This window comes from Heptranchias perlo, chromosome 3, assembly GCF_035084215.1.
Source record: "Heptranchias perlo isolate sHepPer1 chromosome 3, sHepPer1.hap1, whole genome shotgun sequence".
NCBI lineage: Eukaryota > Metazoa > Chordata > Chondrichthyes > Hexanchiformes > Hexanchidae > Heptranchias > Heptranchias perlo.
Window position 1 is genome coordinate 80,018,476 of NC_090327.1, and position 72,089 is coordinate 80,090,564.

A 72,089-nucleotide genomic window follows, 5' to 3' on the forward strand; every position below is an offset into this window, starting at 1 on the left:
CCACAGAAACCACATCATAATGATTAATTAGGTCAAATGGTGACCAAATTCTGAAATATTATGCCATGCAGCATTAGAATGTATAAGTTCACCATTTGTAAATTATTTAGATGTAGACTGGGCAAATAGAATAAGAACATAACATTATGCAAGAGAAAAGCCAATTCAGTTCATCCCTTTTCCTGGAAGAGGCAAATGGAGGAGCTGGTGCTGTGAACAAAGAGGTGAAGAGTTGCTGTAACAAGAAATAAGAATTGTTGTGAGGGTTCCATTATTAGACACGGGGCAGAAAGCTATGCAAAGGGGATAATGTCCATGATAGTTAAACTAGGCTGGAGTGGCCATTCCATTCTTGCTTCATTGAAGTTTGTAGCACCTCTTTTTGTTAAGCCAGTTCTACTACTGCATCTTGCTGGTCACCTGGCTCTGTTCCTAAGTGCTGCCCACAGCCTGGTTCTGTTTCAAAGTCCTCCTGTATAACATGTTTCTGCACCCGAGTGCTGCCCACATATTCCCTAAATCTGCCATTGACCACCATTAGCATTTTGGAGTGGGAACGGGTTACTCAGTGCTACTTGGTAGCAGGACTTGATATTTTGAGGTACACCAATTATATTAAACTTAAGGATATTTGCTATAATTAATTTACAAGTCAAGCAGAAGATATTTTAATGATATAATACTTTATCTATTAGATGGTGATACTTAATATTTTACTTTGAATTGAATGTAACAAACAAAATAATTTTATTTTAATAGCTTTAATACAATATTTGAAGCTGTTCTCTGCAGAGTGCAGTATGTGTAGATAATTTTAAATGATAAATTTACCAACACTGGTTTACTTGTTCCTGTCAAATCTATTACTAAATCTAAAAAAATTAATGCAATTGTTTGAAAAAAGTCTAAATCCATTTCTATGCATTCTTCAGCTTACACAATTCACACAGTTCATGGGAGTAATGATCAAATAAATCAATTAAAGCACTTTAGATTACACAACATTTTTAAAAATTAAATTTAGCCGAGTTGAAAGTTGTACAACAGCTTTGGAATGAGCTTTCTTGGTCTAAAACTGGGTGCTTTTTCCTGGGGGACTGGGAACCTGATGGTGAATCGTAACAAAGAAGAATGATACCAAAAGAGCTTAATTTTTTTTGAATGAAGGAGAGTACTTGTCTCCAATTTAGGAGTTACTTAATTTCTATTTTTTAAATTAATCCTAGTTATTGGCCACAAATGATTAACAGATTTACATAAAGCATTTATCTTCACAATCTTTAAAGCCTGAGAAAATATCACGCATCCTAATCATTTTCACTCCACTGTTGAATATATTACTTTTTTCCCATTCTTGGGATGTGGGCGTCGCTGGCAATTATTGTCCATTTCTAGTTGCCTTTAGTGACATAACTACATCTTTGTGGCTTGCTGGGGCATTCAAGAGCTAACTACGTTGGTGTGGGACTGGAGTCACATATAGGCAAGACTGGGTAAGGACGGCAGGTTTCTATCCCTAATACACATTAGTGAACCAGTTGGGTTTTTATAACAATCCGACAGCTTCATGGTCACTTTTATGGGTACAGTCCTCATCACTTAAAATATCCACGTTTAAAATGGGCAGTCGCATATATTGGTCAAAAAGCGATAACCATTAACCATTTGCATTGTCAATTTCAAAGTTGCCGGTTATAGCGTCTTAAGTGCTCCATTTATTTCGGGCAGAAACAGCTGTGCTTACTGTGATATTATATGAGTGAAGTACACATAAAAATATATATATCAATTTTCTCCTTTATTTGATGTATGTATATATAAAACAGTCAGGGAACTACACAGAGTGTAAACACAGTACTTCCTTCACAGCATCTATCTGTAATATACTAGAAAATTAAAGAGTGCAAAAAAACCCTAAGAAATATCCACTGAAGCTCTGGTTTCTAATCTATCGCCATGCTCGTTGATAATGTAATTCAGTTACTTCGACCCGGTGAAGGACCTGCCTGTCGCTATTCAAATTATGAAGCATCACTGACCAGTATTAGTCACTGTTTAGTATTGAGCTATGCTTCCCATGTGAGACAAAAGGATAGTGAAAAGGCAGCCTTAGTCCGATTTTGTTTGGGGCATTAGAGACAGGTCCTTTCTCTAGTTTCTCTCCTATCTCTCCTCATCCCTTCTCCCAGCTCGTCTTGTCCATAAGATGCACCTGCTGCTCCCTCAACTCGATTCCCACCAAACTACTGACCAAGATAGGGTTCCCCCGTCTTCACCTTCCGCCCCACCAGCCATCACATTCAACGTATCATCCTCCGCCATTTCTGCCACCTCCAATGTGATGCCACCACCAAACACATCTTCCCCTCTCCTCCTGTTTCAGCGTTCTGCAGGGACCATTCCCTTCGCAACATCCTGGTCCACTCTTCTATTACTCCCAACACTCACTCTCCTTCCCAAGGCACCTTCCCGTGTGAGCGCAGGAGATGCAACACCTGCCCTTTCACCACCTCCGTTCCCACCGTCCGGGGTCCCAAACACTCCTTCCAGGTGAAACAGTGATTCACTTGTACTTCTTCCAATTTAGTATACTGTATTTGCTGCTCACGGTGTGGTCTCCTCTACATTGGGGAGACCAAATGCAGATTGGGTGATCGCTCAGTCCGCACGCGTAACCCTGACCTGCCGATCGTTTGCCATTTTAATTCTACGCACCACTCCCACTCTGACTTCTGTCGTTGACTTCTTACACCGTTCCAATGAAGCTCAATGGAAACTCTAGGAACAGCACCTCATCTTTCAATTAGATACTTTACAACCTTCCGGACTCAACATTGATTTCAATAACTTCAGACTATAACCACTGCTCCCATTTTTTTGGGGGGACTGCAGGTGCTGGTAATGGCTCTGCTGTTGCCATTTATAGCTCCTCTGGACCCATCTTTTGTTTCTTAACTTGTCCCATTCCACCCTCCTTTCCTTTCACCATCATCCCTTTTGTCATTTAATCACTTCTGCCCTCCACCCTATCAGACCTTCCCTTTTGTTCTTTCCTCCCCTTCCCAATTCCCCTGGCTCTGTACTTGCTTAAAAACTGTTTAATCTTCAACTTCTTCCTGTTCTGACAAAGGGTCATCGACCTGAAACGTTAACTCTGTTTCTTTCCCCACAGATGCTGCCTGACCTGCATAGTATTTCCAGCATTTTCTGTTTTTATTACTGACCACCCAACTTCCCTTCCTGCCCCCCATGTTAGCTGATATTGTTAATGGTTCCCTCTTCTCAGGTAGTGTCCCCCTCCCCATCAAATTTGCTATCATCACCCTCTCCTCAAAAAACCCACTCTTGACCTCTCTGTCCTTGCGAACTACCGCCCCATCTCCAACTTCCCTTTCCTCTCCAAAGTCCTTGAACGTGTTGTTGCCTCCCAAATCCGTGCCCATCTTTCCCGCAACCCCACGTTTGAATCCCTCCAATCAGGTTTCCGCCCCTGCCACAGCACTGAAGCAGCCCTCATCAAAGTCACAAATGACATCTTGTGACTGACCATGGTAAACTCTCCCTCCTAATCCTTCTCGACCTGTCTGCAGCCTTTGACACGGTTAGCCTCACCATCCTCCTCCAATGCCTCTCTGTCGTCCAGCTGGGTGGGATTGCGCTTGCCTGGTTCCATTCCTATCTATCCAGTCATAGCCTGAGAATCACCTGCAATGGCTTCTCTTCCTGCTCGCACACCGTTACTTTTGGAGTCCCTCAAGGATCTATCCTCGGTTGACCCCCTCCTATTTCTCATCTACATGCTGCCCCATCTGAAAACACATCAGGTTCCACATATACACCGATAACATCCAGCTCTACCTCACCACCACCTCCCTAGACCCCTCCACTGTCTCTGATTTGTCATACTGCTTGTCCGATATCCTGGATGAGCAGAAATTTCATCCATCTAAATGTTGGGAAGCGCGAAGCCATTGTCTTCAGTCCCCGCCACAAACTCCGTTCCCTAACCACCGACTCCATCCCTCTCCCTGGATACTGTCTGAGGCTGAACCAGGCTGTTCGCAACCGTGGCGTCCTATTTGACCGAGATGAGCTTCCAACTACACATCCGCTCCATCACCAAGACTGCCGACTTCCACCTCCATAAAATTGCCTGTCTCCAACCCTGCCTCACCTCATCTGCTGCTGAAACCCTCATCCACGCCTTTGTTACCTCTACACTTGACTATTCCAATGCTCTCTTGGCCGCCTCCCACTCTCCATAAACTTGAGCTCATCCAAAACTCTGCTGCCTGTATCCTAACTCACACCAAGTTCCATTCACCCATTACCCATGCTCGCTGACCTACGTTGGCTCCTGGTCTGGCAACACCTCGATTTTAAAATTCGAATCCTTGTTTTCAAACATCTCAATGGCCTCATCCCTCCCCATCTCTAACCTCCTCCAATTCCACAACCTTCCAAGATCTCTGCGCTCCTCCAATTCTGGCCTCTTGCGCATACCCTGATTTTAATCGCTCCACCATTGGTGGCTGTGCTCTAAGCCCTGGAATTCCCTCCCCAAATTTCTCCACCTCTATCTCCTCCTTTAAGACACTCCTTAAAATCTACCTCTTTGACCAAACTTTTGGTCACCTGTCCTAATATCTCTATGTGGCTTGGGCCAAATTTTGTTTGATAACGTTTCAGTGAAACGCTTTGGGACATTTTACCACATTGAAGGTACTATATAAATGCAAGTTGTTGTTCTTGTCTTTGGTTACTGGAGAGTGACAAGTCCAGAGGCAAAAGGTGAAACCTGGAAAGGACTGAACTAAGTAAATCCTTGGTCAGGTCTAGGTGCAGGTTCCGGCAGTAAGGAGGCATGTTCAGTTAGCGGTTCAGTGAGCGACGACAACATAGTGCTACCACATTATACTGGCCATCGTATCTAACGGGCAAATCGCATTTGCACAAATACACCTACTATAAGTGGTGGGGACTGTATCAGGTTTTCATTTCCAAGTTTTTTTAAACTGAATTAAAATTCTTATACTGCTATGGTGGGATTTGAACTCTCATTCTCTGGATTAGTGATTTAGGCAACTGGGTTAGTACTCCAGTAACATAACCACTACACTATCACATAGAAAAGAAAGTTCTTAAAAAGTCAGTTATGTCCATTGTGCACTTGGCCACGACTAACATTTCCTAGCTTCCACTGCCATTGGTATCCATGTCAGTCCTTAGCATCAATTTCTGGGTAACTCAGAATGCATGTTTAATTTACATAATGTGAGCTCTCCCCTGGTGTGAGAAAAGGCGTACTTCTGGGGTGGGATTATTGGAATTTAGAAAAGGAAATATCTTCTAGAAGTATTTTTTAAATGAGAAAAGAGTATAAATGAATAGGGAGAGGCTGAAGAGATAAAACTGTTAGCAAGAGAGGGTGTGAGAGTCACAAAAGAGCTGAACTTCAGATGAGTGGAAATCCAAGTCAATTTGGAAAGCAAGTCGTAATGAAAATGAGGAAACTGAAAATGAAACTGCCATAGCATCATGACTTATTTTGTTTTCATTCCACCTCTGACAAATTTGGGAAGTGATTTCTATACAGTGGATTTTACAGCAACTTGAGTGTCTAGAAGTCTGCAAACAACTTTAGAATGTTTTAAAAAAGAAACTGATTTCTCAAAATGGAGAGAAGGCAGTTGTTGCATGATAGCAATGGCAGCAACTTGAGGGTCCTTAGTACATTCCCTACTTAACATGGAATGCAATGCAGCAATAAAGAACAGCAAAATATTACTAAGGAACAGCACAGAAACCAGAAATTAATATTAAGACAAAGCACACTATACTTAAGGTAAATGAAATTAAGAACTGAAAAGAAACTACACGCTAAGGTTCTGGGGACATTATGTTTTTAAACAAATTCTTTGATTGTGAATTAGTGCTTTGACCTTCTGTACAACACAACTATCACCTTCCTTTCACTCTTGCTACCAACATGTAATCTATTTCAAACACAATGCAGTAAACAAATCACAGAAATCCATGGCATTATCTGTGAATTTATAAGAAAACTTGTAATGAGAAGACCATTCAGCCTACCAAGTCTGTTCCTTCCATAAGCTCCTGCAAGTCTACCTCAATTATGGACTCTATCCCCCCTCCACATTCTCAAAGATAAATCAAACAAATATTTATAACCCTTCATTTTCTTTTAAAAAGTGGTGGGACTGCTGGGGTTTGGCTGCATAGGAGAGGATTTTTTGTGGGGGGAACCTGAGGTTTGGCAGAAGGGAGGATAGGATGTGGCCAGTCAGCTGGGATCTGTCAGCAGGGAGAGGGAGAGCATGGGCTTGACAGCATGGGGTGGGGGCACTGGTTTGCAACTTTCAGAGATCTTTGCAAACATTAAATTCTGCATTTTATGATGGCCCTATGGGTGCACCTATCTCTCTCCAGACAGGATAGTTTGAGACATTTTCGGTGTGTACCATTCATTGGGACTGTCGACTGTTCTGATGAAAGACACACCCGAAATGTCAACTTTTTTTTCTTTACAGATGCTCACTGATCTCCTGTGTATTTCCAGTATTTTCTGTTTTATTGCAGATTTCCAGCATTTATAGTTTTGCTTTTACTTTTGTTTCACAGGTATCATTTTAGCATTTTCTAACCATCAACAAAACACAGGAGATAATTGGAGGCTTTGTTTGCTTTCAAAATTTAATTATTAGGAAAATTGAAACGAGGGCAAGGAAAGACAACATGGATTAATCTTCCAGACCTCCCCTCTCCTTTCCCTTTAATTTGGATATATCTCCGGGGAGTGGGACTTTTGCACACCGTGGAGACACACTCCTAACCCAGCTGACATTCTGGCCTTTACCAGGAAGCCCTGACAGAAAAAGGGCAGAGTTCAGACCTGGCAGGTCTGGTGCAGCCTCTGTGCTGTCTGCAAAACTAGATTTTTAAAAAAAGTTTGGCCGGGTCACGCAATGTGAGCACTTGCACAGGCCCTGTCAAAATTTTTTTTTAATCTCTTTCCACCAACCTCTAAATGCTGGATACATGGGCCAAACAAGACACCACTTACATTCAGTGCATGCATTTCCCTCATTTGCACTGTTTACATCCACCTCCTCATATGTGAATGGATGTATTCTGCACTGACAGAACTGGCCCTGGAAAACGTGAGGGGGCACGGGGAAAATAGGAGATACTCCGGCAGGAGCACTAGAGTAAAACAACTAACCTGTGCGTATTTCACACTCTGTCTCACAATGTCAGTAATTTGAATACTGTATTTCCTATCCATCAACAAAACACAGGTAATAATTAGAGGCTTTGTTTGATTTAAACATGTAACTTTTAAAAAAAAATAAAGCTCAAATTAGAAACTTTTTTTCAGCTTAATATGCTTTAAAGTTTATAAAGTATCTATCAGTACTAATTTAATCACTGCAGTGTTGTCATTTTCTCTTGGTCACACGCACACATTTCTGTTTAAAACCCAAATACAAATTTTACCTGAATAAAACTTTTGAAATTTATCCTTGATTTTCTCCAATAAAATAATTTTCAAAACAGCCAAATAGATTTTGTTAGTGACAGAGAAGTATTCTGTCACTTAGCGATCTTAAATGCTGCAGATGCATCCTGGGAAATTGTGCAGACTGCATAGGCTCAAGTTGCAGGACCTACCTTTAGCCAACAAAAGCACCACCATGGGCAAAAATATCAAGTTCAATCCATGGCTTTTGGGAGGGGTATAGACCTTCAAATAAAGACCTTAATGCAGGTATCATGTTATGGCAAAATGTGTAACTGTTTTTTGTTTAAAATCTTATTTTGTATATTAGAAATTTTAACTGAGAAAAAATGGCAGATGATTTTTTTTCCCCCAAAAAGAACTGAGTTATTCAATTGGTTGATTGACAAACCATTAGAACAGTTTCCATGGGGAAATGTTAATATAAAATGTTTACATAGGTAGCTACAATGTTAACAAATACCAAAAATTATGACAACAGGAAGTAAGGTTTGTGGACAAGAAGTACACAGATATGCAGATTTATTTTTAAAATAGATGTTAGAATTCTGTGCTCAAAGTTTAAACTAAACATAAGAAATAGCAGCAGGAGTAGGCCCAAGGCCCCTTGAGCCTGCTCCGCCATTCAATAAGATCATGGCTGATCTTCTACCTCAACTTCACTTTCCCGCCCTATCCCCACATCCCTTGATTCCCTCAGTGTCCAAATAATCCATCGATCTCAGTCTTGAATATATTCAACGACTCAGCATCCACGGGATTCTGGGGTAGAGAATTCCAAAGATTCACAACCCTCTGAGTGAAGAAATGTTTCCTCATCTCGGTCCTAAATGGCCGACCCCTTATCTTGAGACTACGACCCCTAGTTCTAGACTCTCCAGCCAGGGGAAACAGCCTCTCAGCATCTAACCTGTCAAACCCTCTTAAGAATTTTATACATTTCAATGAGATCACCTCTAAACTTCAGAGATTAGAAGCCCATTCTACTCAATCTCTCCTCATAGGACAACCCTGTCATCCCAGGAATCAATCTAGTGAACCTTCATTGCACCCCTCTCTAAGGCAAGTATATCCTTCCTTAGGTAAGGAGACCAAAACTGTACACAGTACTCCAGGAGGTCCTTACTCTTATACTCTAACCCCCTTGCCATAAAGACTAACATGCCATGTCTTCCTAATTGCTTGCTGTACCTGCACGTTAATTTTCTTTGATTCAGGTACAAGAACAACCAAGTCCCTCTGACTACCAACATTTCTTAGTCTCTCACCTTTTAAAAAATATTCTGCTTTTCTATTCTTCCTACCAAAGTGGATAATGTCACCTTTCCCCACCTTCTTGCCCACTCACTTAATCTGTCTATATCTCCTTGCGTCCTCTTCACAGCTTACTTTCCCACCTAGCTTTGTATCATCAGCAAACTTAGATACATTATACTCAAGCTCCTCATCTAAGTCATTTATATACATTGTAAACAGCTGAGGCCCAAGCACTGATCCTTGCAGCACCCCACTAGTTACAACCTGCAAACCCGAAAATGACCCATTTATTCCTACTCTCTGTTTTCTGTCTGTTAACTAATCCTCAATCCATGCTAATAAATTATCCCCAACCCCATGAGCCCTAATCTTGTGCAACAACCTCGTGTGGCTCCTTATCAAATGCCTTTTGAAAATCCAAATACTACATCCACTGGTTTCCCCTTATCTACCCTGCTAGTTACAGCCTCAAAAAACTAATAGATTTGTCAAACACTATTTCCCTTTCATAAAATTGTGTTGACTCTGCCTAATCATATTATGATTTTCTAAGTGCCTTGTTACTATGTCCTTAATAATAGACAATCTATAATAATAATCTATTTACCTCTACCTTATCTACACCTGTCATTATTTCAAAGGCTCTGATCATGTCATGTCTTGGTCTTTTAATAAGTTTGTGCCTTCATCACTTAGTCCCCAAAGGCTGGGAACCATCCTTCACTTGACACTTTTCAATATTTCTATATCCTTTTTGAGGAAAGTTGACTAAAACTCTACACCATACTCCAGAATCTGTTTCAATAATGACAAATTCAGCAGTCAAAAATTGATCTTGGTTTCCTTTGCCACTATTTATATATTCTTCTCATCACTGCAGCAAAAAACACCAAAGCCGACACGATTGGACTTAAAAAAAATGGCAGAACTGTACTTAATAAAACAAACACCAGCAACACTAAAACAAAACATTTTTTTTTTGAGGAACCCAGTCGAGGTTGGCTGATCGCTGAATAATAATTTTAAACACTGTACCTTGTGGGTGAGCCCCATGACAGGAAAACTGCTCCCCATGGGGAAGCCTAAACAACCTAAGAAAAAATTTATAGTTCCCAGCTGATGGCCGTGAACCTGCAGGCAAAAGCTGACAGGTGAAAGAAGGCTTTAAATACTTAGCAGTACATTTTGGGAAGGTCAGTTTATTGAAGCATAAGCCTCAGGTAGGTGGAGTAGCACCGGAGGTGGGAGATAGAACAATTAAGCTGGAAGGACTAGAAGTTACATGGCAAGAATCAGCAAGAGGTAAGTATATGAAATTAAGTGATCTATAATGTGACAACGGTGTGCGACAATAGTGTTAAATAAAAATTGTGACACAAAGGTTGAAATGTATAGGTAGTATGAAATGTGCTGGAAGGGTGTGATATATGCAAGACTTTTAATAAATGTTTGTACTGGTAAAAATAAAAATTTACACACAAAAAGCCTTTGCAGAACAGCTCTTTGAATTAAAATTCCCAGTATTTATTATGTCATTGTGCATATGCAGAACAGTGTTTAAATGGGAACAGCAGTTTGTTGTACCAGTTTAGTATGGAGAGGGAAAACTACTACACATGATGCTTTTAACAGGACCAACTAGTTTATTGGCCAGCACTGCAAGAATTGGAACTTCAAAACTAGCAGTTATAAAATTTGTCAATGAGACAAGAACCCAATTGAATCAGCTCATATTTAAATACACAGCCATCTGCATTCAAATTTGTCAGACATGAGATCTGAAAGGTTCAATATGCATTTTGCCTATTAAAAATGGTTTTCATAAAACAAATTGTTTGCAGGGGGAGGGGAAGAACTTTACAGGTTCTCCACTGAGCTACCACTGTAACTAGAGTAGCTTCAGTCTATCCACATATGAATTCCCATATTCAGCCTGAACAACACCAAGTTTTGGTATAAAAATATAAAAGTAAAAATAGTGCAATGCAAAGTATTTGGTAATGATACAGGAGATTTCATTAGTTTAAATCAGAATAGGCTGTTAATGACTAGATACCAAATATTGAATGTCTCAGTATCTAAACAATTATTTTTCTTCTGCTCAAAGACAATTAAGCCTTTTAAAATATTTTGACATTTATTCTATCCTATCCTCCTCCATTCCCCAGTTGAGGTGCTCCCAAAAACTTTGCCAATGCTACTCTGTGAACAGCTCGCAAGCAAGTATAAAAGCACTCCAGGGTGTTTTATCCACCTATTGGTTCTACATGTTGTGGTACTATCCTAGTGTATTCTTGGCACTTGAACAATCGGATGTGGGCATGAATCAACAGTAGTGGAATGGAGTGTTGCATCAATTGGGCAGTACTGTTCTTGGGAGGGGCAAAAAAGAGGAAGAGACAAAAAAAAGTCTGGGTGGATTAGCAATCTGCCCACTACCATCTAGAACTCGGTTTGACTCTCACCAAAAATAATGGGATGAGAACTTTCTCCGTCAGCTGGAAGTATCCAACATGAAGTGAATTTTGGACAGTCTCAACCCAATTCTTAGCGGACATGAGCTCATAGTTTGGCACTAATCTTGCTCAGAGAAATCACAAAAAGATAGTTTGTAAAAGAAAGAGAAAATTTACACTTGTGCAATAGAATGTTTTTTCAGAGGTTACAGCCACAAAGAAGGAGCTTTACTCTTCACTGTGTCTATTCATAGTTAAACTTTGAGTGCCTGACCCAGACACTGCGAGTAAAATGTAGATGAGTTCCATTCCCTAGTACTGATAGCCTTCAACCTGAACACAAAAGTTCACCATAAGTACATAAATTTCAGAACTGTAAAATAAGCAGATGCTCTACAGAAACTTCAAGTATCGTAGAGATACTGTCACCAGTAACGGATGGATACTCAAAGGGATCCCTCTGGCCTCCATCAAGTTTGCATTCTGCTTTTTGAAATAGTTGTGTAAATGAAGCTTTTAAAAGAAAATGAAACCAGGAAGGTACTCAGTAAACTTATTAATACTTACCTGTGGTCACACTCTCCCGTAACTAAAAAAAAATTGTTGGGAAATGTTATCTTGGCACATATACAGAGAAACTTGGATTTAAGAACTGTTTAGTTAATAGCAACTCCATGTAGGGATAAAGAAATATAAAACAAAACATGACTTGTTATTAAACTACTAGAAAAGTGAAATTTCTGTTTTGATAGAAGCTCCATGATGTGGTGCAGAGCAAATGTAGTTAAATACTAATACAATATGGTTACAGTACTTTTAAGACACTTTATTACTAGTCAATTCTATAGGGGTAGCGGATGGAAATTCAGCTGGGAACTGTATCAACATTGTAACAGTACATTATGTATATAGAGGGTTACAACAATTGTTAATTTTTCTTGAAAATTAATTGAGGAAAGTTAACAGCTGGAAACCATCTGCACACCAATATAGAACATTATGGGATGGGAAAAATGTCTAATTCATGTAATATACACGAAGCCAAAGGATCCCCATTATCTTTACTTAACGCTTGGAAAAAAATACATCTCAGATAAAAGAAAAGATTTTGGTGTGTTATCAGACATATATGCAACACCATTTTAAAATCACTCATTAATTGTGCAAGTAGTTAAATACAGAAGCTTAACATCTTATTTTGGGTTATAAGTTACATTTTTATTTTCTAACAATCTAAGAAGTTTGCAGCCATCAGCAGCTCCAGTGCAATCTCTGGTGCAATTGGAAATTCAGGAATCTCTGTAGAACTGTTGGTGTAGCGAACCTTGTAGGTAAAATACATGCACACTTTTGATAGCACATGGGATGGAATCTCACGAAAATTTACTTCATTCGTTTCATTTTCAGCAAACTGTCCTGAAAGATTAAAAACCAACATCAAAATACTGCATTTAAGATCATGATTAATTCTCAACATGAAATGTTTGATTATAGTGCTGTGGGTCATCTTGACCTCTCAAAACACATCAAGCGATTGTACAGAACTCCTACACATTAAAAAGGTATATAAGTTTGCCTTTTTTGTACAAAACTCTTTCAACTGTAGACTGCCAGCCACTCCAGGAATCAGCAAATTGGAAGGATATTACTAAGATACACACCACTACTGATGTCAACTGCATTACAATTAAAAAGCAGCAGGTTAGCAATTACCAGTAACCATCCTTCCCATCTTGCTGTTCTAACGATGGATACTACTCTTTGGTGTATCCTCCTCCAGCTGGAGGTGTGAGCACTGCTCTTCAGGATTGAAAGTGTCAATGCAGGTTAACTTGGTTTTACTTCCACACAGATATCCAGCATCATTATTTGAGAACTTAAATTCGGCCAAGACTCGAGGCAAACATCCTTCAGGATACAAACAATCTTCCAATCAGTGATCCTGCTGCTTGAGCCAATCCCTGAACTTTCAGTTGGAATTTGCAACCTGAAAGCAAAGTGGAGAGTAATGGGGTACATTTTTTTCCCTTCCTGACCAAAACCCAAATATTTTGTTGCTTAAGCAGCTATTTTAATTTCCAGGAAGCTTTTATACGTAATAATTTGCAATCCAAATCCAGAATCTAGGTTTAACTTTACATAAAAACGTGAGTGATAGGTCTAATAATTCAAATTTAGCTGAATCAAGACCATGGTACTTGCCATGGACATAGTCAAAAAGGAAATAGTCAAATCCCAATCCCACAGGTCTGGCAACTGTAGACTGAGCCAAGCAATGATAGTCTGAGATCTGCTAACCTCGTCACTAATGAACAAACAGAAAACTCTTATGCACTACCACAGTAATTTGTTTCTAGTGAATTCTAGTGTCAGTTGTATATATATTCATATAGACAATACTGAGATATGAAGAAAATAGCAATGCTCTAACATCACTGATTTTGGACATGTACTTGGCAAAAAGCTGGGGCGTGAGATTAAATTGGATAGCTCTTTCAAAGAGCCGGCACAGGCACGACGGGCCGAATGGCCTCCTTCTGTGCTGCAAGAGTATGATTTTTTTCACAAACAATTTCAGATCATAAACCATCTTAAATCATGCCCACTTCCCATCCAGCTAATTGCCTGCTGGGTTTGGGCATTCATCTGCAATTTCAGTCATTGCTAGTTGATCTCCTGTGGCGTGCTCATGGGCAGCCTGAGGTTCAGAACAAGGTTAGTTGCTAAAAGGGCGCTCTATTTAATCTGACCTGTCCCTTTTAAGGCACTGCTCAGATAATCCTTTGTGGAATCATCTAAGTAAGCCTTGCCTGATGTCAATTAGAGGGAAGCTTAAAATAAAAACAGAAAATGCTAGAAATACACAGATCAACTAGTATTTATAAAGATGGAAGCAAAATTAATATTTCACCAATATACCCATCAGATCTGAAAATTCAGGAAAGTTTCTGGAGATTGGCAATTGCTTGTAAATCACCAGCTCCTGCCCCAGCAGAGAGGCCAGGTTATCAGGGTTAGAAAAATCGGCAAGAAGAAAAACTCTTTTTATCAAAACACTTTATATGATTGTTTTATGTTTATTTTGAGGTGCAATTCTGACTAACCATAGGTACTGAAACTACATTTATGCTCAGAGGAGATAGCAACATCTATAATCATTGTACAGTGGTTCCTCTCTGGTTTACAAAAAGAGCAACAGAACTGATGGGCAACCTACTATTTCAGTGCTTAGGTAGATACTGTTGTCTGAGGCTGTGAGCCCTAAAACTCCAAATTAATCTTAATTGATTTAATGGATAATGCAGTGCAGTCCAACTCACAGGAAAGGATGTCAAACAAGTAGATTTATAAAGCTCTGTAGTCAATATTCCTTCTCCAAATTTAGAAACAACAGCTTAAATTTAATGGGGGTCTTAGGATTTTTTTTGAAAGCAGTAAGTTTACATTTTAGCAGATAATACTTTGTGTAAATATGTAAAATGCATTTCATTCCACAGAAACTTAAAAAAAGGGTTTGTAATCCATGTGTTGCCAATTAATAATATTTCTGTATTTAAGTTGTAGTTTCATTATAGTAATGAGTGCGCTTTCATAAAAGTTTTGTTCTGAAAACTAAAGAGAATACTCTGTGTGCATATTAAAGGTTTATCAGATGTTTTTGTTTAAGCACAGAAAAGAGGGAAACAACCCATATATATGAAAAGTTTGCAGTACATTCAGATCAGAATGTATAGCTGCCCTGCAAATTAAAGCATAGGGCTGAGAGATGTCTACAAACAGGGTTGAGAGATTCAACAATGTAGATAATCCCATCTAACTTTAAAGAGGTCATCTTCTAGCTGCTAAGCATCATTTCTGTAGTGCTCAAGGATGGATATAGGGTAGGTATGCTTGGAGAACACTTCCAGGACCTTACTAATTATCTACATATATTGGAAGTTGCCAATGTTAACAATTAAATATTGTAATACTTTTGGAAGCTCATCTTGTAAATAAAGGTGGTTTATTTCATAACAGGAGAAAAAAAACATTTTTGTTTTGTTTCAACAGCAACAACTTACATTTATATATTAATGACCTGGACTTGGGTATAGAGGGCATAATTTCAAAGTTTGCAGATGACACGAAACTCAAATCTAGTAAACAATGTGGAGGATAGTAACAGACTTCAGGAGGACATAGACAGACTGGTGAAATGGGCAGATACATGGCAGATGAAATTTAAAGCAGAGAAGTGTGAAGTGATGCATTTTGGTAGGAAGAATGAGGAGAGGCAATATGAACTAAATGGTACAACTTTAAAGGGGATGCAGGAATGGAGAGACCTGGGGGTGCACACACACAAATCTTTGAAAGTGGCAGCACAAGTTGAGAAGGCTGTTAAAAAAAAAAATCCTGGGCTTTATTAATAGAGGCATAGAGTATAAAAGCAAGGAAGTTATGGTAAACCATTATAAAACACTGGTTAGGCCTCAGCTGGGGTAGTGTGTTCAATTCTGGGAACCACACTTTAGGAAAGATGTCAAGGCCTTAGAGAAGATGCAGAAGAGATTTACTAGAATGGTGCCAGGGATAGGGGACTTCAGTTATGTGGAGAGACTGGAGAAGCTGGGGTTGTTCTCCCTAGGACAGAGAAGGTTAAAGGGAGATTTGATAGATGTGTTCAAAATCATGAACAGTTTTGGTAGAGTAAATAAGGAGAAACCATTTCCAGGGGCAGATGGGTCAGTAACCAGAGGACACAGATTTAAGGTGACCAAAAGAGCCAGAGGCGGCATAAGGAAACTTTTTTTTTAAAAAAGTGAGTTGTAATGGACTCAAATGCATTGCCTGAAAGGGTGGTGGAAGCAGATTCAATAGTAACTTTCAAAAGGGAATTGGATAAATACTTGAAGGGAAAAAATTTACAGGGCTATGGGGAAAGAGCAGGTGAATGAGACTAATTGGATAGCTCTTTCAAAGAGCCAGCACAGGCACAATGGGCTGAATGGCCCCTTCCTGTGCTATACCTACTATGATATAGCGCCTTTAACATAGTAAAACGTCCCAAAGCGCTTCACAGGAGTGTTATCAAGCAAAACTTGACACCGAGCTACATAAGGAGATATTAGGACAGGTGGTCAAAAGCTTGGTCAAAGAGGTATGTTTTAAGGACTTAAAAGGTGGAGAGGTTTAGGAAGGGAATTCCACAGCTTAAGGCCTAGGCAGCTGAAGGCATAGATGCCAATAGTGGAGCGCTTAACATCGGAGATGTGCAATCGACCAGAATTAGAGGAGCGTAAAGATCTCGGAGGGTTGTAGGGCTGGAGGGGATTAGAGATAGTGAGGCACGAGGCCATGGCGGGATTTGAAAACAAGGATGAGAATTTTAAAAATCAAGGTGTTGCCGGACCGGGAGCCAGCGTGGGTCAGTGAGCACTGGGGTGGCGGGTGAACGGGACATGGTGCGAGTTAGGATACAGACCGCAGTTTTGGATTAGCTCAAGTTTATGTGGGGTGGAAGATGGGAGGCCGGCCAGGAGAGTATTGGAATAGTCAAGTCTAGAGATAACAAAGGCATAGATGAGGGTTTCAGTAGCAGATGAGCTGAGGCAGGGTCAGAAACAGGTGATGTTACGGAGGTGGAAGTAGGCAGTTTTGGTGATGGAGTGGATATGGGGTGAGATCATCATCTCAGGAATGTGGGGAGCAGACGAGAGTAAGGAAAAGCAGCCTCCTTTTCCCTGAGAAGCCATGTTTCAAGGATGGAAAGGGAGTGTTTGAAGGAATTAGAAGTTTCAAATGTATGGACACACTGAGCCATGTTTCCCACATGTCACCAATTGCCGATAGTTAAGTGACTGTACAACTTACCAGGGCCACTCAACATAGCTTTAATAGTGCCAGAAGTCAATGCATGTTCTCGCTTTACAATAAATTCATGGCCATCAGAGGAGATCAACTTTACATACATAGCATCGGGGCCTTCACAGCCTCCATAGGTCCTCTCTTCTCCATCTGCAAGATATTAACACAATGTTTAATTAAAGTTATCTACAATTAATTTATTTTCAATCAGTTTAAATCCACTATAAATCAGCATCAAAACACAAGGTTCTAATTAGTAGAAACATTTAATTTACATTACAGACTGAATCAGTGAATTGCAAAGTGTTATTAACTAAATTCTACATTGTGAGACAGATGTTACTACATCAGATTGGATATAACTGACTTGCAATTTTAAAACTTTTAACTCAGCTATAAAATGCTTGAAAGACGTACAACAAAATAATTGTCAAATGACATGATTGAAAGAATTATTTTTAAAACCACAAAAACTAATAAGCAAATGTTAAAGAAATGCATTAGTGGAACTGGACTGTTGTATGGCAGATACCTTCAAATGTCATACATATACAATTCAGTTAGAGGTAGAAATTATAACATTATTTGAATTAAAGTTTTTTTTTTGTTGGAATCACATTTTGATAGGAACAGTATGTTTATGCTGGTTGAAGAGTGCCACCTGAAAGCAAGACCTGGACAACACTGTTGGATCAATAGGCTAACAAGCACACTTGCATTCTTCCGTTTATGCTTATATTAATGACTTCAGCATTGCAAACAAACAGCATTTTTTTAGTTTAAATTAGTTATATACAGATGGACTGCATTGAAATATTATAAAATTCTAAGCAACCCAATTAGCAAGTGAAGTTAGAAATGTTCTTGGGGCGAGGATGAATTCTATGTTCTAGCTGATTGTCGGCGCTGGGGAACTGAAAACTTTAATACACAGTTTAACCATCAAGGCCTCCCAGGTCAGGAGGAGCATGTTTAAGAGCACAGTACAACACTGCCCAGTAAAGTACCCAAGCTCAGAACAATTATTACCATATCAATGTGAATTAGTGGGCCTGGGAGTGCTCCAGGTAACAATGGGTACTCAAAAAGCAGAAAAATGGTCCATTCACTCAACCTTTTTTTAAAAAAATTGTTTTTGGGATGTGGGTGACACTGAAAAGGCAGTAATTATTGCTTTGAGGATGTAAGAGTCAACCACAGTGAACTGGAGTCACATGTAGGCCAAACAAGTAGGTTCCATTCTCTGAATGGTATTAGTGAACCAATTGGGCTTTTACGACAATCAGCTTTCATAGACCTTTTTCTGGTGCCAACCCACAAATTATCAGATTTACTGAATTCAATTTCACAATTTGCCACGGTGGGATTTTAACTCATTGGGCCGGGGGGGGGGGGGGGGGGTTGTAATTATAACCCCCAAGAAAAAGTGGGCTGGGGGCGGGTGGGTAGTAGAAATAGTTGAATTCTTCAGCGGGACCGCAACCTGGCTCCTGCACAGCCACTGCCAGGCTTAACCCAGGGGCATTAGGATACCCGTGTGCAACAGAAACCTGGAAGGCCCGTCCTCAGTTAAAGCCTGCAGGCCAATAACGAAAGGGGCAATGTACCTCACTGCGATAGTTGAGGCACTTAACTTTTTGTGCATTAGAAATATAAAATGAATTTAACCAGATCTGTTTGGGTTTCCCATCGCTTCTGTTCCATGTCAGGTGAAAGCAGGCGAGAAGAGCCGGATCCATGCAGTGAGTGCCCTTAGTGCACTGCTTGTGGGCCTGGAGGAGCAGGAGTGCTCAACAAGCTCACCTGGTGCGATCGGACCACTGCGATCGCCCTCCCTCCCTACTGCCCCGATCTTCCGGCGGCGCTCCACCCACGCCCCGATCTTCCGGCGGCGCTCCACCCACGCCCCGATCTTCCGGCGGCGCTCCACCCACGCCCCGATCTTCCGGCGGCGCTCCACCCACGCCCCGATCTTCTGTTGCTCATTAAGGTCGCAATCGCAGAGCGTGACCTGCCAACTTTACTTCCGGGTTTTGCGTCCAATCATCTCCAGCAGCACCCCCCCCGCCCCCCTGTAAAAATCATGCCCATGATTCCTGATCTAGTACCATAACCACTAGGCTACCGTACCCACATCTCTTATCCTAAGCACAATAAAAATCATTCAGTAAGATTAAAAGTTCTGGTATACTAAACAAAATAGAATTTTTTTTCTAGAACTCTTGTGAATTCAGGCATCAATATAACCATTTTACAGCCTATTGATCCACTAATTGAAACCAATCTAAACATTAATTAGTGAAGTTCTTATTTTCTAGGCAAGCTTTAAATATGATGTACAGCATATACTGATATAGTAAAAAGATACACACTACACAATTTATCATCCAACCACGGTGCCAGGATAATACTTGCCCATTTTTCCTAGAGTGATGAGCTACCAATTTTTCAAAAAATAATTCTTCAGATAGGGTCCTAAAAAGGGAAACAAAAGAAAGAAGTGCGTTACCTGTAAGTTATATAGAGAAATGTGAGCATCATCCAGAAAACCCCCATTATTGCAAGAGAAAGGTTGCTATGGAATGATACCTGTTTGAACCACTTCTCAAAAAAGTGTCTAGCTGATAGCATCAGTATCTAGTTAACAATGTAGCATAGTATTTCAAACTAGAGAGGAGCCTGGAGACAATGGAACTGTTTCTATGGAACTGTGACCTTTTAAGTCGGGTTTTTAAAAAAAGCTTTCCCAGTGTTCCTTGCAAACAGGTGCAATAGATGCATCTCAAAAATGGAACTCACTTTCAGTCAACACATCTACAAGTGCAGTCTGAAACCTCGAACAGTGTTTCACCCCCGAGGGACAAAAACTGATGGAGCAAAAGATACAATTGAATTGGGGCAGGTGACTAAAGGCATAGCTGAAACTCTCATCTCTGCTTTTGTTACCTCCAAACTTGATTACTCCAATGCTCCACTAGCTGGCCTCCCATCTTCCTTAAACTACAGCTCATCTAAAACTCTGCTGTCTGTATCCTATCCCGCATGCCCATCTGTGTGGACTTACATTTGCTCCAATTTGCCCAAGAACTCAAATTTTAAACTCTCATCCTTGTGTTTAAATCCTTCCATGGACTCATCCCTCCCTCTCTCTGCAGCCTCTTCCAGACCCACAACTCCACCTCACCCTCCAAGCTCTTTCATCCTTTGACTCCAGCCTCTGGTGTGCACCCCCTCCTTTCACCCCACCATGGACAGTCATGCCTTCAGCTAATGCTCTTCACCACCTTTAAGACCCTCCTTAACACCCACCTTACTGACATTGCTTTTAGACACCCCTCCTAATCTCTCTTTTTTTAATTCGTTGCCCATTTTTTTCCTTACACTTCTGAAGTGCCTTGAGGCAGGTCAAAGAGGTAAGTTTTAAGTAGTGTCTTAAAGGGAGAGGGGTGGAGAAGCGAAGAGGTTTGGGGAGGGAGTTCCAGAGCTTAGGGCCTAGACAGTTGAAGGCACAACCACCAATAGTGGACCGGAGGAAGGGAAGGGGGGGTGGTGGGGGTGAAGGGGAGGAAGATGTACAAGAGGCCTGAGCTGAAGGAATGCAGAGTTCTTGGAAGGTTGTAGGGCTGGAGGAGGTTGCAGAGATAGGGAAGGGTGAGTCCATGGAGGGATTTGAACACAAGGATGAGAATTTTAAAATTGGTGCATTGGTGGACCAGGAGCCAATGTAGGTCATCAAGCATAGGGGTGATGGGTGAATGGGACTTGGTGCAAATTAGAATGCGGGCAGCAGGGCTTTGGATGAGCTCAAGTTTATGGAGGTAATTTACAAGATAGTTAACGGAAGGGAAATCCAGAATATTACTATAAATTAAATTGCGAGAGTAGGACAAAGGGACACAGGTTCAAGGTAGTCAACGGTAAAGTTAGCACTAATATCAAGAGGTCCTTGAGACACAGTGAAATCAATACGTGGAATAGGCTCCCAGATGCAGCAGTGGAAGTAAACGCCCTGAAACCATTTAAGAACCAATTAGACACCGCAATGGGGGGACTGTAGTTTCTTTCTGGATGGATAAGCTGAGATGGGTTGAATGGTCTCCCTCATATAATTTAATATGGAATAGGATGCAAGCAGTGGAGTTTTGAATGAGTTAAGAGTTTTTGGAGAGTGAAGCTAGTCAGATGGACAAGGAGACTGTTGGGAGAGTTCATGCCTGGGGACAACTGACAAACAGTATCTATCGAAACATTAATCTACCTGTTCCCTTTTCAGATATTGATGCTCCTGCCGTGTATTTCCATTTGCCATTTAAAAAAAACATATCTACCTTTAACATGTTCCAGCGAGCAAAATGCCCCCATTTGCTATTACAGTAAACAGTTTTGTTTTGCTGAAGATCAACATACACTACTATTTCTCCAAGGTAGCCTCTCAGTTTGAGATATATAATCAAACATGCGGCACACTGAAAGAGTGCTTGAGTTCTAATGGCAACGTAAATCCAGATTTTAGTGGATATTGGAATCTGACGTTGGATTAGCTACCTCTTGTGCTGGCCTGCTAAATGTGTCAAGTTAGTTTTGTGTGTCTATGCACTTGCATTGTGACACAAACATGCCAGCACACAGAAATTACTCCATATTCGATTACCAATCCTGGTATTTTCCTATTTATATGGTTACAACTTAGATATGAAAATTATGATTTCAAAATCCCTTTTCAACCCAAGGATGGCGTGTATTGGATTACAATGTAAAGAAAAACAAAATCATACATAATCCAATGCCCTTCTACAATACTCTTAATTCACCATCTCAAGTTATCACCTCGTCTTCACCATAATGCTGTACAGACAACACAATTTAGATGACAAAATTCTACAAATTAATTTTACTGCAGGGTAATTTCATTTCAATGGAGCATCATATGTAAATTTTACATGCTAATCATAATGCTTTGCTGAAATTCTAACGACAATGCTCTTTAAACAACAAGTGTTGATCTCAAAGGGGCAACTGGCTCAGTTAGTTACTAAAACCAACAGTAGGTGAGATATAAGAGCCACAGTAATTAAATCTTAGAGCTTCAGTCAATTACATTATTTCAGCTACAAATTTTAGAATGAGAGGCTAACTACCCTGGTTACACTGCACTTTGGGAACTGGAATAATTCCAAATCTGTTGAAATCTGATGTTTAGGACAAGATTTTGTCAGAAAGTGGGTAAAACTGGAACAAATGTGCATTATGCATTTGGCTACAGTACATCTGCAAATAATTTTTGGTTCAGGGCTGTGCCTCAGAATGCACTACCACAGAATTTGTGATAAAAGTTTTTCACTAAGCACTGTAGCCAGCTGAAATTAAATCTATTTCTGGTGCAACCAGGACCAGGTCAGAGGACACCCCCCTCCCACTCACCAAAGCTGTGTCCAAGCTCCAAATCTGGCAAAGCAAACAACTTCCACCCCCCACCAGAGAAAAGTAGACAGCGTGTAACCTACAATTATTGAACAATTTGTTGGGAGTCCAATATGTTACATCATCCATTAGAAGAAACTCAGACAAAAAAAATTACCAGTTTAGTTACAGCACTTAAAATTGCTTTCCTCAACACGTCTTGGTTTTTAAAACAGTATCAGCAACGTGACCTTTACTTGCCCCATTTATAATTAGTCTCAATTTGAAAAAAACACATGCAAGTACATGTGACATCCTCCCTGGAGTCCAACACAAGTGGTTTCAATGAGATTGCAACAGAGATAGCACACCACCTGCTTTCACATTATTTTAACTTGAATAAAATCATGATGTTGACACTTGGAAAAATTCCACACTTTAGCCTGTGGCGCAGTGTTCATTTAAAAAAATTAACTGATTTTCAAGTGGCACATCGAAAAAATCCCCACATACCTTTTATTAAAAAAGCGCTTCAAAATCATTTGAGTAAATGGGGCACAAAAACTAAGTGCCAGAAATACATTTACAGAATTAATAGGACAATTGTGTATGACAATGGTTTGTCAACAGTCATTTGGTGCCTCAGAAATATCTGTTTGAACTTCCAAAAACAATTCGAAATATATCTATTGGTCCGGTTTCTCCTTAGTCAAAATTCCAAGTTTGGTTTGAACAAGGCAAATATTACCATTGTAAAAACAAAATTCCAGGCTTCACTGATCAGATCCATTGATACTTTTAATATACTTCCAATTTATATAAGCACATGGACATGCTGAATCATTATGAAACACTTCACATAATGAGTTAATCCTTCAAGTACGGTAAGTTATGTTGATAGAATTGCTAAAATGGCAATCTTACCAACTTGCCAAAGTGTTTTTTGGTGCAGAAATACTTAAGGATAAGATGTTATTCTTGAGCATTCAAGATACTTTCAACTTTTTTTTTCCTTCTTCAATAAATTCTCTTCCCACCACCCATCTCCTCTCCTATAGGCAATAACTCCTTGCTGGCTTCTGGAGCCCCAGTTGACCTCCAATACATCGCCATACAAGCCCAGGCAGCCAGTGTCAACAGGCTATTTAACCGCTGGTGGGGAGTTTCATCACAGACAAAACCTATTCTGTCATCACACTTGCACACTTCCAGCAGATGTCACATATTAATCAGAACTGGCTAATTTTCCCACCTAACCCAGGAGGGCCAAAAACCCAGTGCTGGCACCCCAGTTGTGATCAACACAGGTTAGGGAACAAATTTGGGATCTTCCCGATACTTATTTCTCAGCAACCTCACTGACTTCCAGCCATCAAAACAGCCCTTCTCTTTTTTTAAAATAAAGATTTTTTTTTAAAAAGAGGAACGTGTGTGTTTTTTTCCCTTTCATTTTTTGTACTTTTATCCTCTTCTCTGGCTTGACAACTGCAGCTGGGTGTAGCTTGCTCCCAGGATGGCACCAAAGCATGACTGTCCCTTCCCATTTACCTTCCTCCTGATGGGAGATGCAACAGTCTCTGTTCAATTTCTAAATAAATAAGCTTTTTTAAAAATAAAAATCCCACTGCAGTTAGTCTCTGAATTGGGATTGCCAACTTATAGCTAGTGATTCAGGATGGGGAAACACTACTCTGCGAGAAAGAAAGACAAATCAAACCAGACGGACCACTTAGCTGTGACCTAGGTATTGAACCAGTACACGACAAAGGTGTACACAGCCCAGTTGACTTTGCAAAGTCCTCCTCACAAACATCCGGGAACTGGTGCCAAAGCTGGGCTAGTCAAGCCACAGCCTGACAGTCAAAATCACAGAATCATACCTTTCACCCCTATGCCTGGGGATGTACTGCTCCACTGGCAGGACAGACCCACTAAAGATGGAGCACAGTGTACAGTCGGGGGAGTGGGAGTGCCATGGGTGTCCTCAAAATTGACTCTGGACTCCATGAAGTTTGACGGGTTCAGGTCAAACCTCCTGCTGATTATCACCTACAACCCTCCCTCAGCTGATGAATCAGTACTCTTCCATGATGCTCACTACTTAGAGGAAGCACAGGGGTAGCAAAGGCACAGGACCTACATTGGGTGGGGACTTCTATGTCAATCACCAAAAGTGGCTCAGTAGCACCACCACTGACCAAGTTGGTCAAGTCCTGAAGGATATAGATGCCAGACTGGGCTTGCAGCAGGTGGTGAAAGAACCAAAATGAAGGAATAACCTACTTACATAAGAACATAAGAAATAGGAGCAGGAGTAGGCCAATCGGCCCCTCGAGCCTGCTCCACCATTCAATAAGATCATGGCTGATCTGATCCTAACCTCAAATCTAAATTCATGTCCAATTTCCTGCCCGCTCCCCGTAACCCTTAATTCCCTTTACTTCTAGGAAACCGTCTATTTCTGTTTTAAATTTATTTAATGATGTAGCTTCCACAGCTTCCTGGGGCAGCAAATTCCACAGACCTACTACCCTCTGAGTGAAGAAGTTTCTCCTCATCTCAGTTTTGAAAGAGCAGCCCCTTATTCTAAGATTATGCCCCCTAATTCTAGTTTCACCCATCCTTGGGAACATCCTTACCGCATCCATCCGATCAAGCCCCTTCACAATCTTATATGTTTCAATAAGATCGCCTCTCATTCTTCTGAACTCCAATGAGTAGAGTCCCAATCTACTCAACCTCTCCTCATATGTCCACCCCCTCATCCCCGGGATTAGCCGAGTGAACCTTCTTTGTACTGCCTCGAGAGCAAGTATGTCTTTTCTTAAGTACGGACACCAAAACTGTATGCAGTATTCCAGGTGTGGTCTCACCAATACCTTATATAACTGCAGCAATACCTCCCTGTTTTTATATTCTATCCCCCTAGCAATAAAAGCCAACATTCCATTGGCCTTCTTGATCACCTGCTGCACCTGCATACTAACTTTTTGATTTTCTTGCACAAGGACCCCCAGATCCCTTTGTACTGCAGTACTTTCCAGTTTCTTGCCATTAAGATAATAACTTGCTCTCTGATTTTTCCTGCCAAAGTGCATAACCTTACATTTTCCAATATTGTATTGCATCTGCCAAATCTCCACCCACTCACCCAGCCTGTCTATATCCCCCTGTAGGTTTTTTATGTCCTCCTCACTCTCTACTTTCCCTCCCATCTTTGTATCATCTGCAAACTTTGATATGTCACACTTGGTCCCCTCCTCCAAATCATTAATATAGATTGTAAAGAGTTGGGGACCCAGCACCGACCCCTGCGGAACACCACTGGCTACTGGTTGCCAGTCCGAGAATGAACCATTTATCCCAACTCTCTGGTTCCTGTTAGATAACCAATCCTCCACCCATGCCAGAATATTACCCCCGATCCAGTGATTCTTTATCTTGAGCAATAATCTTTTATGTGGCACCTTGTCGAATGCCTTCTGGAAGTCTAAATACACTACGTCCACTGGTTCCCCTTTATCCACCCTGTACGTTATGTCTTCAAAGAACTCAAGCAAATTTGTCAGACATGACTTCCCCTTCATAAAGCCATGCTGACTTTGTCCTATTAAATTACGTTTATCCAAATGTTCCGCGACTGTCTCCTTAATAATAGACTCCAAAATTTTACCCACCACAGATGTTGACCTCGTCCTCACCAATCTAGCAATCACAAATGCATCTATGATAGCACTGCTAGGAGTGATCACCGCACAGTCCTTGTGGAGACCAAGTCCCGTCTTCACACAGAGGACACCCTTCATCTTGTCTTGTAGCACCAGCACCGTGCTAAGTGAGATAGATTAACAGATCTAAAAGCTCAAAACTGCTAGTCAGGATATGTGACTTGGAGATGATGGTGTTCCCGTGCACCTGCTACCCTTGTCCTTCATGCACCATGTGATTTACCTATCTTTAGAATGGGAGTCAGATGACCAAATGTAATACGTACTATGCAGCTAAACAGGAAAGTTCTAGGCTAGACTCCTAGTCTGCTCGGTGTTGGCAATCTTAGCCAGGCTGAATGTACTACAATAGGGTTCAGTGCCCCAGGGCTAAGGGTGGGAAAGAAACTACCGACCAGGGTTTTCACTCTGATCACTGCTCAGTGATGTCTGCTGGAACTGTGCATGGTCTGTAATGGCTTCCTCTCGTATTTGAATAGCCTATTAATGCCAGACTCGCATACAAAGAGCTGCCACCTGGGAAAGGCATCAGATGCCTGCTGGCACATGTAGATCGAAAGCCCAGTGGAAGTCACCAAAATCAGCAAAAAGGGCGAAAACACAGAAGAAATTGGGGTGTCTTTTTCAATCAATACTCAAAAGATAAGGCCACTGTGGGGGCGTGCCTTGGAGCGCATTCTTTTAATTAGAAGCAAATAAGTCCTTTTAGTAATGATATTTTTCTTCCCTCGCTCTTTCAGCTACATTTTTTTGGGTAGAAACATAGAAAACAGGAGCAGGAGTAGGCCATTCGGCCCTTCGAGCCTGCTCCGCCATTCAATATGATCATGGCCGATCCTCTATCTCAATACCATATTCCCACTCTCTCCCCATACCTCAAGGGGTAGGAGGAATTTTAGGGTGTACTCATGACTACAGTTGACTTTGATTAAACTGACACCGAGTGTGTTATCTGGGCTAAATAAATCTGCACAGGAAGATCAGTGCAGCTTATTCACCGCTGAATTAGTTTTGTTTCTTTTCAACTTTTGTTCATGCATTCACTGTTTATGCCAGACAATATATTTGCAGAAATTTTTTTCAGGCCATTAACAAGTACAAATACTGAGCAGTAATGGGATCGAACCCTAGTTTACAGCATAGGAGGCGGCCATTGGCTCATCACATTTTTTGCTGAGTCTGCAGAAAAAAATCCAAAAACTAATCCCACTGCCCTGCTCTCTCCCCATAATTCTGTGTCTTCTTCAGATTCAAATACTTATTCACTCTTCCCTGAAAAGGTGCAATGGTCTTTGGCTCAACTGCTTTACATAGCAAAACATTCCTTGCTCCAGCAACGCTCTGTATAGAGAAATTTCTAAGCGCTCTCCTCACTTCCTTGGTGACAATTTTAAATTGACGACTCTTCGTCACTGATTCCCCAATCAGAGGAAATAGTATTCCCATATTCGCTCAATCAAAACCTCCCAAAAATTCAAAAAAATCTCTTAAATCTCTTTTTAGCCTTCTCTGCTTCATTGGAGATAGTCCCACTATCTCAACTCTCTCCTCATAACTATAGTTTCTCATCTCTGACATCATCCTGGTGAATTTACGCTGCATATGCTTCTATAGCTTTACTGTGCTTTCTATAATGGGGCATCCAAAACTGTACACACTGCTCTAACTGTGGCCCAACCATTGCTATTTACAAATTTATTAGTCCTCTTACTCTTGTATTCTATTCCCCAATTTATAAAACCTGTAAAGGAAAAATAATTCAGATCACAGGTCTGCTGCAAAATTATGTGCGATGTACAGAAAGTGGGTCTAGTTTATGCTGACACCAATTCAGAATTTGTAATGACAAATGGAGATCAGATTCTGGAACAGGTCCAACCTTTACCACTGTACTTTGGTGGGAGGGGGAAGGGGTAAACAAGGCAATCAGCATATAGAACAAATTGTATTAAACATGCAACAACCTGGGGTTTTTACTGCTAGTTAATCGATTTGGGTATTGAATTTTTAAAATGTAATTTCACAACTATTTTTTCAAACCTGCTGGCCATTCAGTGTCTAAATCCAATATACATTTTAAATATTATTTTTTTCCTGGTACCAGGAATTCTCCATGGAATAACCTAACAAGTGAATTGTAAATTAGATGCAAGCAAAACACCTCGTTAATTATTACAAGCTGAAGATACTGCTCAAGACATTACATAAACTCACCAGAAAAATCATTACAATGCACATGATCGTGAACCCCCATTCTTGCTGAGCTCCACCTGTCCCCCAGCATTATCAATTTTCAAATCCCTCCAGTCATGTCCAACCTTGACTGAGCAATTTCTTCCAGCTATACATCCCAGCAGCAACCTTCACTCCAACTCTGGCTTACTGCTCATCTTTGCTTTCTCTTCTCTACTGTCAATCCTTCAGTCACTCTCTATCTCGTCATTTCTCTTGAAATGCATCTCTTTGTTGCCCTAATTCTACCCATCTGTACTTTGTTTCTCCTCATTAAGCACCATGAAACGCTTTCTTACGCAAGGGACACTTTACAAGATTAAGTTATTTCCTACAGAAAAAATCTTCACAGAAATGCTTTGTTATACATAAACTTGTAAAAATTCAAATAACCCTACATTACACAAATGAACAAAAATGATTCTACACAATTACAGTACACCACACAAAGTAGGTCCTTCATTTTCCAACCTTTCAATTATTGGAATGTTATTAATTTGCCAGCACAAAGACTACCACACAGATCCCAGTGCAATACAACATTTGGCTCATTGGATCCACAAACTAAAATGACATTGCACTGGGACCCATGTAATAGTCTGTGTAATAGCACATTGATGTTATGTGCCAGATCCAGTGTTACCTAATCTGCTCTTAAACATTTTGGTGAATAATATGCTTTTGCTCTGAACATCTCCAAAGAATTTGACAATGCAAGATACTCCGTACTTCTGAATTAGTTACTAACGTCGCCTCCACTAAAGCTATATTTGTAGCTATTTAGTTTCCTCTCAAATTACACTGCAGTTTATGGCTCATCCTCTAGATTTTTTCCATTAGCTCAAGGATTCCCAGGGTTAACAATGCCCTTTTCCACTCATCATCCAACTCTATTCACTCTTTTGCTTCTGATTCCAATCTATAATCAACTTAATTCAGATTGCCCTTCTTATGTCCACACAATCATTTCAGTGCAATGATTGAATCAATATCTCTAAATCTCTTTCATGCCGTGAGGGGCCTATGAAAAGCTTTCCTATCCAGCAAATTTATTTGCGATTTGCAAATCTTACCAACAGCTACCACCTTTGATGAATCCCCCTCCTTGCTTGATCCTTCTGCACTTATGAATATTCTTAGCCTAACTGTCTCCTCTCACCTCAAATGGATCGCCTATCTGAATAGCAACTTGCCCATGCCAAGTCCATATTATGCAAAACTCAAAAACCATGCTTCACCAAGACCACCTACCCCCACCTCACTAGCACTGCCCATAAGCTTTCTGCCATGCTTTCATCACCTCCTAACTCAACCTGAATTATCTCATTTATAGTTTACAGGACCTTGCTTTGCACATTTCAAAAAAGTAAATCATTGTCTGTAAAGTTATATACGTACACACGTACATACATATGGGGCAAGTTTGTTCTTGCTTCACATATCAACAAACGCACCAAATGTTATGGTTCTGGGCCATGCAGAGCAGGTAGGTTATCAGTTTGATCTCAGGTTGGATAGAAATGGGCCACTAAAATTAGACTGCTTGTGGAATAGTGCTCTAGATTCAGAAGTCAAATTGCAATTCAGTGATTCCAGCTACAAGAGTATATAGTTAAAGGGTGAGGACAGGACCAAGCTTAGCTGTGATTTCCTTCCCAGTATGGTCAAATTCACTGTCTAGGCACACAAACGAGAGGAGGAGGTTCCGTGAACATCCCCATCCTTAATGATAGCAGAGTTCAGCACGTGAGTGCAAAAGACAAGGCTGAAGCACTTGCAACCATCTTCAGCCAGAAGTGCAAAGTGGATGATCCATCTCGGCCTCCTGCCGATATCCCCACCATCACAGAAGCCAGTCTTCAGCCAATTCGATTCACTCCACATGATATCAAGAAACGGCTGAGTGCACTGGATGCAGCAAAGGCTATGGGCCCCGACATCATCCCGGCTGAAGTGCTGAAGACTTGTGCTCCAGAACTAGCCGCGCCTCTAGCCAAGCTGTTCCAGTACAGCATCAACACTGGCATCTACCCAACAATGTGGAAAATTGCCCAGGTATGTCTTGTCCACAAAAAGCAGGAAAAATCCAATCCGGCCAATTACCGCCCCATCAGTCTACTCTCAATCATCAGCAAAGTGATGGAAGGTGTCGTTGACAGTGTTATCGTTGCACTTACTCACAAATAACCTGCTCACCGATACTCAGTTTGGGTTCTGCCAGGACCATGTGGATCCAGAACTCATTACAGCCTTGGTCCAAACATGGACAAAAGAGCTGAATTCCAGAGGTGAGGTGAGAGTGACTGCCCTTGACATCAAGGCAGCATTTGACTGAGTGTGGCATCAAGGAGCCCTAGTAAAATTGAAGTCAATGGGAATGAGGAGGAAAATTCACCAGTGGCAGGAGTCATACCTAGCACAAAGGAAGATGGTAGTTGTTGTCGGAGGCCAATCATCTCAGCCCCAGGACATTGCTGCAGGAGTTCCTCAGGGCAGTGTCCTAGGCCCAACATCTTCAGCTGCGTCATCAATGACCTTCCCTCCATCATAAGGTCAGAAATGGGGATGTTCGCTGACGATTGCACAATGTTCAGTTCTATTCGCAACCCCTCAGATAATGAAGCTGTCCGTGCCCGCATGCAGCAAGACCTGGACAACATCCAAGCTTGGGTTGATAAGTGGCAAGTAACGTTTGCACTAAGCAATGCCCATCTCCAACAAGAGAGAGTTTAACCACCTCCCCATGACATTCAATGGCATTACCATCGTCGAATCCACCATCGACATCCTGGGGGTCACCACTGACCAGAAACTTAACTGGACCAGCCATATAAATACTGCGGCTACAAGAGCAGGTCAGAGGCTGGGTATTCTGCAGCGAGTGACTCACCTCCTGACTCCCCAAAGCCTTTCCACTATCTACAAGACACAAGTCAGGAGTGTGATGGAATACTCTCCACTTGCCTGGATGAGTGCAGCTTCAACAACACTCAAGAAGCTCGACACCATCCAGGACAAAGCAGCCCGCTTGATTGCCACCCCATCCACCACCCTAAACATTCACTCCCTTCACCATTGGCGCAACATGGCTGCAGTGTGCACCATCTAGAGGATGCACTGCACCAACTCGCCAAGGCTTCTTCGACAGCACCTCCCAAACCCGTGACCTCTACCACTTAGAAGGACACGGGCAGCAGGCATATGGGAACAACAACATCTGCACGTTCCGTCCAAGTCATATACCATCCCGACTTGGAAATATATCGCCGTTCCTTCATCGTTGCTGGGTCAAAATCCTGGAATTCCCTACCTAACAGCATTGTGGGAGAACCTTCACCACACAGACTGCAGCGATTCAAGAAGGCTGCTCACCACCACCTTCTCAAGGGCAATTAGGGATGGGTAATAAATGCTGGCCTTGCCAACGACGCCCACATCCCATGAATGAAAAAAAATGAACAATGGGATGGGGTATGAGAGAGCTGGTGATCTACAGCCCAGCAGGAGTCACCATTTTCACCTAGAAAATTGCAGAGGCTCTGGCCACAATCTTCCAACCTCCTTAGATATGGGAGTGATGCCTGAGGACTGCAAATGTTACAACCCTATTCAAAAAAGGGGAGGGATAAACCCAGCAACTACAGGCCAGTCAGCCTAACATCGGCGGTGGGGAAACTTTTAGAGACAAGAAAATAAGAAATAGGATCAGGAGTAGGCCATATGGCCACTCGAGCCTGCTCCGACATTCAATAAGATCATGGCTGATGATCTTCCTCAACTCCACTTACCTGCCCTATTCCCATATCCCTTAATCCGGGACAAAATGAATTGGCACTAGGAAAAATATGAGGTAATAAATGAAAGCCAGCATGGATTTGTTGAAGGCAAATCGTGTTTGTCTAACTTGATTGAGCTCTTTGATGAAGTAATGGAGAGGTTTGATGAGGGTATGCGGTTGATATGTAAATGAACTTTCAAAAGGCGTTTGATAAAGACTTGTTAGCAAAATTGAAGCCCATGGGATTAAAGGGGTAGTGGCTGCATTGATACGAAATTGGCTAAGGGACATAGAGCCAATGGTTGCTTATCAGACTGGAGGGAAGTGTGCAGTGCTGTCCCCCAGGGGTTGGTGTTGGGACCACTGCTCTTTTTAATGACCTGGAGTTGGGTACACATGGCATGGTTTCAAAGCTTAAAGACTCATTTAAAAAGTACCTGAATGTGCACTTGAAGTGCCATAGCCTACAGTTATATTAGATCTGTATAAAACACCAGTCAGGCCACAGCATGAGTACTGTGTACAGTTCTGGTCACCACATTACAGGAAAGATGTGATTGCAATAGAGAGGATATAGAGGAGATTTACGAGGATGCTGCCAGGGCTGGAGAATTTTAGCTATGAGAAAAGATTGGATAGGCTGGGGTTGTTTTCTTTGGAACAAAGGAGGCTGAGGGGAGGTTTAATTGAGGTGTATAAAATTATGACGGGACGATATAGAGTGGATAGGGAGGACCTATTTCCCTTAGTAGAGAGGTCAGTGACCAGGCGGCACAGATTTACAGTAATTGGTAGAAGGATTAGAGGGAAGCTGAGGAGAAATGTTTTCACCCAGAGGGTGGGGTAGGGTTCTGGAACTCACTGTCTGAAAGGATGGTAGAGGCAGAAACCCTCAACTCATTTAAAAAGTACATGGATATGCACTTCAAGTGCCATAACCTACAGGGCTACGGACCAAAAGCTGGAAAGTGGGATTAAGCTGGATAGCTCTTTTCGACCGGCATGGACACAATGGGCCGAATAGCCTCCTTCTGTGCCATAACTTTCTATGACTCTATAATGACATGAAACTCGGAAACGTAGCAAACAGTAGGGAGGATAATAACAGACTTGAAGAGGACATAGACAGACTGGTGAAACGGGCAGACACGTGGCAGGTGAAATTTAACGCAGAGAAGTGTGAAATGATTCATTTTGGTAGGAAGAATGAGGAGACAATACAAACTAAATGGTACAATTTTAAAGGGGGTGCAGGAACGGATACACCTGGGGATGTATGCATACAAGTCTTTGAAGATGGCAGGACAAGTTGAAAAGGCTGTTAAAACGGCAGACGGGATCCGTGGCTTTATAAATAGAGGCATAGAATACAAAGCAAGGAAGTTATGCTAAACCTTTACAAAGCACTGGTTGGACCCCAGCTGGAGTACAGTAGCCAATTCTGGACACCACACTTTAGGAACGACGTCAAGGCCTTAGAGACGGTGGAGAGGAGATTTACTAGAATGGCACCAGGGATGAAAGACTTCAGTTACGTGGAGAGATTACAAAAACTTGCATTGTTCTCCTTAGAGCAGAAAAGGTTAAGGAGAGATTTGATAGAGGTCTTCAAAATCATGATGAGTTTTGATAGAGTAACTAAGGAGAAACTGTTTCCACTGGCAGAAGGGTTGGTAACCAGAGGACACAGATTTAAGGTAATGTGCAAAAAAAACCAGAGGCGACATGAGGAAAAACATTTTAGGCAGCGAGTTGTTGTGATCTGGAATGCACTGCCTGAAAGGGTGGTGGAAGCAGATTCAATACTAACTTTCAAAAGGGAATTGAATAAATACTTGGAGAGAAATTTGCAGGGCTACAGGGGAAGAACAGGGGAATGGGACTAATTGGATAGCTTTCAAAAAGCTGGCACAAGCACGATGGGCCAAATGGCCTCCTTTTGTGCTGTATCATTCTATGATTCTAGGAGGGGAGAAAACTGAAATAAAAATGTCCTCATTGCTAAAGTACAATTTGTTCCACTGTGTCACTGCTTTATCAGTTCATACAGAATCCATGTACAAAGATTCTTGATCCCACATTTGTACAGAAAAATCCTAGATCAGATTAGTTGCTGCTAACACAACATTCAGGAAACCAAAACTCCCTGCTCTTCTTCAAACAACAGCCACCGGAGGCAAATAGAACCTCAGTTTAACATCTCATCGAAGAGGCGGCAATGCAGCACTCTTTCGGCACTGCAATGAAGTACCAGCTTAGATCAGATGCCCCAGTCCTGGAGTGGGAAGTGAGCCTAATATATTTTCTAATAGGCGAGAGTGCTATTGAGTTAAACATATATAAAGGTGCAATGTACATGCAGACATTCACACACTATGGTACATTTTGGAAAATAAGAACCATCAACACTCGGATTAACATGAAAAGCAGCGTCAGCCTGATTGAGAAAACGCCAGTGACTGGCACCGCTTCAATCACGGTGACTGAACATGTTTTACCCTCCCGACAGGTCACTAAAGGGCAAGACCCCCGAAAACCCCCCGCCAAAAAAGAAAAATAGAAAACTCAGTGATCACCTACAGGTTCGTTACTAAAGACCAGCTGCCGGGCCCCGGGCCCCGGTCCAGTCACCAGCCGCTGATAGGAAGGGGTACGGCTCTAACACAGGGGCCAGGGACGGCGCTCGGGGCCTGCGCTGCTTTATCAAGAGCCCGAGAGCGGTAGCGGGCACCGAGAGCCGCGCCCCCGGCCCGCACTGCAATAAACACCACCGGCAACTTCCTGCCCCCGCCCGCCCGCACCCCCCGAACTGGCTGATTTGAGAGAGAGAAAGACGGACGTTTACCAAGAAACGGCGCCGACCCACGGCCTCCTCCTCCTCACAATCCGACCGGAGCTCTGACCCGGAAACACACCAACCACTTCCTCCTCGGTCACCAACCCAGGTCAGCGCGAAAGAATGAAACCTTGAATTCCTTCACTCGCTCTGCGCACATCTGATCTCAGCGGGGCTCCGTGTTATCGCTTTCTTTCCGTTGTTTGTAGAAATTGAGCCCCCCTCCCCCTCCTCCGGACGATGTCTGTGGGGCGGGACCGTTACATGTCAATCACATTGAATCAGCAGGATGTTCCGGAGTGGGGCAGTGCAGCAGCTGGACAGGCTACAGTGAGGGATTATTACTGGAGTCACCAAAACTGGGCTGGGCAGGCAGGGCGCTTCCACCGTTTAAGCAAGCGGAACTTGGGGGGGAAAAAAACGCACAGGAAAAGACCAGTCGGTCCATCCAGCCTGTCCCATACAAATATGATTCCTCCCCTCCACCAGTGGGGATCTGGGGTGGAGAGTGTTGCACGGAGCAGACCCACCTAATAGGTTTTTAAGTTATTTTACGGACTCCCATACCGCCTGTAGCCCTTGCGGCCCGGATGAAACCGTTTTCCATATGTTAAACGTGAGAAGTTGCAGCCCCTCTTCCATTATTTGCATAGGCTGCTCCTTAACTTCTGGATCCACTTTGGTCCCATGCTCCTGATCTTTGGCTGCCCAGTGCAGAGGGGGGGAGGGGACGGGTAGGTCGGAGGACCTCCTCGTGGGTCTGCTCCTGGGCTTGGCCAAGGTGGTCGTCTGCAGGTCCAGGTTGGAAGCAACCCATGGGGGAGGTCACTCTGGCTGCCTGCCTTTCTTCCGCGGTCTTGTCCACTGCCGGGGGGGACGGGTGGGTCGGAGGACCTCCTCGTGGGTCTGCTCCTGGGCTTGGCCAAGGTGGTCGTCTGCAGGTCCAGGTTGGAAGCAACCCATGGGGGTAGTCACTCTGGCTGCCTGCCTTTCTTCCACGGTCTTGTCCACGGCGGGTGGCTCTGGAGAAGGAGCATGTGGTGTCTGCCAGTATGCTTAATGACTTCTGCCACCGGTGGGCACCGCAGGGACTGGAGCGTATAGTGGACACTGGTAATAATATTATTTAAATTTATAAGTCTCCTTTGTTTTAGGGGTTAAGTTCTTAAAGGGGCACTTTTGTTTGGTTTTTGGTTGATGACACAGGTGCAAGCCAGTGTCTTTTTGGTTATTTTAGAAAAGGCATACAGACATGGCGCAGCCTACATGCACCAACATACCCACCCCCCCCCCCACCCCACCCCACACGCACTTTAAATCTCCTGGGAGAGGCGAAAAAACTTTAGGCCAATTTGGAAAATACTCATGAGGCTTGAAATTGCCTGGGGACAGTAATGGTGCATCAATATCGCAAAGTCTGATTGACAGGGCAAAAGTCCCAGGAAATTATGGTGTAAGTAACTTAAACCATTACTTACACCACTCCATAATTTTCTGAGACTTTTGCGCTGCTCTGCCCTTTTCCCTCACAGAAACAGTTGAACAGTTAACTATCATACTTCATCCCATTAAAATCAACGGTGAGAACAAGTTTGCTGAATTAAAGCCACTGAGATTGCTACTGTCACTTAGATCATTGCAGAATAGCACTGGTCAGGTGAGTATACAGGAATCATAACAAAAACAAATTTAAAAGAGGCAACATCAGCCCAAAAATTGCTGGGGTGGCCCATCTCGCAGCTAGCGCCTTGAATTGGATTTTTGCCTCTCCCTTCAGATCGTAATATTTTTGCACTGCAAATTGCTGAAAATGCAAATTGATAATGGTGCGGTGATGTCAACGGGGCATCTGGGACCTCATGAATGTTGGATCTAATGATCTATCTCCTTAATCAATGAAATTTAAGGATAGAAAAAGAAACAGAGGGAATGATGGAGAAGGAAATAGGGCGAATTAGAGTCAAATTAGATACAGAAAGAACTAAAAGAAAGGGAAAGAAAGATTGGATTAAGAGAGAGAAAAGAGAGGCAGAAAGGAAAAGTAATTTAAAAATTTTTAATTTAAAAAACCTCTAGGAACAATTTACTACCTGCAGGAGTGAGACTCCACAGTTTCAATTTTTCCCTTTGTGGGCCTCCAAGGTTGAGTTTTATGTCAGGACCATAAATCACATCATTAACAGGGTCCTTCTGACATGAAATAGCTGCCCTAAATGTCTGCGGTGAGATTCATTTGTATTTACAGCGCAAATCCAACAATTTCTTGACACTCATGGGGAGGTTGACGACAAGCTCCCGTTTTTGTGAGGCTAACAGCAAAGCAGCGCAAATAGTCCAACAATTTCTGGCGATTCGCAACTAGTGGCATATCTCCTCCTTCCCAGAAATTGCTGGGATTTTTACGCATTAATGGGGGGCACTGTGAACTTGCCATTATTTTCCCAGCAATTTCTGGGCCATTTTTTTTCAGCAAATTGTGGCGTAAATTAGTCAATGGAGGATTGGGGAGCACAATGGTCTAACTTATTGCGTTTGGTGCCAATATCACCATTGCAGCGAACTCCAGGCTAAAATTCCTCTCTGACCCCCTGAAGGAATTAGCAAGTCCCAGGAAACCTAAAAAACATACAAAAAAGTACTGGAAAACTGGACCAATTTGAGAAGATGCTTGTTTTTTTGATGAAAATTAATTGAAAATAGTCACAACATAAGACTGGGAAACAATTTGATTTTTATTTAAAAAATCAGGCTTATGTGACTGGCTTATATTGTTGGAAATTTCCTGTCAGATCACTCAAAAACTGGACTAAAACTGGAAACTAAATTAATCTTTTTAATGTAGAGAAAGGTGTCAGTTTGGCTCGGTGGCAGCATTCACACTTCTGAGTCAACAGGTTGTGGGTTCAAGCTCCATGCCAAGGTTTGAGCACATAATCTAGGCTGATGCCTCAGTGTTGTACTGAGGAAGTGCTGCATTGTAGGTATTAAACCAAGACCCTATTTGCCTGCTTAGGTAGATGTAAAAGATCCTATTGCACTATTTGAAGAAAAGCATTGCATTCTGCTAATCATATCTGATTAAGAGTCCTTTATCTGATGAAAAAGTCCCACAAACAGCAAATGAGATACAATTGTGTTTTGCTACAAAACAACAGTTCAAAAATAACAGATGGCTGTGAAGTGCTTTTAGATGTTCTGAATCATGCTATATATATGTAAGTTCTTTCTTAAAACAGTCAGAATCAATGTTCCTGAGGAGCTAAAATGAGGAGTTTAGTGGGAAAGAGGTCGAGGAGCTGGTCCTGTGGCTGAGTTGAAACCTAGAATGGTCAGTATGCACAATTGATTATTTTTCCTTTTTTTAACATTAAAAATGTAAGTGACACACCAAAAGTTGTCCTCCATAGTCATTCTGTTAGCAGAAATTGCACGACCTTTTTTTTTAGTAGGCATGTTGTGTATTTCTAATGGCCCCTTTCCGTTCCCGGTGATCATAAAGGGCATCTTTTACCATCCCTTCCAGTATCTTCACAATAATGGATGTCAGGCTGATAGGCCTGTAGTTCCCCAGCTCTGATTTGTATTTTTACTTTCCTCACTGGAATTCCAGCTGGGCCTCAAGAAGGAGATAGGCACCTGCATTCTCAGGACGTCCAGTCTGGAAAGGTCCATACTTGGCACTGAGAGTCTCCAGAGTCAGGTTAGGTGGACTTACAACGCACTTGTTGTATCTCAGGGACGCTAAAGTTTAAGTACAACAAACTCTTCGATTCCTTGGCGGGAGGGATTCAATCATTTTCTTCGTTGGATAGGCCGGTATTCAGCGAATCATCTTCCCACTGATTTCTCCTGTGGTCTGAAAAGATTGGGGAGAGGGCGGGTTCTGTTAGAGTCAGCGGCTTTGTGATTGGAGGCTGGCCGTGGCCAATGGTCCGGGAGTGTGTTGGGAGGTGGAGGGAGCAGGAGAGGCGGCGGCGGCGCTGGAGATGGCGGGAGTGGGCCTGATGCTGAGGGGTCGCTCAGTTACCCTGAGCAGAGCGGGGATGGCGGCTGTTTGTCGAGCTGCCCGGCCTTTCTGCGCCTTTAGTGGTGACACAAACTGCTACACGTACCGGCTCTCGGACACCCAGCGGCCGATCAGCGCGGGAGGGCCCCGGATTACCGGCAGCCGCACAAGTGCACAGGTAGGGGCAGGGGCAGGGGCACCGCCCGGCCCGGCCCGGCCCGGCCCGGGGAGTGAGTGGTGCGGGTTGAAGGACTTGGTCAGAAGGTTTGTAAAGGGATCCAGGATCTGTGAGGAAGGTCGCTCCGCAAACTGTAATCGGCATCGCGACCTCCTCTCACCTGGAGGAGGTGGGCGGCAAGGTGTGAGGGGCGGTGTGAGGCCCCGCTGGCACCGGTGAACAAATTGATCTTTGGAAAGTTTTAAAGGCAGGAAGGTGAGGAAGGGTAGGAGCACGGAGGTTGCCAGACTGGCTACTGATGGTGGAACGGAGGGAGCCGGGATGAAAAACTATTCCATCGTTATTTGAGTGGAGGATTAGAAAATAATTTTATCTCTTTCCCCCCCCCCCCCCCCCCCGGCCAAGTTATTAAACCTTGGACGGAACCGAAGGCGTAAGACGGAAAAAGATTTCCTAAATAAGGTTGAGTGAGGCTGTGAAGCATTTTAACGGTGATGACTAGTATCTTGAAGTTGAGTTGTTAGGACATGGGTGTATGGACTTAGTGTGGGAGAGAACTTGGCCACAGAGTTATTGATTAGAGAAGTTTGTGGTGAGTGGATGGCCATGAAGAGAATCTTTGAGATTTTAGCTCATGAGGGATGAAGCATGGATAAAGGTTTTGGCAGTAGAGGGAGTGAGGTAAGGGTGTAAAGTGAGTAGTGTTTTGTATGTGGAAGAAGTTGGTCTTGGTGATAAAGAAAGATGTTGGATTTAAGGCTCAGCTCAAGGGCAAACAATGTTAATTTTGCATATTGGTTTTGGGCTAAGAAACTAGTTAAACATTAACCAGCTTTTTCTTCAGGATACTGATCTGTGCATTTCCAGGATAGTTGTATTTTCTGGGTTTTTTGCTAGTAGTATTTTAGTAGTTGTGAACTGAAAACACCTCAATACAGTTATAGATTCCCCCCCCCCCCCAAAAATAGGTGGTTTTTGTGGAAAGAATTTTGAGAACAAAATTGACAGCAGGAAAAGACCAGCTAGTCCACCAAACCTGCCCCACACCACGATGGCTGGACCATCATGGCTAAACACGTCCGTAGTCATGTAATCACATGGGAGAGGCAAGAAACAGAAAAAAAAACAGTGCCAATAAGGGAAAAAAATTTCTCTCTGACTCCCTCAGGTGATCAAAACCAGTCCAGGAGATCACATGGATCAAGTGTTATCTATAAGAACCTAAGCAATAGGAGCAGGAGTAGGTCATATGGCCCCTCGAGCCTGCTCCACCATTCAATAAGATCATGGCTGATTTTCTATCTTAACTTCACTTTCCCATGCTATCCCCATCTCCCTTGATTCCTTTAGTGTCCAAATATCCATCGTTCTCGGTCTTGAATATATTTAACGACTGAGCATCCGCAGCTCTCTGGGGTAGAGAATTCTAAAGATCCACAATCCTCTGAGTGATGAAATTCCTCCTCTCTGTCTTAAATAGCTAATTTAAATGCCTAATCCTGAGACTATGCCCCCTAGTTCTGGACACCTCAGCCAGGGGAAAGAGTCTCTCAGCATCTATCCTGTCAAGCCCTCACAGAATCTTATATGTTTCAATGAGATCACCTCTCATTCTTCTAAACTCCAGAGACTATAGGCCCACTGGTCTCAATCTCTTCTCACAGGACAACCCTCTCATCCTGGGAATCAATGTAGTGAACCTTTGTTCACTCCCTTCTAAGGCAAGTATATCCTTGCTCAGGTAAAGAGACCAAAACTGTACACAGTACTCCAGGTGTGGTCTCACCAAAGCCCTATATAATTGCAGCAAGACTTCCCCACTCTTCTTCTCCAAGTCCCTTGCAGTAAATGCCAACTTACCATTTGCTTTCCTAATTGCTTGCTGTACCTGCATGTTAACTTTCTGTGATTCGTGTACAAGAACACCCAAATCTTTCTGAATACCAACATTTCTTAGTTTCTCACCTTTTAAAAAATATTCTGCTTTTCTATTCTTCCTACCGAAGTGGATAACTTCATATTTCCCCACATGATACCCAATCTGTCTATATCCTTTTGCAGCCTCTTTGTGTCGTCCTCAAAACTTACTTTCCCACCTAGCTTTGTATCGTCAGCAAACTTAGATATATTCTTAAAATTTGTTCATGGGATGTGGGCATCACTGGTGAGGCCAGCATTTATTGCCCGTCCCTAATTGCCCTTGAGAAGGTGGTGGTGAGCTGCCGCCTTGAAATTACACTCGGTCCCCTCATCTAAGTGATTGATATAGATTGTAAACAGCTGAGGCCCAAGCACTGATCCTTGTGGCACCCCACTAGTTACAACTTGCCAACCTGAAAATGACCCGTTTATTCCAACTCAGTTTTCTTTCTGTCACTCAATCCATGCTAATCTATTACCCCCAATCCCATGAGCCCTAATCTTGTGTAACAACTTCTTGTATGGCACCTTATCGAATGCCTTTTAAAAAAAAAAAAATCCAAATATACTACATCCACTGGTTCCCCCTTATCGACCCTGCTAGTTACACTCTCAAGCAAACTCTAATAGATTTGTCAATCATGATTTCCCTTTCATAAAACTGTGTTGACTCTGCCTAATCATTATGATTTTCTAAGTGCCCTGTTACCACATCCCTAATAATAGATTCTAGCATTTTCCCTACTTCTGATGTCAGGCTAACTGGCCTATAGTTCCCTGTTTTCTCTCTCCTTTCTTGAATAGCGGGGTTACATTTGCTACCTTCCAATCGATAGGGGACCTTTCCAGGATCAAGGGAATTGTAGAAGATCAAAACCAATGCATCCACTATCTCTGCAGCCACCTTTTTTAAAACCCTAGAATGTAGGCTATCAGGTCCAGGGGATTTGTTGGCTTTTAATCTCATTAATTTCTCCAGTACTATTTCTTTAATAATTTAAGTTCCTCACTCTCATTAGACCCTTGGTTCCCCATTATTTCCAGTTTCTTTTTTGTGTCTTCTACTATGAAGACAGATACAAAATATTTGTTTAATGTCTCTGCCATTTCCTTATTCCCCGTTATAATTTCTCCTGTCTCTGTCTCTAAGTGACCCACATTTACTTTCGGTAATCTTTTTACATACTTGTAGAAGCTCTTACAATCTTTTTATATTTCTCGCTAGTTTTCTCTCATTCTATTTTCTCCCTCTGTCAATTTCTTGGTCATCCTTGGCTGATTTCTAAATCCCTCCCAATCCTCTGGCTTCCTACTGTTTTTGGCAATATTGTATGCCTCTTTTAATCTAATACAATCCTTAACTTCTCCAGTTAGCCAAGTTGGAACACTTTTCCTTTGGAGTTTTTATTCCTCTAGGGAATGTATATTTGTTGAGAATTATTAATTATTTCTTTAAATGTTCGCCATTGCTTATCTACCATCCTATCTTTTAATCTAATTTCCCATCTACCTTAGCCAACTGGCCCCTCATACCTACATAATTGGCTTTGTTTAAATTTAAGACCCTAGTTTCAGTCTTAACTACGTCACTCTCAAACTCAATATGAAATTCTTCATATGATCATTCTACCCCATTTACTATAAGATTACTAATTAACCCTGTCTCATTACATAATATTAGATCTAAAATAGCCTGTTCCCTAGTTAGTTCCTTGACATATTGTTCTTAAACTGTCTCGAATGCATTATGTGAACTCGTCCTCCAAACTACTTTTGCCAGTTTGGTTTGCCCAGTCTGCATGAAGGTTAAAGTCCCCCACGATTATTGCATTATCCTTGTTACATCCTCCTCTAATTTCTTGATTTATATTCTGGCCAACACCATAACCACTGTTAGGGGGCCTATAAACTACTCTCACCCCTTGTTATTTCTTAGCTTCACCCATACTGATTCTACATCTTGATTTTCTGAGCCAAGATCCTTTCCCAGTGCTGTCTTTATCGCATCTTTTAAAAACACTTACCTTCTATATTATGCGATCTCTGCCCCAGTCAGGAACCGGTCCAGCTCCCTCTTGAAGGCATGCGGAGAGTCAGCACCCACCACACCAGCCGACAATGTATTCCAGCGGCGCGCAATTCTCTGGGAAAAGAAGAACTGCCTAACATCCAGTCTATTTCTACTCTTCTATAGTTTAAACTCATGTCCCTTGGTCTTCCCCCAATCTGTTAAACTGGAATAATCTATCAATAGGGATGCTATCCAGCCCTTTAATTATTATATCGACCTCTAAGTCTACACTGCTCTAAAGTAAATAGACCAAGGTCCTTGAGCCTATCTGAATAGCCAGAGGTTCTTTAAGCTACGAATCATTCCTATGGCTCTCCTCTGGACCTTTTCCAAGGCCACAATATCACCCACCATGTGGGGGGACCAAAACTGGGCACAGTACTCTAGATATGGTCTGACCAGCCACCTGTGTAGTGTCAAAATGGTGTCTGTTGATTTATACTGAATATAAATCAACTGAATGGTTCTATTAATACAACCCAGTACCTTGTTAGCTTTAGCTACAGTTTCTCTACATTGGTTATGAACCTTTAGTGATCTGTGCACAATAACACCAGGATCCTTTTGTCGCTCAACCTCTTTCCATATTCTCTGCAAGTGATACTTGTATTCTGTGTTGGTCCTACCAACAAGCATGACACTACATTTACCTAAATCAAATGCCATACCTTATCAAAGGCTTTCTGAAAGTCCAGGTAGACAATGTCTACTGGATTATGCTCATCCGCTACCCGAGTGACTTCCTCAAAAAACTCGATTGAATTTGTTGGGCACGATCTTTTTTTTGGAAGCCATGTTGTGTATTTCTAATGGCCCCTTCCCTTTCCCATTGATCATAAAGGACATCTCTTACGATCCCTTCTAGTATCTTCCCAATAATTGGTGTCAGGCTGATAGGCCTGTAGTTCCCTGGCTCTGATTTGTCCCCTTTTTTGAAAATAGGAACTACATGAGCTAACTTCCAGTCTAAGGGAACTATCCCTGACTCTATTGAACTATTAAATATACGGGCAAGGGGCTCACAGAGCACCTGTCCCATCTGTTTAATCGTCGATGGATGAATATTATTCAGACCTGGAGCCCTATCAATTTTGAGTTTTCCTAACCCAATGTAGGAGTAGGAGTAGGCCATTTAGCCCCTCGAACCTGTTCCGCTATTGGTGGAGATCACGGCTGATATGTGACCTGAGTCCATATACCTGCCATAGCCCCATATCCCTTGATACCTTTGGTTAACAAAAATCTATCAATCTCAGATTTAAAATCTAACAGTTGAGCTAGCATCAACTGCTGTTTGTGGAAAAGAATTCCAAACTTCCACCACCCTTTGCGTGTAGAAGTGTTTCCTAACTTCACTCTTGAAAGTCCTGGCTCTAATTTTTCGGCTCTATCCCCATGGCTAACCAAGATGACGTTACTATCTATTTTAATAATGCTATTCAATACTAAAAACTCCTCATCTGGAATATAAGCATAGTCTATAGGAGTATAGACTGATGCAAAATAGTCGTTTAACAACTCCGCCATAACCTGAGAATCAGTTTGAATCTGCCCAACAGTATCCTTTAGTTGGCACTATATGGTCCTTTATGGTCTTCTGACTACTGATGGCTTTTGCTATTACTGGCACAATTACGCACCATCATCTTTTGCAGAGATCTTATGGCTGTTTTTGTCTTCCTTGATTGCATGCGATACTTTTCCCAAGTTCATTTTGGGGTCAATTAACACCTTTTTAAAAGGGAGGTAGAATGATATCTGTTGAGATGAGGGATTGCGGGTAATAGAGATATTAAAAGCACTGCTTGATTTTTCTTGAAGGTAGTGATAAGGAGCTTGCATTTCTTAAAAGTAGTGGTGGTGATGGAAATCCATGATCGAATAGTCATACAAGGACTCTGAATGGGGTGGATGTGATGGGCCAAATGGTGTTTTGTTTTTGGACTTAACAATCTGGAAATTCCTAGGGCAGCCCTCTAGGGGTGGATTAAGGGCTAAGTGGAACTTCTGTCTGTCTCCTGAATGTATCTGACTGCTTGAGGTCACCAAGTGACGTGGCATCAATTGGGTCACTGTTGGCCAGAGTTTCAAAATTTGGAAACCGTAAACCCTGACTCTTTTAATTTTGCTGCTTTCTCAACAGCAGACAGTCACTGCGCTTGATTGTCACTTAACTGACATTTTACGCACCTGTGCGCCCTGCTGTCCCCTGTATCTGATCCTGGCAACCTTCATGTGCCTGCATGATGCAGGCGACATTAGCATTGGTCCTACAGAAGTAATTCCAGCAGATGTCATTCCACCAGTCCTGTTTCTTTTGGTAATGACTGTCTGGAGGAGTGAGGATGCAAGAAGCACCCACCCCCATTATAGTAGAATTTGGGAGTGCACAGAAAAGAGTAGAGATCTATGTAATCGGTTCCCATAGTGAATTCCTCCCTGGTTGCCCAGGAAACAGTGACTGCTGCCAGGAATTTCAAGGCTTATTTATTTGCAGTGATGAATTTAAAACACACGCTTTGAATTCCGTCTAACTCACAACACCAGTCTTCAATAAACCGTTCGTTCATACTATGTAATTTGTATTAACATTTTTAAATTCCTTAATTTATATGTTAATATATGAACATAAAAGGGTTCATGAATCAGATTTTATATTTGTGTACAGATAAACATAGGAATTGCTAGACGAAAAAAGACCATCCATCAAGTTTGCCTTCTACCGACCTAGTAGTTACAACGATAATAATTGTTGACTAATCATAGCAATCAAAGAATTTGTAATGTTTACAGTTTGCCAACATAGAGAACCAGTGGAACAAATACATAATTCTCTGAAAGGGCAAGATAAATAATACTTTTTTAGAAAAAAAGCCAATACCGTTTTGGGTTATAAATTGGAACATAGAGTACAAAAATAAACAGGTAATAAATTTATGCAAAACAATGGTGAGGCCACGTTGGAGTAGTGTACAGTTTTGGGTGTCCACTGTAGAAAGGGCATTAAAGCCTTGGAGACAGTACAGTGTAGATTCACCAGGATGATACCAGGGATGACAAACTATTATGAGGAGACATTTGAGAAAGTGGTACTGTTTCATACTTGAGCACAGCTGAATAAGAGGATATTTAACAGATGCTTCTAAAGTAATGAAGGGTTTTGAATAGGGAAACCTATTCCCTCTAGTTGGGGAGTTGGTGACGAGGGGTCATTAATGTAAAATTGTCACTGGGAGAGGGGTTAGGAGAAAGTTCTATATATAAAAGCTTGTTTGACCTTTGTCACAGGGAGTGGTTGAGGCAGAGACTATTGTATCTTTCAAGGGAAAATGGATAATATTTGAAGCAAAGGGCTGTGGGGAGAGTACAGGGCAGTAGGATTAGTTTTAGATTGCTGTAGCAAAGAGCTGAAAGGCCTCCTGTGTTGTAAATATCTGTGCTAGTGATGTAGCCTAATAAGTGCATCACAAGATGCATATTACAATATCATTAAAATGCATTGGCTTAATTAGTATTTTTCCTGTGGTATATTGGTACCAATATCCTAAATAAACTAGTCACAATTGATCTCTGAAATGTTCCTAGTGCTGAACTAAGAAGATTTTAATGCAGATCAGGAGAGGTTGGGATTGGAAGTTATTTGAGATTCGTACTAGAGCAGGAGCTGAAAGGAGACATAGCAACCTCACTCAAAGATTGGTGCAGTAAGATGTACTATTGAAGATGAGAACATATTAAGTTATATTAAGGCAGAAGAAAGGACGCTTTGTTGTACATCTGACCTGGGAATGTTTGACGCTGACAGTGGGGGAGAAATGTTTTTTTTTAAAGTTTCAATCCCAAGCACGTGCATCCCTCAGCTAGATGAGGAGCAGAAGTAAAACTGATGATGAGGTGCTAGTGACCGAGATTTTAGTATCTGAACTCCTTTATTGAAGCTAAAGACTTATTACTTGTTTCTAGTTGTCCAATTCTGTACAGATACTACAAGCACTTTTCTTGTGTGTGCAGATTAATCTTCCATTCAGTCAACTTTTTCGCTGCTTTTGCTCAGCTGGAAACACTGTGGAGGGGCGATTGATTTACGCTGGAAACTTGGCCAGGGTAGTACTTGGTAAGAGATAAAATCCTTTTGTTCATTGTTTGGATAAGTGCTGCCAGAATTGGAGGAAGAGACGAGAAATATGTCTGAATTCATGTTCTAACCTTTGCCTGAGGAAGAAAATTTTCAAGGACAATATGCTAGATGTAATTTTTTCCAAGCATGTAAAATCTTCCTTGCACCATTTAATATTTTTTAATTATAAAGTACTTAAATGTTCTGTAAATGTGAAACATTATGGTGGGTCAAAATGGTTCATTGTGTTCACGGGGAAATTTGTTTTTAGCATTATATCCATATATCCTTTCTATATTACTTTTAAAGTTAAAACTTTTTTGATTATGAAATTAGCATTTTTTTCTTATGTCAAATACCTCTAAATTTCATTTTACAGGGGTGAAATTCTTCTCCTACTCCACCAGTATTTTCAGCTTCTGTATGATGCCTTATATCCTCCTGCAGTCTGGCCTTGGAATTCAGAGCCCCGCATTACAAATAGCTTTCTGTGGCATAATAGGATTCTTCACTTTTTTAAGTCCTATGGTATTGCACCTCCTCACCAAAGGTTACGTGGTTCGTCTCTATCATGATGCAGAAACTGACAACTACACAGCAGTCACGTACAATGTTCTCCTCCAGCAGAAGAAAACTGTTTTCCATCAAAAGGATGTGAAAGTTCCAGGAGTCAGCAAGATGTTCACCACATTCTATGCAAACAAAAAGTCACTGCTAGTAAATCCGATACTTTTCTGGCATCCAAATGACTATAGTCACCTAATGGGTTATGATCAGCCCTTTTCCTTTAATTTGGATGAACTAAAAAAGTAACAAGAGGAGGAGGAAGAAATGAACATGAGGAGGAGGTTACTTCTACAGTTTTAGTTTATACCGTAAAACTCGTTTCCTTGATCTTCATTGGCAGTAGTAAGCTCAGTGCTCCTTTTAATTTTATGCACTTTTTGGTTAAACAAAAGTAACTCTTTATGTGCTAAAACAAAGAGGAAAAATACTGCAGATGCTGGAAATCTGAAATAAAATCAGACAATGTTGGAACACTCAGCAGGTCAGGCAGCATCTGTGGGGATGGTTGGTTGATGTTTCAGGTTTATGACCCTTCATCAGAACCCTTGCTGAGGACAGATCTGGGTGTCCTGCTGAGTGTTTCCAACATTTTCTGTTTTTATTCCTGCTATGTATTGTTGTGCTAATACATTATTTACAAATTAATTTTAGTATTTTCTTTCCTGTGTAAACTGTACCCATTTGAAGCTGTCCAGTAGAGAGTGCTTGCGGTCATTGAGAGCTGACTACTCTCCTCTCCAACTTTCATTTCCTCATGCTGACCGTGAATAAGCTGCGATCGAGAGGGCAATCAACCAAACTGCCATTGTTGCTTTGAACTAGTTGGTGGAGGATGTGATAGCAACCTGGTGATGACCCTCTATCTCGCGTCCTTTGCTTTTATAAGGCAGCGCCTGGTGGAGAACAGGAATATAGTGACATGGAATATCAAATCTGTGTCCCACTGCTCCCATGATACAATGTGTTTCAAATCATTTTGCCACTCCATTTTATTTGCTTCTCTTTCCCATTTTTAGTGATTGGGAACTCCACTTGGGTGTGAGCCTCAGACCTACAAGCTTGTGACAAAGATGGCACCCTAATTTGCTGACCAATGGGACACTAAGAAATTGCTGTTCAATGCATCAAAGAAACATCCTTCGTTGGCTTTCATAAACTGTTGGAAATGGACTATACATATTTCTAAAATACCCTGTTTGTGCAAAAAGAATTTTCCAGTTTCTGTAAAATATTTGCTTGAATGACATATGATTGGGTAGAGAAAAAGTGCAATTTTTTCTATTGTACAGCCATCCTCTTCAATTTTATTTTCCTGAAGGTGAAGTTTTAGATATACACAAGTGTAGCAGGTAGTCTTCACTTTATTAAATCCAATTTGGGGTAACAAAAGAGATGCATCATAAACAAGTTTTTAAAATCTCTTGTCTTTTTTTAACTAAATGAACAACTATGATAATATCTGTGCGTGCTGACAAGCTAGTTTCCATTGACTTAAATTTTACTGGTGATTTGTTCCTTAAATGTATGAACATATGAAAATGACGGACAGGAAAAGACCAACTGGTCCTTCAAACCTTTCCCATAGTTTCATAGTGAATTTTATGCACACCATATCTTACATTCACACCAGCATAGGAAGGAACACAGGAACAGGAGTCGGCCATTCAGCCTCTCGAGCCTGTTCTACCATTCAGTTGGATCATGGCTGATCTGTATCTTAACCCCATCTACCTGCCTTAGTTCCGTAACCCTTAATACCTTTTCCGAACAAAAATCTTATCAGTCTCAGTTTTGAAATTTTCAATTGACCTAGCCTCAACAGCTTTTGGGGGAAGAGAATTTCAGATTTCCACTACCCTTTGTGTAAAGTACCTCCTGACATCTCCCTTGAATGGCCTAGCTCTAACGTTAAGGTTATGCCCCCTTGTTCTGGTATCTCCCAGCAGAGGAAATAGTTCTTATCTACCCTATCAAATCCTTTAATCATCCTAAACACCTCAATTAGATTAATCTTCTACATTCAAGGGAACACAAGCCTAGTTTATGCAACCTATCCTCATAATTTAGCCCTGGTATCATTCTGGTGAATCTGCACTGCATGCCCTCCAAGGCCAATATATTCTTCCTGAGGTGTGGTACCCAGAATTGAATGTAGTATTCCAGATGGGGTGTAACCAGAGCTCTGTACAGCTATAATCTAACTTCCAGCCCTCTTGCGATAAAGGCCAACATTCCATTGGCCTTTTAAATTACTTGTACTTGTCCACTAGCTTTGTGATTTCTGTACTTAGACCCCCTAAATATCTCTGCTCATTCACAGTTCCTAGCTCCTCACCATTTAGAAAATACTCTGATCTATCTTTCTTAGGTCCAAAATGGATGACCTCACATTTTCCCCACATTGAACTTCATCTGCCACAGTTTTGCCCACTCAATCTATCAATGTCCCTTTGCAACTTTCTGCTCCCATCTACACTACTGTGCTACCTAACTTAATGTCGTCAACGAACTTAGATACGCGGCTCTGTATTCCTTCATCCAAGTCACCTAATAAATATAGTGAAAATCTGCAGCCCTATAACAGATCCCTGGGGGACACCACTAGTCATATCCTGCCAATTTGAGTACATACTATTATCCCTACTCCCTGTCTCCTACCTCGTAACCAATTCCCTATCCAAGCCAATAGGTTGCCTCCAATTCCAAGCGCTCTTATTTTTGTTAACAGTCTTATGTGGAACTTTGTCAAATGCCTTCTGGAAGTTCATTTAAATAATATCCATAGACACGCCCTTATCTATCATGTTAGTTACCTCAAAAAATTCAACTAGGTTCCTTAGACATGACTTACCCTTTACAAATCCACACTGGCTCTCTGATCAGCTCATATCAATCCAAATGCTCAGTCACTCTGCTAATAACAAATTCTAGTGGAGAGCCATGCAATCTCCTGGGAGAGCCAAAAAAATCAGAAAAAACACTAGGCTGATTTAGGGAGATAAACTCTGGGGAAATTCCTCTCCAACCCCATTGCTATATCATTCAAGCCAATATTTTACAGAAACTGGAAAATTCTTTTTGGATGAACAGGATACTTTAGAAATATGCAGAGATCATTTCTGATTAACAGTTTGTGAATGCCAATGAATAGATATCTGTTTGACATACTGAGAGGCAATTTGTTACGGTGTCTCATTTGATGTAGGTCTGGTGATTACCCATTCTCAAGTCTACATGAATCTTGCTATTAAGACCATGCTAGGTTCTGTGGGAGAATGGCTTGGTGGCCATGACTATTTCCCCTCCAAGCAGGAAAGTACTTTGCTTCCTGTTCGCACCTCTGCATTGTATCATAGCTGTGCTGCTACTTTTTTCCTTTCGATTAGGCGCTATACAACCTTCCGGACTCAACATTGATTTCAATGACTTCAGATTATAATCTCTGCTCCTATTTTTTGGACAGCTAGTGCTGGTAATAGTTCTGTTGTTGGCATTTACAGCTCCTCTAGACTCATCTTTTGTTTCTTGTCTCATTACCACCCTCCTTGCTTTGCACCATCATCATTTTTGTTATTTAAATACTCCTGCCCTCCACCCTATCACAGACCTTCCCTTTTGTTTTTTCCTCCCCCCTCCCGCTTGCCTGGCTCTGTACTTGCTTTAAAAACTGCTTAATCTTTAACTTCTTTCAGTTCTGATGAAAGGTGAACAACCTGAAATGTTAACTCTGTTTCTTTCTCCACAGATGCTGGCTGATTTGCAGCATTTTCTGTTTTCATTTTTTTCCTTTCTTAGGTTTTCTATTTTTAAAAAAATGGAACAAGCTCTCCTGAAAGCATCCATCAGTTTTTGGAGCAGGAACTTTTAAGACATTGTTGGGGAAAGGAGGAAATCTCTTAATTTATTGCAAATATTTGATGGAGATTTGAAGAAAGCACATTTTTTGGCTGCAGATGGTACATCATAAGCAGAGCAATTAGCTTCTGTGGCGGGGGTATGGAGATAGGGAATCTGGTATCTCCAGCCTGTCCTCTTTTGGAAACTCCATATTGGGCTCTTCATGAAACCAATATAAATGAAGATTTTTGCATTTATCTAAATCAGCGATGGTGTTGGCCACAGTGATACCTTCCTTGTTGAACATTGTACACTCGTTTCCAATTAAAAATGTCAGCAATTTAATAACATAGATCATGAATTGAAAAAGCCAAATGTGTTTTAAGATATTTACAACAAGACCTGAGTGAACTAACAGAAACTCAATATTGTGACCAGTAGTTATGGATTTGTTCTTGACTTGCTTGTGCTACTAGTTGTGAACTTAGCAAGCTTTATGTGATGGTGCTTGAGGTTAGTGGCAGTTGTTAAATAGTTTGATGTACTCAGCTACTAGTCATTATACTATATGCTAAATCAATGTGTTGAATAGTGAAGGTAAGCACTGGAATGTTGACCCTATTGTGAAATATTTATGGTCTTAAGTCTGCACTGCTACATTTGAAGCATTTTTCAGTGTATTGCCACTAGGTGGTGAAAACACATTGTAATTAGCTCTAATGTTTCCCATTAAATACTGACAACACTTTAAATTGTAGACCACTTTATTTTAAACATTATAATCATATAAAATACTGTACATTACATCTCAGTAACCTGCTGAAAAAAAGCATATTGTTAAACTACAGTACCTGTCTAGTGATGCTCAAGTTGATCATTAATTGCTGTTTTACCTTTACACCCATTTCCTTTTGTTCATCTTACTGATATATTACCATATCAAAGGAACACATCACGTGACTGAAAAAAAATATGGAGTTGAAGCCCTGACTCTTCTGGTTTCCTAAACATTGGGACTGCATTAATAGTAAATTCTACTAGGTACCAAACATTCAGATAACTAATAGTAATTCTGCTAGAGCAAGAACACGAGTCTGAAAACTCCATTTAAAAATCCTCAATTACATTTTAGCTGGTTTATGCAAACTAAATCCCCAACTCCCATGAACATTCTAGTGAATAATAGTGCTAATCATGCATCCATTGTATAGCATATCATTTCTGCTTTTTACCCCACACGTTACACTTGATGTGAAAGTCAGTGAAATTGCAATGTGCAAGTAATTTTTACATATGGCAAACTACTGCTGAATTCATTGTAATTATAGATTTGTTTAATACTAAAGACACACAGCATGAATTTAAAACAATTTATATATTTGTATACCATGCCCTTATATGGCCTATTAATATATTTGTGTTAATTGATCCTCCCATGATGTTGGCAAGTCAGAGAATGTGCTGCTTTATGATTTGTAACCTGTTATTTGGGACACTTACATGGCAATTGAATGTAATAAAAATGCTTTCATTTAAAGTAGTCTGGGAACATTAGTTTTTTCTGTTTCAAATTATGTGATCAGTAATTTTGTGGGAATTATAAATCAGTAGCTTTGATAGTTATATATATCTGTTTACTTATGCAGTCCATTTTATGTCTTTTTTAAAAGTCCAGGGTCCATAAGGAGATGATCGGGGAAATGTTGCACATAGGTAGGGAGCTTGTGGATGTACCAAAGAGGTGATGGGGTGATGTGGTTTGGTAATGTTGGGAGGATGGTGGAGTAATCGGGCAGGTGTTGCTGTGTTGAGGGTGATGTTCTTGGGTGTCAGATTAGTGGGATGGGGAGTTCCAGTGTCTGAATACTGGGATTGATCTATTGCGAATGTGAAAATGTTGGGAGTCTAGTGGTGGGTGTTGGAAGGCACTCTCTGGTGTGGGAGCAGTGGGATGATGGTGGGGTGTGGGAGTATTGAGGAGGGAAGTTGCTGCATGTGGGTACTGGGGGGACATCCCAGGAGTGTGAGGTGGGTTGTGGGGTGCTATTTGTGAAAAGCCTCCTGCACCTGGGAACTGGCTAACTTCTTTAAGATGATTACTGTTATCTATGATTATAGGAACAAGAATAGGCCATTCAGCCCATTGAGCTTGCTCCGCCATTCAGTTAGATCATGGCTGATCTGCACATTAACTGCCCCGTTTTGCTTCATATCCCTTGATGCCCTTACCTAACAATCTATCCATCTCAGTCTTGAAAGCTCCAATTATCCTAGGATCCATAGCCTTTTGGGGGACAGAGTTCCAGATTTCTCCTACCATTTGTGTGAAAAAGCTCTTTCTGATTTCGCTTCTGAAAAGTTGAGGCCCCAGAACACATCCCGGGGGAACATCACTTGTTACATCCCGCTAGTCAGAGTACGTATGCTTTATCCTCACTATCTCCTACACCTCAACCAATTTCCAACCCAAGTCAAAAGACTACCTCTCATTTTTGCTGCTAATCTCGTGTGGAACCTTATTGAATGCCTTCTGGAAGTGCATATTGATAAAATCCATAGACTCTCCCTTATCCAGTGACTTCTTCAAAAAATAAAAAATTCAACTAGATTAGTCAGGCATGATTCAACCTTAATAAAGCCATCCTGGCTAAGATCATCTCATATTTGTTCAAGTGCTCAGTCACTCTATCCCTAAAAACAGATTCTAGTAGCTTCCCTCAACTGATGTTAAACTGACAGATCTGTAGTTACCTGGTTTCTCTCTCTCTCACCCTTAATGGAGTGACATTAGAAAATTTCCAATCTAACAACACAATTCCTGAATCAAGAGAGCTTTGAAAGATTTATGACTAAGGCTTCTGCAATTTCCTCACTGACTTCTTTTAATACCATGGGGTGGAAACCGTCCTGGAGATTTATCTATCTTAAGTTCCATTATTTTCTCCATTACCATTATTTTACTTGTATTGAATCCACTAAGTTCCTCCCCTTGATTTATTTTTAGTTTCCTTTCGATCATTAGTATTATCCTCTTCTACTGTGGATATGGATACAAAGTAGTCATTTAATAAATCTGCCGTTACCTTGTTGTCTACTACAGTATCACCTGCATCTGTCTTTAATGGGCCCACATCTCCTTTAGCCATTCTTGTTCTTCATACAGTCCCCACTGCTTATAACGGGTGTTTTGGTGTTAACGCGATTTCCTCACTATACGTGGTGGACAGAAAAACCAAAAAGATAAGTGATCAACATTTTTTTTTAAAAAACAGGAAATCTCACTTAGCAACTGCTTCTCCTAATTGTTAGCAGTTGCATCCAGAATTTCATCACCAAGGTAATCACACTTTACTGAGATGTGAACAGCTGATTGAAACTGCTCAAAGGCCTGACTTTGGCTGAAATCAGCATAGCCTTTTAAATTGGTAAGTACTTATTAAACTGCCTGAAATAACTTAATATGTTATAAGTGGCAAATATTAAATGGGCTTCCTGCCACATTTCTTCACTATTGGAGTGTTCAGGCCCCCTACCAGACCCAAGGGAAAATAGTTGGGATTTCCTCAAGCTGCAAGGGGTTAGGATTCTAAAAGGACTTCCCATCACTAAGTTTGGAAAGATTCCATTATTTAAAGCACAGTTAGCACTTTTACTGTAATTGCTGATACACTGGCAATTACTGTATAACAAGTCTTATGCCTTGCTGGGGAAACACTTTTTTATAAAACTTTTCTAGTGGAGAGAAATTCATGGAAACTTACAGCCTTAATGAATTGATGGAACTTCGCAACCTTAATGCTCCTTCGTCCCCTGCTCACACCTGACCTACCCCAGCTCTACAGCCTCTTGCCCTCTACAACCTTACCTCTGTCCTATGCATCTATGCTTTTCCTACCACTCCCCACCCACCCCCAATAAAATCCCTAACACTTGTTTCATAAGCATGAAGGATTTTGCACTTTTGGTACTTGTTTTAAAGACGACGAAAATAATGGACTTGAATGAAACCCTCGCTTTCTTGGTAAAGAACATAGCTGTCAGCTTGACCAAAATCAGGATGCATATTGTCCAGGATGCTGAAAGAGAAACGTATGTGTTAGCCAGAAGAAATGGAGCCTTTATAAAATTATACCTGATGTAACTGATAATCATAGAAGTTACAACATGGAAACAGGCCCTTCGGCCCAACATGTCCATGTCGCCCAGTTTATACCACTAAGCTAGTCCCAATTGCCTGCACTTGGCCCATATCCCTCTATACCCATCTTACCCATGTAACTGTCCAAATGCTTTTTAAAAGACAAAATTGTACCCGCCTCTACTACTGCCTCTGGCAGCTCGTTCCAGACACTCACCACCCTTTGAGTGAAAAAATTGCCCCTCTGGACCCTTTTGTATCTCTCCCCTCTCACCTTAAATCTATGCCCCCTCGTTATAGACTCCCCTAACTTTGGGAAAAGATTTTGACTATCTACCTTATCTATGCCCCTCATTATTTTATAGACTTCTATAAGATCACCCCTTAACCTCCTACTCTCCAGGGAAAAAAGTCCCAGTCTGTCTAACCTCTCCCTGTAAGTCAAACCATCAAGTCCCGGTAGCATCCTAGTAAATCTTTTCTGCACTCTTTCTAGTTTAATAATATCCTTTCTATAATAGGGTGACCAGAACTGTACACAGTACTCCAAGTGTGGCCTCACCAATGCCCTGTACAACTTCAACAAGACATCCCAACTCCTGCATTCAATGTTCTGACCAATGAAACCAAGCATGCCGAATGCCTTCTTCACCACCCTATCCACCTGTGACTCCACTTTCAAGGAGCTATGAATCTGTACTCCTAGATCTCCTAGATAAGAAACATCTCTGCAACTGTCCGCATTGTTAAAGACGTAAGGCCTGCAAACTAATGAGAGTCTTTGATGTTTGCTAATTTAACAGCAAATTTTGGAAAGGAAAGTATATAAAACAGCTCATTCTACAAGGGTTTTTAGAGAACCATGGACTATGTCAGAACAAGACACCGTAGGAAAGGAACCTTAATTTTCTCCCCAAGATGACACAATCTGACCAATTATTTGCTTGACTTGTACTCACTAGAAAGAGAGTTGTATGGAAAGTTACTTCTTTCTTTCTGGTACAAACTGTTGTATGTCAAATTTAATTCTTTAAAGTTAGAAAGTAACTGCAGTGCCTTGCTTAATTCTTAACCTTTTTATATTCTGAACAAGAGAGAAAAATAATCTTCCAAGCATGATCTGGGAACCAGTTTAAAGTTACTTGAAACACTTAACTGCACTTTTACTAAGATCAGTGGATCCCCTGTGGTAACTCCTCTGCTCTGTCTCTATAACTTACTTCTCAACCAGGCATTCAACAAATATGGACTGTTGAGCAGCTAGCACAGAACTGGAATGTATACATAACCAGTAGATAATTTCCAGGCCTAAAGCAGGTAACTAGGAGAGGACAGAATGGAGGGCCAACTGGGCTCAAAATAAGATTTGACATTTAAAAAATGTGTAACAAAGATGGGATGGGATCACTTAGAAATGGAGTAGGCAGTCTTTTACTTGAGTGCGAGAGGATGGTGGAGATGCTTATTAAATACTTTCCATCAGTCTTTGAGGAAAGTAGGATTGTAGGAATACTTGATGTGCAACAGCCAGTACTAGATATAAGAATTCAAAAGGAAACTGGATTAAAAAAATGTAATGGGACTAATAATAGAAAAACTGTAAGATCCAGATGGTGTATGTCCCAGAAAATTGAAGGAGTTTGAGGATGAGATAGCTGAGGCACTAACCACTAATTTCAAATCTTTGGAAATGGGAATTGTGCCAAAAGACTTGAGGGTGGCAAACTTTCAAGAAAAAGATAGACAAGGAAACTCTCGGCTACAGCTGCCTGTTACTGTCCCTACATATCATAGCCCTGTACGGCATTGTGCCTGCAGGTATTCTTGCAGCAGGTGACACAGCTCTGTACCTCTGCCGACCCAGGCCCTAAGAAGATAGTTCTCCATAGTCATTTTTATATATTAAAAAAAATTTAAAACCTTTGTGCTTCCTGTCATCTTTTTCTGTTATAAAATTCCAATGCCCACATTTTAATGCCTGTGTAAATATGTCATGCTGTAACTACACTGATCTGCCACTGGTGGCACAAGTATTTCAGTTTTGCAACTCCCAGCTCTTCAGTCTGTACTGTAGAGAAACTTGGTTGCATATAAAGACACCACTATTTCTGGCCAGAATGGAGATGATTGGGTAATTTCTCCGTCAAGCATCCCTGGAGACTGCACTGCTATAAGTGACTGGGATTGATTTAATGCACATGATTTGTATTATGTAACTATCCTCCACTCACTGCATTTTGCTGGAGAAATAATCAATTTGTATAATGTAACTATCCTCCATTCTGCATTTTTCTAGAGAAATCTCCGTGGTTTTATAAGGAGAAGTTGCACTTTTGGTCATGCATGAGTTCTGTTTGTTGCAGTTCGTAGATACTCTTTTTAAATGGACTTTGCTTTGCTGTTTGCTGTCAAAAAAAATACACTTGTTTGCTGTAAGTCCTGCCGTGAGTTCTGCCCGACTCGTTGGTGTCAATAGACACTGAAGAAAAACTTGTATGCTTCGACCAACGCTCTTTCCCAAATTGAAATATGTTTTGCTATTTAATTATGACATGAAATCAAAGAATTAATAAAAATGACAATGTATAACTTCATAATCAAGAAACATCCACGCACTCTGATCCATTTTATCTCTCACCCTCTAATTCCGCTTCACCATGACTATACTTGGTCTTGATTCCCAGTGTGCAATGCCATGGGAGATTGACTACTTATTAGAAATGTCATCGTGATTTTTGGTTGTACTTTTGTGCCAACTTATCCCATTATAAATTGGTATGTCAACATTTTTCATTCAATTTTGCTATGTCAGTTTTCACTATCATGCTTTGTTGACCAATGAATCATTTAAAATGGTTTTGCAAAAAAATGTTCATTTTTCTCTAACTACAATTTCCAGTGTTCCAAATAAGATTTTAAATGCATCGACATGATTAAATTTATCAATTTAATTGTTTTTATGCCTTTTAATACTTGAGGGCCTTGGCCTCTCCCAAAAAACCTGGACTTGGACTTAATAGCCCAGGTTTTGCTGTCAAAATAAGTGAGGCTAATAGTGCTTGTCATTATTTATTTATGTGCAAATGGTACAGCAACTTCAGGCTAGGGGAAGATGCACGTTTAAATTCAAATATCCAAAAGTTGCTGTCCGAGTTGCATTGCTCCGCCGTTAGCTTTGTGAAAACAGCATCTCGTCGTCTGGCTCATCATTGAAATGCATTGAATGACAAAGTTGCTGTATTTGCACGCTAGATACAAACTAAACTTGCCACAGAAAGTTAAGTCTTGTCCATTCCAGTCTAAGTATCTTTTTAACAATGTGATAAGTGTTAATTACTGCTAATCAACATATCTGGCACTGAAAATTAACTATTACAAGTGTGGAATCTCATTCCATCAGGTTTTAATTATTATTTATTTTAAAAATGTCAAATTTAAAATTAAAAATGTATTTTTTACTTTTGTCTTTTTTTCTCTCAATCCAATCTTTCTTTCCCTCTCTTTATTTCTCTCTCTTTATTTATTTTTCTGTACCTGATTTTACATTGAATTCACCCACTCTCATTTAGATTTCTTTCTCTGTCCTTGTGGCTGTTAATTTCACAATCCTTCAATCTGGTTATGGAGATGCACAGTTGGTTGCCCTATTCACTCCGGTCACAGGTTTCCCTTGCTGCGACATTATCAGCTTGCATTTTCAGCAACTTGCCACGCAAAAAATTAAAAAACCTAAACGTGCAAGGGCAAGTCTAACTGTCGGCAGGCGCCGTTAGATGCCCTGCTACATCAAAATTTGGCCCAATGTTGTTGTCCAGAGTGGCGTCCTTGTTAGCTGAAGGCCCGTCCTGCATTCTGGGCATATGTGTACAGTTTCCCAGAGAGAACATTTAAGCTAACCAAATGATGGAATATTTCTGTTTCTAACAATTTATTTGGTTGTTTTTCAAAACTATTTGAAGAAAAGCTAGAGGACAAATTTCAAAAGCGTTACTCAGGTAAAATTAATATTGAGTGCTTTTTTTAAAAGGGGGGCTGTCTATATATGTATGTGTGTGGAGACAGAGAAAAAAAGTGACACTACTTATTATACTCGTGTAGATTTTAGGTGTTTAAATAAACCAGAAAACATTAACCTGAGAAAAAGAAAAGCTTTTTTTCTCCCCATCCTAATTTGAGTTCTATTTTTAAACAAAAAATAAAAAATTTTTTTTTACATGGAAGATACAGCACAGAAACAGGTCATTCAGCCCAACTGGTCTCTGCCAGTGTTTATGCTCCACATGAGCCTCCTCCCACTCTACTTCATCTAACCCTTTCAGCATACCCTTCTATTCCTTTCTCCCTCGTGTTTATCTAGCTTCCACTTAAATGCATCTATGCTATTTGCCTCAACTACTCCTTATGGTAGCAAATTCTACATTCTTATCACTCTTTGGGTAGAGAAGTTTCTCCTGAGTTCCCTATTGGATTTATTGGTGACTGTCGTATATTTATGGCCCTTAGGTTTGGTCTCTCCCACAAGTGGAAATATCTTTTCTACATCTGCCCTATCAAACCCCTTCATAATTTTTTTTAAGTCCTCTAATAGGCCACCCCTCAGCCTTCTCTTTTCTGGAGAAAAGAGCCCCAGCTATTCAACCTTTCCTGATAAGTATATCCTCAGAGTTCTGCCATCATCTTTGTGAATCTTTTTTGCACCTTCTCCAGCACCTCTATATCCTTTTTATAATATGGAGACCAGAATTGTGCACAGTACTCCAAGTACTTTGAAAGCAAATGGCCTCTAATTATCACTTGATTATCACCTATGTTCTGATGGTTAGAAAATCTAATCATTCTATTTACTGACACCTGCTTGATAGAAAGAAAAATGGATAGAGAAGGCAGATTGAGTGAGACAGGCACAGATATATTATCAAGAACCAATCACAAATACCAAGTTTGATGTTTTCAGAGATCTCTTAGGAGGGAGGACTGCCAGATTCTCGTCTGCATATGTGGAAGTTTTTTTGGCAGAATTTAGGGCCAGAGGAGCACGATTGTTGGGCACTGGGGATATGAAGCCCTATAAGAGGGTGGTGCAGGCTGTATGGAGGGAGGTGACTATCTTCACCACTCCTAAAAACTGCCACACAATATAGGAAGAGGATGAATAACCTCAAGGGTGGCTAAGGTAAGTCAAGACATCCTTTCCAAAGCACATCCTGTGCTACTGATACAACCTTCACTCACCTCCTTAACTCTTTTCTCTGGGTGTCAGGAAAACTCACCTCTGCAAAGGGCAACCTCTGCAAGCACTCAAGCACTTTCTTTACTCAAAACCACCCAGCCAACTCAAAGCCTCCCACAAGGGCTATAGTGAGTCTTCAAGAATGCTTGATTTAAAGAGATAATATACATATCGTGGGATGCATACACTCATATGGGGCAAGTGTCTATGCTACTCGTGCCTTTAACATTGTCTTCTCTCCCTCCAAAGAAAAAGGTTGGCCTGCAACCTGCCCCATAGCACTACAACCCAAAGAGGGACTGCAGCAGTGACCACTCTGAGGTACTGCACAGCAGGGGTAGGCAGACAGGAGAAGCTGTGGGAGAGGGTGGAGTTGGAAGTAAGATGATAACAAAAAGTTGGTAAAAGCTTGAAAACCCTCATGAAGATAGTCTTAGGTTTATGTGCTTGCTCAAAGTATTGCAATGCCCTTAAACTCATCGACTAATTCTTCAAGGGGGAATGTGTGCACAGCTAAACTCTTCTGTGCATCACCTCAACTGCTGCCATTCCCTTACCAGTCTGTCATGGCATCTAAATCTGCAAGCACTACCACAAAGACACCCAGTTGGGAGGAAGTCGCTAGTGAGTCACTGGGTGGAGCAATGAAAACTTAGGAGTGGAAGACAGGGAGAGTTCTGTACCTTCATGGAGGGTGGAGAAACAACTGCTTTCAGATGAGAAACCCAAATCTCAGGGGCCCAGTCTTCAAAAGAACTATGGTTAGGGAGCATTGATTTCATGTTCAGGCAGTTTTGATACATATGGTTGAGGATGAACAAATGAGAGGGTTCTACTGAAACTGCAACATATTGTGGGAAATTTCCCACAATCCGAAGAACATCTTCGAGTCTGACTGCCCAGGAGATTTCTATGGCATCAAGATGCCAGGAACAGTTCCTAAGGACATTGGTGGTTTTCGGAATGACAAATAACAGTGCTGCCATAGATGTTTTGAAAAGGACATTTTCATAGGACTGCCAAGACCTTGTTGGAATGATTTTTAAAAAAAAATTTATTTATTCGTTCATGGGATGTGGGCATCCCTGGCGAGGCCAGCATTTATTGTCCATCCCTAATTGCCCCTGAGAAGGTGGTGGTGAGCCACCTTCTTGAACCGCTGCAGTCTGTGTGGTGAAGGTTCTCCCACAGTGCTATTAGGAAGGGAGTTCCAGGATTTTGACCCAACGACGATGAAGGAACGGCGATATCGTTCCAAGTCGGGATGGTGTGTGACTTGGAGGGGAACGTGCAGGTGGTGTTGTTCCCATGTGCCTGCTGCCCTTGTCCTTCTAGGTGGTAGAGGTCGCGGGTTTGGGAGGTGCCGTCGAAGAAGTCAGGCAAGTGGAGAGTGTTCCATCACACTCCTGACTTGTGCCTTGTAGATGGTGGAAAGGCTTTGGGGAGTCAGAAGGTGAGTCACTCACCGCAGAATACCCAGCCTCTGACCTGCTCTTGTAGCCACAGTATTTATATGGCTGGTCCAGTTAAGTTTCTGGTCAATGGTGACCCCCAGGATGTTGATGGTAGGGGATTCGGCGATGGTAATGTCGTTGAATGTCAAGGGGAGGTGGTTAGTCTCTCTCTTGTTGGAGATGGTCATTGCCTGGCACTTGTCTGGCGTGAATGTTACTTGCCACTTATCAGCCCAAGCCTGGATGTTGTATAGGTCTTGCTGCATGCGGGCACGGACTGCTTCATTATCTGAGGGATTGCGAATGGAACTGAACACTGTGCAATCATCAGTGAACATCCCCATTTCTGACCTTATGATGGAGGGAAGGTCATTGATGAAGTAGCTGAAGATGGTTGGGCCTAGGACACTGCCCTGAGGAACTCCTGGGGCTGAGATGATTGGCCTCCAACAACCACTACCATCTTCCTTTGTGCTGGGTATGACTCCAGCCACTGGAGAGTTTTCCCCCTGATTCCCATTGACTTCAATTTTACTAGGGCTCCTTGGTGCCACACTCGGTCAAATGCTGCCTTGATGTCAAGGGCAGTCACTCTCACCTCACCTCTGGAATTCAGCTCTTTTGTCCATGTTTGGACCAAGGCTGTAATGAGGTCTGGAGCCGAGTGGTCCTGGCGGAACCCAAGCTGAGCATCGGTGAGCAGGTTATTGGTGAGTAAGTGCCACTTGATAGCATTATCGAGGACACCTTGCTCTGTGCTGGTACTACTAGTATTTCCTCTGAGCATGTGCCTGGCTCAAGTGGGCTGGAAGGAGTGGATGCAGATATCACTTTCTCTGGAGAGTGACATTGAGCCTCCTGCCTTAAGGTCCCCTCCAGTGCCTTCAAATGAAGAAGCTTCAGACATGGGCCCGGCACCCTTTGCCACTACAAGCGCCAGGCTGGCGGAAGCTGGTCACTTTGGGACAGCTGCTTCCCTGAGATGGGAGTCACCTCAGTTCTCTAAAGTTTCAGGGGGATCATCCCAGCCATCCATTGCTGAACCTCATTTCACTTGGAGCACCTTGTAGGAGAAGTAGATTAGGAGCACGAGCAAGTAGAGTAGGTGGCACAGAGTAGATGGTTGATTGGAATTTCTGGCACTTTCTGGAGAAAATGTTCTGTAAAGTAAACATGGCTTGTGCACATTGAGTTCTGAGCTCATTTCTGTGCATGCTTTCAGCTTTTGGGGATTGGGATGATGGTAGGTGAACATAGACTCACCAAGCACCTTTCTAAGACAGAAGTCTTCGACAATGAGGGACTTTGTAAGAGTGAGGGGGTGATAGGCAGATGTGAAGTGACTTTATTTGGTGAGTGAATATTTATTGAATGGACAGGGCTATCAGTTGTGCCCTTTTTTCAGGCTATTGATTGTCCTGTCCCATGTCCTCTCCTTTTTGTGAACCTTCCTCGTGCTGTGGGGAGGGAGGTCCTATTACCGTCTCTTCATCATCATTGCCTTCAGCTCCTAGAAGCAGCAAGCCTTTCTTCATTGTGATATCATGCAGAAAGCAGTAAGCTACAATGATTCTTCAGAATCTTGCTCAGCTGTATTGTAGGGATCCACCAAAGTTATCCAGGCACCTAAAATGGAACTTGAGAATTCCTCTAGTCAATTCTATGATACTTCTTTTAGTGCTTCATTGTATTTGTTGTTTCCCCTTTGTCTGCAACGCCTTATTGGAGCCATGACTGAAGGGGATAGCACTGATTACCAATCAATCATCCTGATACATGACTCCGGGCTGGCATGGTGAATTGTTGCATGATGAAAGCGTCATGACAGCTTCCTGGGCATCTTGCATTAACATGCAGGATAGGGTGATTGACATTGTACGCTAGCTGGACATTAATTGTGTAAAAGCTTTTCCTGTCCATAAAATTGAGGGGGCTTTGAGTGCCACGTGGGTTCTGTCAATTGTTCCTTGCATGTATGGAGACCCTGCCAGAATGTAGAACTACAGATCTAGCTTTCTCTTCCTCTCTTCCTCTCTCTCTCTCTCTCTCTCTCACTCTCTTTCCATTGGAAATGAATTGTGCAGCCCTCCTGAATAGATGTATTGGTGAACAGCTACTTGACTAATGTGGCAAAGGTCACCTGATGTTGCCTGGAAGAAATTCAAAGCAATGGGGATCTCAACTGGTACAGACAATGCTGTTCTCCTGGTGGAAGTGAGCTGCAGACCTTCAGCCAGAAGTTGACATATTTCCTCAGTAGCTTCTGGGGGTAAGTGCAGCCTTGAGAGGCACTGACAGTCAGATAAAGTCTAAGTAAGACCTTCTGGCTCTGTAAACCCTGGTAAGTGAGTATGAGCACATAAAGAAGCGATGCCTTCTGTGAAGCCTGACTCTAAGAGCCTCCAATCTAGCCTCTTCCATATCCTCTTCTTCCTCCTTTTCATACCATAAGAATAGAAGTATTCGCATTGTGAAATCCATGTCTCTGGTGCAGAGCAGTGCTTTGAGTAGAACTGAGTGAAGCCAGCTGCAAAAGTCTTGACTGAACCTCCAAAGCAGTAAAGATATTGATATACAGGCAAAATAATATCTACCTTTTGGTAATAGCATACAAAATGGCCTCCTCAATGTGGTATCCGTCTCGGGGATACCTTCTTGCAGTTGCTACCACCACTTATATAGTGCCAGTAATTATATGGAGCAAATGGTTTGAAGGGGTTAGCCATGCCCCTTTGACTTCATTTACACGAGACAGATCAAGCTCTGAACAGGTGCTTTTTTCAGAGGATAATTCAGGTGCTGATTTTTTGCAGCAGATTTGAAGGTGGTAGCCTTTGTGGCTCCTTTTCCTGCGACATTACCCATCCGAGAAAAGAACCAACGTGTTTAACTTAGCTCCTTTCATATTCTCACGATGTCTTAAAGTGTTTCAGAGCCAATTAAATACTTTTGAAGTCTAGTCATTGTTGTAATGTAGGTAAATACAGAAGCCAATTTGTACACAGCAAGGTCCCACATATAGCAATGAGATCGATGACTAGATAATCTTTTTAGTGGTGTTGGTTAAGAGATAAATATTGGCAAGAAAACTCGGAGAGCTGTCCTGCTCTTCTTCGAATCGCACCATGGAATCTTTTACATCCACCTGAGCAGGCAGATGGATCCTCTGTTCAATACCTCATCTGAAAGATAGCACCTCTGACAATGCAGCACTCTCTCAGTACTGCACTGAAGTGTCAGCCTAGATTATGTGCTCAAGTCTTTTCTGATTCAGAGGTGAAAGTGCTACCACTAACCAGCTGACAAAGGAAAGAAGAAAGAGACAGAGAGAAGCTGAAGAGGACAGAAAGAATAAAAAAGTTAGGGTCAGAGAAGCAGTAGGGAAAGAGACAGAAGCAGAAGAGGCAAGACAGAGAAACAGTAACACGAAGACAACAGTTGAGAGAGAGAGGCTTTATTCTTTGACTGCAGCAGCATAAGAAATCTACTAGTACAGGTTTCTTTTTGTAAAAAAAACAAGGAACCCATTTCATTCTGATGAAGTGTTATGCCTGAAAGGATAACCTATTTTTATCTATCAGATGCTGATTGACCTGATAGCGGCATTTTCTGTTTTTATAACACATCTAGTATCTTTGCCCACTTTGTCTCAAACTAGACTTTTCATCTTAAAGATTTAAAAAAATGCTGAAAATCTGAAATGAAAACTCAAACTACTGGAAATATGCAGCAGGTCCATCAGCATCTGAAAAGAGAAAAGACAGGTTTACATTTCAGATAGAAACCCTCTTCAAATATCTGATGAGAAATCTGTCCCTGAAATGCTAACCTATCTTTTTTCTTTTAAGATGTTGATGAGCTTGCTGTGTATTTCCAGAATTTTCTTTCATAATTTTGTGTTTTTCATCTGTCTTTAAACATCTTGTGAACTACAGATACACGAGGGGTAATTTTACAAGTTGTGGTTCTTGGTGAGGTGCTTTACCCATGTGGTTGCACAAGGGAAATTAAGGCATGCAGTCCATATGATTTTCCAGCAATTAAAATAATGGATTGAAAACTGTGGGGGAGCGAGGGTGCCCAAATTCTTTGTATGCGTACCCTGCATGTGGAGCTCTGTGCTGGGAGTGCAAATTCATAAAATTACCCAGTAACGTGCTGGAAGAATTGTTATATTTCTTTTGGTAGCACCAGCAATCTTCTATCTGAATGCTTATCACTTTTTTATTAGCTTCTCTCAGATTTTGTCTTTACTCATTTTATTACTCTTCTTCCCTGCTCTGTAAATGTATTAAAGCTTCAGCAAAATAATTTGGCCACAAATCTGTTAGGTGTGACTAAATACTGCAGTGGTTTCTGCTCAAATGATGAAGGAACCCCTCTTGGCTAACTACACTTCCTTTCAGATTGCAATTTGCCTAAACTCTGTGTCAACTGTTCTGCCTCGCTCAAGTTATTGTCTTTAATGGCAAATCAATGTCAGTCTGCTTCTCTTCACAGCGGAAGTATTACTAGTACTTCTGTATGAAAGAACTGTAAACAAGAGTCAGATGATGCTGCTTACCCGAAGATACATTGCGGATGTGTTTACTTGCAGAATGCATGCTCAGCTTACACAATTGTTTCAAATCAAAAAGAAATCTTTTTCAACTCCTCACCTCTCCTGATGGCACTGACTGTTGCTGGGATACGCATCCTTGGATGCTACCAGCCCTCTAGCGTCTTATCCAAAGGCCCATTTTTCATTAGTGAGGGTCGACAGTATTTACAAACTATTCCAACGTCTGAGGCCATCAAACTAAACCCAATCCTGTCCTTATCTGCTATCTACACACATGCACTTTCCAGCAGGGGTCACTGGATAACAATCAGTAGTGGCTGATTTTTTATTTCTCTTTCCTTAATCAAAGGCTCTAAGACTAATTCTAGCACTTCTCCTGTTCTACTCCCCGCCCACCCCCACTCCCTGCTGCTTAGCTCAGCTATCCAAACCTTGTTTTACTAGTACCAATTTTTCTTTTGAAAATACTAAATGAGTAAATAGGTCTGTTTAAAAACTGCATTAATCTTTTCTGCCAGGAATAATGTGAAGTGTACAACTGCATTGTGCCATATAATAAGCAATCAGCCTTGCTCTTAGTTGTGTAAATTTGTTTTTCACAATGAACACTTAGCACTACTTAGGATCAAGCAGTCAGTCAATATAAATGTTGCTATCAATATCAGAACTATAGTATAAGTCTCAACACATTTAGGATAATACAATGTTAATATGATGCTTTTAGTCACATATTTCCTTTGTATTCTTTTAACTTATTCTTGCCACATTGTGATTCTTTTTATTTTACAAATATAACTTGAATTTCCACCCTACCACACAATTCAGAAATGATGCATGTATGTAAGCTGATTACCTCCACTAAACTGCTTGATTATCTGACTCCATGACAGGACTGGATTTGGTAGGATATATTTAGCAACAGCTGTACACTTAAACAAATACTCCAGTATAAGGCCCTGCGGTAATTTAACATCATATTTGAAAAATAAGCCTTCCTATCTAACTAATTACAAGGTGGATAGAATGCCAGTATTGGGGGGGGGGGGGGTGGGTGGCGTGTCACTATATGTATCATTTCTGAGGGATGGCACAGAAACGTTACAGAGCATCAGAGTAATTTTACAAATTTATGCTACCAGTGCTGAACCTCACCTGCCACCACTTGCAATTTCTTTTTATAAATTCACCTGTACCCTGCTTCTAAAAAAAACCCAAGAGTCTTCAAATGGACAAAAATTATAGGCAGTGTGCCACCGATTTCCCAACATGTACTGTCAGTGGGCTAGACTTCCCATTAGTAGCGTGAGCTTGGAAAGTCTTCCCCTTTCTTCACTAGCCTTATTGTCAAGCATCCTACCCACTGCTTGTTGCTTTCAATGAGCAGCAGGGGTGCTGAAAATTCAGCAAATGTCATGTTTTCCCTAAGAGCCTGAAGAATGTAAGAAAGATAGTAAGCCAGGCAAAATTCTTTTTAAAAACTAAAAGATTCACTTCTAGCCTGAAGTGCTCATGTGCAAAATATGCAAGAGCTTAATTTAAATATGATAACTGTCAGTAATGGTATGCTAATGAGCATGAGCGCAATTCCCCGATTTTCTCCCAGGGAGCCTGTCCTTATAAAATGGGCTAAGGTCAGTGACATTGTGGGCTTTCAGCAAGTAACTTCTTCAAAGATGACCGGCTGGATTTTTCAGGTAATTGTTTTTGATTGTGGTCTTTAACCTTTAATCTTTCCTGCTATTTTGTACTTTTTATTGGATTTTTTTCTAGCAAGATATTTGATTGTTACAGTTAAAAATCTGAATAAGGGAATTCCTTTGGGTATTCCTTCCATGTTTTTGAAGGAGGAGGGATATGAGCAATGTTTGCTTCTAGCATAGGTATACTATCTGCACCATCTCCTGCTGATGCAGCTGTATCTACAGACCCAGACACACCTATCTGGGAATGTCTAAAGAAAACTATCTTTGCAGGCTCTGCTTCACCAGGGATGCAGTTGTCATCTCCTGGAATTTGGCCTGAAGACAAACTCGACAACAGAAATTATATGGCCAGTAGCAGTTACCACAACCTTGAACCTTTAGGCTTCAGACTCATTCCAAGCTGCCATTAGCCAATTCCTGTGCACAGATGCTTTAAGAAGGCTTTTGGGCCCTCTGACTCTACCTTTCTGTGAAGCCCGTCCCTTTACCCAACCATTGGCAGCAGAACATTTAGCCGCTGTGATATTTAGGGATTTTTGAGGATTTTCGTGGCAAGGATTCAGGATTGAGTTATGTTTAAGTGTTGTATTGTAAAACAATGATTTCACACCAATTTAAAAGGCAACAGACTTAAGCTACTTGAGCAAAAGGGTTGATTTGTTAATGAGCCAGGCATTGAAGATGTGCATTAAAGCCAGACGAGGCAATATGTGGACTGTTAAGGTTTGGTCTATTTTAAGCTAAGACAACGAGGGTCAATTGTCTGATCCCAGGCCTATTAAGTCAGAATGGCCCCTATTCATTTTGAAAATAGCAGGAGATATTTTCTTTAAACCCATACGCAAAGGACTGGAGGAAGAGAGATGGCCTGTTTTATTGACAGGGCTACTGGTGAATCACTGGAGAAGAAGTCAGAGGGACTGCTCATCCAATGACTGGGAACACAGAACCCCTGTTTTCATCTATAAGTCCCTCCATGGCCTTGCCCCTCCCTACCTCTGCAGCTTCCCTTAGGCCTACGTTCCAGCATGCACCCACTACTATTCCAACTCTGGCCTCCTTTGCTTCCTCCCCCTTAATCCGCTTCACCTTTGTTGCAGTCCCTTCTGCCATCTCAGCCCCACATTCTGAAATTGTCTTCCTAAACAACTCCTTATGCTATTTCTATGCTCTCCTTCAAAAGCATCCTTAAATATTATCTTTTTGATCTTGCCTTCAGTTATCTCTCCTAACCCTCTCCCTCTACTGCTCAGTATCTGGTTATTTTTGTTTACCTCTGTAAATGTTTGAATATATTAAAGGTGCTATAAAAATTCAGTTGTTGTACCAGGGTTACTGCACTCTCTTAGCTCATCTTACTAATATTTTTGAGCTTTAACCATGCATGCCTGCAGACTATTGATTTCAGAAGTTTAATATAAGCGAGATAGGAACATACAAATTGCGAGACGAATAAAGACCAAAGTCCATCTAGTTTGCATTCTACCATCCTGGTAGTCGCATGATACAATAATAATGGAATTATTGACTATCATAGCAATCAATCTTTTATCACTTCTTTTTGTCCAGGTGAATTCACAGTGAGACAGATGCTTGTTTCTGATGAGTAAACACTCCTGTTCTATACAAACTCAGGAGTGCAGATCAGCTACATCACCAAGGGCACAAAGTCAATATTTGATACAAACACTGAAACTAAGTTTCAATAATAACAATTAGTGATAGCTGAATAATAAGCCATTTACAAATGTGGACTTCAGTTCACAGTTAAGTGTACTGTAAATGTATTTCCCTCTCATTTAACACTTCCATGTTGACCCTGTTTCCAGTTTAGACAGTCTAGTGTCAGTGAATTTGCTGAGAATCCAGGAATTCACACTGCCATGTGTAACAGGTTACACAGTTTCATTCTAGTCTCTTATGGCTTTCAGTTGACAGCTGGATGACAGTCCACTGAATTGTCTGACATCGAGAGCACATAGAAAGCAAATGCTGAACTGCTGGGTAGGACTTTAGAAAGCTATGGTTAAAAGTTCTCATTACTGTCACTGATTAAAAAATGGACATGCATCAATATTGTCATCCTTCACCTTGACACTGAAACGAGCTGTAATCACATTTACTCAGTTGGCTCAGAATGCCTCAAAAAATTTAAAAATTAGACTTATCTTTAATGATCTGTGAGTAATAGCCAAAGAAATACTGTAGTGCTGGTCTCTGGCAGCGGTTCAGAAATCATTTGAGTAACTGAAAATCATAGAATGATACAGCACAGAAGGAGGCCATTCGGCCCTTCGTGACTGTGCCAGCTCTTTGAAAGAACTATCCTATTAGACCCACTCCCCTGCTCTTTCCCCATAGCCCTGCAAATTTCTCCCCTTCAAGTATTTGTCCAATTCCCTTTTGAAAGTTACTATTAAATCTGCTTCCACCATTCTTTCAGGCAGTGCATTCCAGATCATAACAACTCGCTGCATAAATTTTTTTCCCCCTCATGTCGTCTCTGGTTCTTTTGCCAATTACCTTAAATCTGTATCCTCTGGTTACCGACCCTTCTGCCACTGAAAACAGTTTCTCCTTATTTACTCTATCAAAACCCTTCATAATTTTGAACACCTCTATCAAATCTCCTCTTAACCTTCTCTGCTCTAAGTTTCTCTAGTCTCTCCACGTAACTGAAGACTCTCATTCCTGGTACCATTCTAGTAAATCTCCTCTGCATCCTCTCTAAGGCCTTGACATCCTTCCTAAAGTGCGGTGCCCAGAATTGGACACATTAGCTGGGGCCTAACCAGTGTTTATAAAGGTTTACCATAACTTCCTTGCTTTTGTACTCTATGCCTCTATTTACAAAGCTAAGAATCCCGTTTGCCTTATTAACAGATTTCTCAACTTGTCCTGCCACCTTCAAAGACTTGTGACACCCCCAGGTCTCTCTCTGTACCTGCACTTGCTTATATTGCCTCTCCTCATTCTTCCTACCAAAATATATCACTTCACTCTTCTCTGCGTTAAATTTCATCTGCCATGTGTCTGCCCATTTCACCAGTTTAACTATGCCCTCCTGAAGTCTTGATGTGGAGATGCCGGTGATGGACTGGGGTTGACAATTGTAAACAATTTTACAACACCAAGTTATAGTCCAGCAATTTTATTTTAAATTCACAAGCTTTCGGAGATTTTCTCCTTCCTCAGGCAAATGTTTCAAGAGCTCCTTGAAGCCTACGCATTTA

At 41.4% G+C, this 72,089-nt stretch overlaps 2 protein-coding genes across 5 annotated transcripts; one reads left to right on the plus strand and one right to left on the minus strand.

Annotated features, from left to right (window-relative positions):
- Nucleotides 1-10,299: 10,299 nt before the first annotated feature.
- eloca (elongin C paralog a) lies at nucleotides 10,300-35,309 on the minus strand. Of its 3 annotated transcripts, none has more exons than XM_067980469.1 (4): nucleotides 35,084-35,309; nucleotides 19,516-19,575; nucleotides 17,107-17,250; nucleotides 10,300-12,669 (listed from the first exon to the last, which is right to left on the minus strand). In XM_067980469.1, exons 2-4 carry the CDS (start codon nucleotides 19,517-19,519, stop codon nucleotides 12,479-12,481), a joined length of 339 nt encoding a protein of 112 aa, XP_067836570.1. In that variant the 5' UTR covers nucleotides 19,520-19,575; nucleotides 35,084-35,309; the 3' UTR covers nucleotides 10,300-12,478. The 3 variants fall into 3 exon arrangements, with proteins under 3 accessions (XP_067836570.1, XP_067836573.1, XP_067836575.1); XM_067980472.1 differs by having other exon boundaries at nucleotides 35,078-35,309; XM_067980474.1 differs by lacking the exon at nucleotides 35,084-35,309 and adding an exon at nucleotides 26,178-26,265.
- A 3,720-nt stretch (nucleotides 35,310-39,029) lies between these two features.
- On the plus strand, nucleotides 39,030-53,307 carry tmem70 (transmembrane protein 70). 2 transcript variants are annotated; one of them, XR_010961547.1, is made up of 4 exons: nucleotides 39,030-39,258; nucleotides 47,261-47,363; nucleotides 47,746-48,275; nucleotides 51,679-53,307. XR_010961547.1 is itself a non-coding variant. In XM_067980475.1 (3 exons), exons 1-3 carry the CDS (start codon nucleotides 39,061-39,063, stop codon nucleotides 48,177-48,179), a joined length of 735 nt encoding a protein of 244 aa, XP_067836576.1. In that variant the 5' UTR covers nucleotides 39,030-39,060; the 3' UTR covers nucleotides 48,180-53,307. The 2 variants fall into 2 exon arrangements, 1 of the variants encoding a protein (XP_067836576.1); XM_067980475.1 differs by having other exon boundaries at nucleotides 47,746-53,307.
- The last annotated feature ends 18,782 nt before the right edge of the window (nucleotides 53,308-72,089 follow it).

Coding starts and splice junctions, on each gene's coding strand:
- eloca (XM_067980469.1), bottom strand. Junction 12,670..17,106: donor AGCTATGTTGAGTGGCCCTG/GTAAGTTGTACA, acceptor TTAATCTTTCAG/GACAGTTTGCTGAAAATGAA.
- tmem70 (XM_067980475.1), top strand. CDS start 39,061: ATGGCGGGAGTGGGCCTGATGCTGAGGGGTCGCTCAGTTACCCTGAGC. Junction 39,259..47,260: donor GCAGCCGCACAAGTGCACAG/GTAGGGGCAGGG, acceptor TTGTGTGTGCAG/ATTAATCTTCCATTCAGTCA. Junction 47,364..47,745: donor CTTGGCCAGGGTAGTACTTG/GTAAGAGATAAA, acceptor TTCATTTTACAG/GGGTGAAATTCTTCTCCTAC.